Raw genomic sequence first — 72,089 nt, 5'->3', positions numbered from 1 at the left:
TCCCATTTGATCCTCACAACTCTAGAAGGTAGGTGCTATTATTAACTCCATTTAACAAATGAGGAAACTGAGTCAATCAGAGGTTAAGTGAATCACTCAGAGTCACACAGTAAGTGTTCAAGTCTAGATCTGAATGAGGGTCTTGCTGATTCCAGGCCCAGGGTTCTGTCTACTCTACAACCTAGTTACCCCACATCTAGATCAGAGGTTCCTAACCCGAGCCTTAGGTTTTTTAATTTGGGTGTTATGATTTGTTTTATACTTTTAGAACTATATCTCAATACAATTTCTTTCCTTTGTAATCTTACATATTTTATGTTTTTAATCATTAATTTATTTTTAGTTTTCAACATTCAATTCCATAAGATTTTGAGTTCAAATTTTCTCCCCATTTCTCCCCTTCCCCAACCCAAAACAGTATATAATTTGATATGGCCTCTACATATACATTCATATTGAATCTATTTTCACATTAGTCATTTTGTAAAGAAGAATTAGAACCAATAGGAGAAGCCACAAGAAGAAACAAACAAACAAACAAGAACAAGAGAAAGAGTAAATAATGTACTTCAATCTGTATTCAGAATCCATAGTTCTTTTTCTGGATGTAAACAGTATTTTCCATCATGAGTCATTTCGAGTTGTCTTAGATCTTTGCATTGCTAAGAAGAGATGTTTATCAAGGTTAATCATTGCACAATGTGGCTGTAACTGTGTACAGCATTCTCCTGGTTCTGTTCACTTCACTCAGCACCAGTTTATTTAAGTCTTTCCAGGTTTTTCTTCAGTCTGTCTGCTCATCATTTCTTATAGCACAATAGTATTCCATTACATTCATTTACCACAGTTTCTTCAGCCATTCCCCAACTGAGACATCCCTTCAACTTTAAATTCTTTGCCACTACAAAAAGAGCTACTATAAATATTTTTGTACATGTGGGTCCTTTTCCCATTTGTATGATATCTTTGGGATACAGCTCCAGAAGTGATATTGCTGGGTCAAAGAGTATGCACATTTTTTTCTTTAAATGTTCTTTCTTTTTCCTTTTTTTTAAATTCTTTTAAAAATTTAATTAATTATTTGTTTTCAGTTTTCAACAATCACTTCCATCAGTCTTACATTTTCTCCCCTTCCCTCTCACCTCTCTCCTGGAGATGGCATGAAAGGGTTCTATACATACATTCATATTAAACACATTTCACATTAGTCATGTTGCTTAGAAGAGTTAAAATGAATGGGAGAAATCATGAGAAAAACAAACAAAATAAAACATAACATAACATAACACAAGAAAAAAGAGTCTGCTTCATTCTGCATTCTGATTCTATGCTTCTTTCTCTGGATGTGGACGGCATTTTGTCTCGAGTCCTTTGGGAATGTTTTAGGTCCTTGCATTGCCATGAAAGGCTTAGTCTATCAGAAGCAGTCCTCGCATACTGTGGCTGTTACTGTGTTTAATGTTGTCCTGGTTCTGCTCACTTCACTCAGTTTCAATTCATATAAGTCTTTCCAGGTTTTTCTGAAGTCTGCCTTTTCATCATTTCTTATAGCACAACAGTATTCCATTACATTCATATACCACAACTTGTTCAGCCATTCCCCAATTGATAGGCATTCCCTTGATTTCCAGTTCTTGGCCACCACAAAAAAAGCTGCTACAAATATTTTTGTACATGTGGGACCTTTTCCCATTTTTATGATCTCTTTGGGCTACAGTCCTAGAAGCAATATTGCTGGGTCAAAGAGTATGCACATTTTTGTAGCTCTTTGGGCATACTTCCAAATTGCTCTCCAAAATGGTTGGATCAGTTCATAACTCCAGCAAAAATGTAGTAGTGTTCCAATTTTCCACATCGTCTCCAGCATTTATAATTTTCCTTTTTTGTCATGTTAGCCAATCTGATCAGTGTGATGTGGTACCTCAGAATTGTTCTGATTTGCATCTCTCATACCAATAGTGATTTAGAGCATTTTTTCACATGTCTATAGATAGCTTTAAATTCTTCATCTGAAAACTCTCTTTTCATATCCTTTGACCATTTATCAATACAGGGATGACTTGTATTCTTGTAAATTTGGCTCAGTTCTCCATATATTTTAGAAATGAGGCCTTTATCATAGATACTAGTTCTAAAAATGCTTTCCCAGTTATCTGCTTCCCTCCTAATCTTGGTTGCATTGGCTTTGTTTCTGCAAAAACTTTTCAATTTAATGTAATCAAAATTATCGAATGGATATTGTATTTTGTTAAAAGCTTTTTCTGTATCTATTGAGATAACCATATGGTTTCTGTCTGTTTTGTTGTTGATATGGTCAATTATGCTGATAGTTTTCCTAATATTGAATCAGCCCTGTATTCCTGGTACAAATCCTAATTGGTCATAATGTATTATTCTCATGATAAGTTGCTATAATCTTTTTGCTAACATTTCATTTAAAATTTTTGCATCTATAATCTTTAGAGAAATTTGTCTATAATTTCCTTTTTCTGTTTTGAGTCTTCCAAATTTAGGTATCAGTACCATATTTATATCATAAAAAGAATTTGATAGGACTTAACCTATTTTCCAAAATAGTCTATATAGTATTGGAATTAATTGTTCTTTAAATATTTCATAAAATTCTCCTGTAAATACATCTAGCCCTGGAGATTTTTTTCTTAGGGAGTTCATTAATGGCTTGTTCAATTTCTTTTTCTGAAATGGAGCTATTTAAGTATTTCATTTCCTCTTCCGTTAATCTGGGCAGTTTATATTTTTGCAAATATTCATGCATTTCACCAAGATTGTCAAAATTATTGGCATGCAGTTGGGCAAAATAGTTCCTAATTATTGTTTGAATTTCCTCTCCATTGATGGAGAATTCACTCTTTCCATTTTTGATACTGATAATTTGGTTTTCTTCTTTCTTTTTCTTAAATTATCCAAAGGTTTATCTATTTTGTTTGGGTTTCCCCCTCCATAAAACCAGCTTGTAGTTTCATTTATTAGTTTAATAGCTTTCTTAATTTCAATTTTATTCATCTCTCCTTTGGTTTTCAGTTATTTCTAATTTAGTATTTAATTGAGGATTTTAAATTTGTTCTTTTTCTACCTTTTTTAGTTGCATGCCCAACTCATTGGCCTGCTCTATCTCTTTTGTTTATGTAAACATTTAGAGATATAAAACTTACCCTAAGAACCTCTTGCTGCATTCCATAAGTTTTCATATGTTATCTAATTATTGTCATGATCCTAGATGAAGTTATTGATTTTCTTTATGATTTGTTGTTTGACCCACATATTCTTGAGGATTAGATTATTTAGTTTCCAATTAATTTTTACCTTATTTTTCCATGACCCTTTATTACATATAATTTTTGTTGCATCACAATCTGAAAAGGATGCATTTAATATTTCTGCCTTTCTTAATTGTGAGGTTTTAAGGCCCTAGTATATGGTCAATTTTTGTGTAGGTGCCATATGCCACTGAGAAAAAGGTATATTCCTTTCTATTCCTATTCAATTATCTCCAGAGGCCTACCATATCTAACTTTTCTAAAGTTATCTTCTCCTCCTTAACTGCCTCTCTGTTTATTTCATGTTTAGATTTACCTAGGTTGGAGAGGTCCCCACTAGTATACTTTTGCTGTCTATTTCTTTCTGTAACTCCCTTAACTTCTCCTCTAAGAATTTGGATGCCATACAACTTGGTACATATATGTTTAGTAATGACATTACTTCATTGTCTATGATGCAGCATGTAGTTTCCTTCCTTATCTCTTTTAATTAGATCTATTTTTGCTGTTGCTTTGCCAGAGACCAGGATTGCTATTCCTACTTTTTTTTACTTCAGCTGACACATAATATATTTCACTCCAGTCTTTTATCTTTACCCTGTGTGTATCCCTCTATTTCAAATGTATTTCTTGTAACCAACATATTATAGGATTATGGTTTTTAATCCATCCTGCTATCCATTCCTGTTTTATGGGAGAGTTCATACCATTCACACTCACAGTTGTGATTACTATCTGTTTCTTTCTCTCCATCCTATCTCCCCCCACCCATTTATACTTTTCTGTCTTCCTTCTCCATTTCCCTCCTCACTAGAGTTTTGTTTTTGACCACCACCTCCTTCAATCTGCCCTTCCTTCTATTCCCCCTCCCTTTTCTTTCTCCTTTTCCTTCCTACTGCCGATAGGGCAATCTAGATTTCTATACCTGAGTATGTTTTTCCCTCCTTGAGTCAAATTCGATGAGAGTAAAGTTCAAGCAATGTTTATCTCTCTCCCTTCTTTCCGTCTATGTAATATGTCTTTGTTCCTCTTCATGTGATATAATTTACCCTTTTCTGCCTCCTCCTTTCCTCTTCTGCCATTACAATCCCTTTATACCACTTTATTAGGTTTTTTATCATCACATCAAAGTCACCTTAAACCCACCCCCTCTGTCTATGTATATCTCTTCTAAATGTCATAATAAAGATACAGTTCTCAAGAGTTATAAGCATCATCTTCCCATGGAGAAGGGATGTAAAACCTTTGCCCTTATTGAATAACATGTTATTGCTTTCTTTTCTCTTTACCTTTCTATGCCTTTATTAAGTCTTGTATTTGAAGATCAAATTTTCCATTGAGTTCTGGTCTTTTCATCAGGAAAGTCTGGAAGTCCCCCCTTTCAATGAATGTCCATCTCCTTGCCTGAAAGATTATGCTCATTTTCTCTGGGTAGCTGAACCTTGGTTGTAATCCAAGCTCCTTTGTTTTACAGAACATCATATTCCAAGCCTTCCAATTTTTTATTGTAGAAGCTGCAAGGTCCTGTGTAATCCTGACTGTAGTTCCACTATATTTGAATTGTTTCTTTCTGATTGCTTGCAGTATTTTCACTTTGACCTGTTAATTCTGGAAATTGACTACAGTATTCCTTGGTGTTTTCAATTTGGAGTCTTTTCCAGGAAGTGATTGATGAATTCTTTTGATAACTATTTTATTCTCTGATTCTAGGACCTCAGGGCAGTTTCCTTGACGATTTCTTGAAAGATGCTATACAAGCTCTTTTATTTATTATGACTTTCAGCTAGACCAATAATTCTTAAAATTATCTCTCCTGGATATTTTTTCCAGGTCAATTGTTTTCTCAATGAGGTATTTTACATTTTCTTATATTTTTTCATTCTTTTGATTTTGTTTGACTGATTCTTGACATCTCATAGGATCATTAGCTTTCAGTTGCCCAATTAAAATTTTTAACAAATTGTTTTCTTCAGTTAGCTTTTGTAACTCCATTTCCATTTGACCAATTTACTTTTTAAGGAGTTGTCTTCTTCTGTGTACTTTTTTTTCTGTTTTGTCAATTTTATTTTTAAAGGAATTGTTCAATTTTTCTTCTGCCTCTCTTATTTGACTTTTAAAATTCTTCTTGAGCTCTTCCAAGAAGGTTTTTTGGGCTTCAGACCATTCATATTCCCCTTTGAGATTTCAGATGTGGATATATTGACAATGTTGTCCTCTCCTGAATTTGTGTTTTGATCTTCCTTGTCACCAATGATCCTCTCCATGGTCATTGTTTTTCTTTGTTGCTTTTTGCTCATTTTGTTTGCTTTTTTTCTGGCTTTTAAAGTTAATCTCTGCTTCTGGAGCACAGGGAACACTGTCCCAGATTTCTTGTGCTAGAGACTATGGATCTACTTACTGGTTTTGTGTGCTGGGGCCTCAGGTGCTGACAGCTGGAGGCTGGTAGCTTACCTGGAACTGAGCTGGAGTTGGTGGTGGTGACTGGTATGTACCTATTGCTGATGCTTGTACTGCTCCACCACTCTGGGGCTCAGGATCTCCCTCTGGTATGCTGAGGTGGGGCTTGCCACTTGCTTATGGGATGCCTCCTATCCAGTACTGGTCTCTTTCAGCCACAGCAAGAGGGACCTTGCCCCTAATCCCACTAGCCTCCCAAGCTAAAAGACTGCTGAACTTTATCTTTCTGTTGGCTCCACTACTTCATGATTTTTCATGGAGCAATATTCTCTGGGTTTTTCAAGGTCAATAAGGGAAGGTGAGAGTGACTTACTTCTTACTCCACCATCTTGGTCAAAATAGGCCTATGTAATGTTTTTAAAGACATTATTCTAAGAAAGAGTCCATAAGCTTTGTATAATTACCAGAGGAGTCCAGGAAAGAAAAAATTTAAGAACCTATGATCTAGGAGCAGTGAGTGAGGTGTCTCAGTGTTTAGAGCACCAGTCCTGGATTCAGGAGGACCTGAGTTTAAATCCAGCTTGATGCTTACAAGCTGTGTAACCCTAGGAAAGCCTCTTAATCCAGATGTCTTTGAAAAAAAAGAACCCATGGCTGATGATATTTCTTGACCTAGGCACTTCCCCTACAAGGTTACCACATTATTCAAGTCCAGCTGAGAAAGGAAGAACTTATAAAGAATTTGCACACCAACCATTGACCACTAAGACTCATTAAGACTTCAGATATGACTTTTACCTGAATCATTTCAGTTGTTGCTGAGTTGTTTTTTCAGTTTTGTCCAACTCTTCATTACCCTATTTGGTTTTTTGTTTTGTTTTGTTTTCGTATAGATACTAGAGTAGTCTGCCATTTCCTTCTCCAGCTCATTTTGCAGATGGGGAAACTGAGGCAAACAAGTTTAAGTGACTTGGCCAGGGTCACACAGCTTGTAAGTGTCTGAGGTTGGATTTAAACTTAAGTCTTCCTGACTTCAGGTCTGGTGATCTAACCATTACACCACCTAGCTGCCCATCACCATAATAATAATTTCCCCTAATCAGTAGATTTAGTGCTGGAAGAGATCTTAGAGATGATTAAGTCCAACCCCCTAATTTTACAGACCAAAAAAATGAGGTCCCAAAAGTTATAGTGACTTAAGGTGATACAGTTAGTAGAGTAAAGAGCTGATATTTAAAACCAGGTCTCCTGACTGCAGATCTAGTGGTTTTCCCACTGTATGACACTGATTGTCTTAGCAGAACATTTACTGAGACCCAGCTATTTGCCTAGACCTACACTAATTAATGAGAGACAATATGAGAGGAAGAACAGTGCCTGTCATCAACTGTTTCATTATCTTGCTCTCCAACAAATGATTCATGCAAACATTTATTAGACACCTATGGTACACAAGGTTCTCTGATTTCAACAATTTTGTTCAGTCATGCCCAACTCTTTGTGACCCCATTTGGTATTCTCTTGGCAAAGGTACTGGAGTGATTTGCCATTTCCTTTGCCAATTCATTTTACAGATGAGGAAACTGAGGCAAATAGAGTTAAGTAACTTGCCCCCAGATACATATCTATGAGGAATCTGGGGCCAGATTTGAACTCAGGAAAATGAATCCTTTTGACTCCAGGCCTTGTGCTCTATTCACTACAGAACCTGATTTCAATAATGCAACTTCACAATGGCGAATCCCCTACAAAACAATCAGATATAGAGATGGGCAGGACCTTAGAGATCATGGATCACACTTGAAACCTAGAGACAGAAAGGAACTTAGAGGTCAAGAAGCCCAATCCTTTCCCTTTACAGATTTCTACTATTTTCTTTTTTGTGAGGCTATCAGGGTAAAGTGACTTGGCCAGGGTCACACAGCTAGTTAGTGTCTGAGGCCAGATTTGAACTCAGGTTCTCCTTATGCCAAGGCAAGTACTCTATTCTTTGTGCCACTTGAAGCATAGAAAAGTTGTGTAAGTGGTCAAAGTCACAAAGTGGCAGATTCAGAAATCACACTCAGTCCTCTGTCTTCAAACTTAGTACTCTTTTCCATGACACCTCCTAATCAAATGGTTCCCTCCTTTACTGCCTAACTAGAAGTAGCTCAGAAAGTGAGCAATTGAATTAATTGATTCATAGAAGCTCTACCAATTAATGAGTCTTCACTAAGGACCTACGAGGTACAAGACATTGCTGTCAAACAAGAGAGAAACTTCCTAACCTTGAATGAGCTTAAATTACAGCTGAGATAAGAAAAAGTATGAAAAGATAATTAATGTTTCAAGGAAGCATTATCAAGTGACATTATAAAGTGACATTAACAGGAAGTAGGCCAAGAAGACAACGTGATAATTAGGAATGAAAAAACCATAACTGGTCTCCATAAATAATTAGTCATACCTTAAAAATGTCATCCCTACTCCATAGGTCACCTGCTAGTGTTGCCTGCCAGAGCCCCAGAGCCCTCATTTCCTCCCCATACCTTACTTCTTACTCTTTTTGACTTCTCTACCATGCTTCCAGAAACCATATCATAGGGAAATCTCATCATCCTGCAAGACTGAATCAGCTTTTGTAATCATATATTATCAATAATGTCTGTCCCTCTAACTATAGGAGAGAGCCATGAACTCTTCTTTCCTTCCTTTCTTTTTCTTTATTTTCCTTTTTTCATCTTCCTTCTCTTTTTCTTTCTTCTTTTTAGCCTCCTTCCTTCCTTTTCTTTCTTCATTCATTCATTAATTCATTAATTCATTTGTATTTCATATACATATAGATATATTTGCCATGAACTCTTAAACCTCCATTTAAGAAGTGAGCCCAGGGGGACAGAGTCAAGATCGCAGAGTAGAAAGACTCTAGCTCTCCCTTATAGTCCATATAATACCTGTAAAAAATAACTAAACAAATTCTAGAGCAATAGAAGCCACAAAATGACAGAGCAAAAGAGATTTCTAGCCCAAGACATCCTGGAAGGCTGGCAGGAAAGGTCTATCACACTGGGTTCAATGCGGAGTGCAGCCCAGCCTTGGCTGTGCAGCCCAGCACAAATAGGAGTGGAGCAAGCTTTAGGGCATGGAGTCATGGGTAGTTGGTTCCCAGATTTCTCAACCCACAAATGCCAAAGACAGCTTCAAAGTTCAGTGAGAAAGTTCTTTCACCTGGGTAAGAGGGGTGTGCCCCAGCCCCAGGGCAGCAGCAGCCACTGCAGCAGCAGCATCCACTTTTGGAGCCCTTGGCCTAAAGACCCTAAGGGAATCAAGTGGCCAATCTGGGTCTCAGTCTTCAATAGCAGTCCCAGGGTGAGGAGGATCACTGGTGTGGTGAAGCTGGTGGCAGCTGTGGAGAGGGAATACTACTCACAGATCCTGGGCAGATAAGAGTGTGTGTGGTTGCTCACAGACCAAAGTGCAGGCCAGGAGAGGAATAAACTCCTCTCCCTTGATTGTACCACCTAGGAGGAACTGAGAACTTACAGTTCCCTAGAGTATACCCTCCATTTGACAAAGGACTCAAAACCCAAATAACTGGCTGGGAAAATGCCCAAAAAAGGGGCAAAAAAATTAGACTATAGAAGGTTACTTTCTTGGTGAAAAGATATTTTCTTCTATCCTTTCAGGTGAGGAAGAACAAAGCATACCATCAGAGGAAGACATAAAAGTCAAGGCTTCTACATCCAAAACCTCCAAAAAAATATGCAATAGTCTCAGGCCATGGAAGAGCTCAAAAAGAATTTTGAAAATCAAATAAGAGAGGTGGAAGAAAAATTGGGAAGAGAAATAAGAGCGATGCAAGAAAATCATGAAAAGCAAGTCAACAGCTGGCTAAAGGAGACCCAAAAAAATGGGGAAAATAACACCTTTAAAAAGAGACTAACCCAAATGGCAAAAGAGGTCCAAAAAGTCAATGAGGAGAAGAATACTATAAAAATGGAAAAGGAGGTTCAAAAATTCACTGAGGAAAACAGTTCTTCAAAAATGAGAGTGGAGCAGATGGAAGCTAATGACTTTATGAGAAACCAAAAAATTATAAAGCAAAACCAAAAGAATAAAAAATAAAAGACAATGTGAAATATCTCTTTGGAAAAACAACTGACCTGGAAAAAAGATCCAGGAGAGATAATTTAAAAGTTATAGGTCTACCTTAAAACCATAATCCAATAAAGAGCCTAGACATCATCTTCCAAATTATCAAGGAAAACTGCCCCAATATTCTAGAATCAGAGGGTAAAATGAAATGGAAAGAATTCACTGATCACCTCCTGAAAGAGATCCCCAAAGGAAAACTCCTAGGAATATTGTAGCCAAATTGCAGAGTTCCCAGGTCAAGGAGAAAATATTACAAGCAGCCAGAAAGAAAGAATTCAAGTATTGTGGAAATATAATCAGGATAACACAAGATTTAGCAGTTTCTACACTAAAGGATTAAAGGCCTTGGAATATGATATTCCAGAGGTCAAATGAGACAGGATTAAAACAAAGAATCACCTACCCAGCAAAACTGAATATAATATTTCAGGGGAAAAAATGGAGGAAAAAAATTTCAATGAAATAGAGGACTTCCAAGCATTCTTGTTGAAGGACCAGAGCTGAATAGAAAATTTGACTTTCAAATACAAGAATCATTAGGAACATAAAAAAAGTAAACAGGAAAGAGAAGTCTTAAGGAACTCACTAAAGTTGAACTGTTTCCATTCCTACATGGAAAGATGTTATTTGTAACTCATGAGACCTTTTTCAGGATTAGAGTAATTAGAAGGAAAATATATATGTAGGTATGTATGAGTATATACGTATGTGTATATTATATATGTGTAGGTATGTATATGTACATGCGTGTATATGTGTATGTGTATATATGTGTATATGTGTATATATATGTATAATACATAGACAGCACAGGGTAAGCTGAATATGAAGGGAGAATACCTAAAAGAAATAAAATTTACTGTTGAAAGGAATGTACTAGGAATAAGAGAAATGGAGAGGTAAAATGTAGCAAATCATCTCATACAAGAGAGAAGAAAGGGCTTTTACAATGGAGGGGAAGACGGGGGAGATGAAAGGAAATAATTGAGCCTTACTCTCATGGGATTTGACTTAAGGAGGGAATAATACACATTCCATTGGCTATGGAAATCTATTTTACCCTATAGGAAGGCAAGGGGGAAGGGGATGGGAGAAGGAAGATAATAGAAGAAACAGCAAATTGGGGAAAGGGATAATGAGAAGCAAACACTATTGTGGGAGGACAGGTCCAGGGAGAGAATGGAATCAATGAAAGGCAGGATAAGACAGAGGGCAATGTGGTTAGTCTTTTACAACATAAATATTATGGAAATGCTTTGTATTGTATGGCCTATATTGAATTGCTTGTTTTCTCAATGAGGGTGGATAGGGAGGGAGGGAGTAAATATGGAACCCAAAGCTTTAAGAATGAATGTTAAAAATTTTTTAGCATGCAACTGGGAATTAAGCTATACAGGCAATGGAGTATAGAAATCTATTTTGCCCTACAGGAAAATAGAGGGGAAGGGGGATGGAGGAAGGGTGGATAATAGAAGGGAGGATAGACTAGAGGAAGGGGTGGATGGGGTGCATTCTGTCCTAGGGTGGGGGTGGGGAGGTATGGGGACAAAATTTTGAATTCAAATTCTTGTGGAAGTGAATGTTAAGAACTGAAAAATAAATAAATTATATTATATTTTTTAAAAAATAAACATCAGAGCAGATTTTAAAAAGTGAGCCCAGAATAGCCATCTCCTCATTTCCCACCTGGCTGCTCTCCTTTTGGACTTCTTTGACTTCTGTATCATGTCTCCATGCCAGTTACTTTTTTCTTCTCTTTTTAGTCAATAGTTAATACAAAATTATTAAAGGCCTACTATGTGCCAGGCACCATGCTAAACTCTGGGGGTACAAAAAGAATCAGAAGAGAGTTCCAGCTCTCAAGGAGATCATAATCTAATAGGGGAGACAACAAGCAAACAAATATTTATAAACAAGCTATCTATACAGAATAAATAGGAAGTAAATATAAAAGAGAAGGCACTTGGTTGGAAAATGTTTCCTGTAGAAGATGGGATTTAGTTGACAAAGCCAGAGAAGCCAGAAGCAGAGATAAGGAGGGAGAGCATTCCAGGCATGGGGGAGGGGTGGCCAGAGAAGATATCTGGAGTACAAGATACACAGAGTGTCTTGTCATAAAACAGCAAGAAGAGCAGTGTTACTAGATTGAAGAGTAGATGGGAGAAGGGGGAAAGCAAGATATAAGAAGACTGCAAAGGTCGGAAGGGCAAAGTTATGAAGGGTTTTTAATTCCCAATAGAGCATTTTGTATTTGCTCCTAGAGGAAATAAGGTATTTGTTGAGTAGAGAAATCACATGTTCAGACCACTTATGGAAAATCACTTTGGTGACTGGATAGAGAATGGTTTGGGGTGAGGAGAAACTATGGCAAGCAGGCCCCCTCAACAGGCTATTACAACAACAGTCCAAACACCTGCACCAGAGTGGTAGCAGCATCAGAGGAAAGAAGGATTTGTATTCTATGTTGTAAAGGAGAAATCAACAGGTCTTACTAATAGATTAGATATGGGAGTGAGAGATAGTGAGGAGTCGAGGATGACACTTGTACTGCAAACCTGAGTGAGGAACTGTAAGGATGATGTTGCCCAGGGTTTAAGGGAAAAGATAATGAGTTCTGTCTTGGACACTGCGTTTAAGATGTCTACTGGACATCCAGTTGAAGGTGTCTAAAAGGCAGTTGAGGATGTGAGGTTGGAAATCAGGATAGTGATATTTGCAAATTGTCAGGCTACAGATGGTAATCAAATCTATGGGAATTGATGAGATCACTAAGTAAAGTAGCATAGAGGGAGAATTGGTACAGGACAGAATCCTGAGGAACACCTGCAGATAGAGGGTGAGATTTAGATGAAGATGCAGCAAAGGAGGCAGAGAAGGAGCCAGATAGGTCAGAGGAGAACCCAGAGAGAGTGGTGTCCCAAAAACCCAGAAAGAAGAGAGTATAGGGGAGGGGAGAGTGATCAACAGTGTCAAAGACTGCAAAGAGGTCAAGGAGAATGAAAACTGAGAAAAGGCCGATGAATTTGTCAACTAAGAGATCATACTGGAAAGAGCAGTTTTAATAAAATGATGGGGTTGGAAGCCAGATTGTAAAGGGTTTGAAAGAGAGAGAGAAGAAAGAAAGTATTTTCTTTTGTGTGTTGTCTTCCTCTATTAGATTGTAAGCTCCTTGAAGACAGGGACTATCTTTGCTTTTTCACATTTGTATCTCCATTGAATATGGAGCACAGTGCTTGGCACATAGTAGGTACTTAATAAATGCTTATTAACTGACTGCTGGCATAATCATTAAGAATTCAGGCTCACCTTCCCACCAGGAGGACATATTGGGGGAGGAAGAGGAGAAAAAGGAAGACGTTAGTGGAAGCCAGGATTACAAAACAAGAAATACCCAAAACTTTAAGCACTCGACTTGAGTTTCCCAGCTCATGAGGTCCCTGAACAGGGAGGCCAGCAGGGCCTGGGTCTTCCTTCATTTTTGCATGCCTCATATAATCAAACGTAATTATTGCCTCATAGAATGCCTTTCTTGCATACAGAGGGTGCTTAATAATTTATATTTGACCCCAACTTTCTAAACACATCTTTGTCAGACAGATCAAAGGTAAAGAGCCAGAAGGGATTTCAGAGATCATTTAGTACTCCAAAACCTCTTCATTTTACAGGACAGGAAGTAACTTCCTCAGTCACATAGAAAGTCAGTAAAGGAGGCATAATTTGAACCTATGTCCTCTGATTCCAGAGCCAGTATTCTTTCATTGTACCATGCTGCCTCCCCAATGTTAAATCACAATGAATACAGTGCTGAGTCTGGAGTCAGGAAGACCTGAGTTCATATCCAACCTCAGATACTTACTAGCTATATAACCTGGGCAAGTCACAAATCTGCCTTAGTTTCCTAGTTGCAAAATGGAGGTAACAATAGCACCTAACTCACTGGGTTTCTGGAATGATCAAATGAGATAATACCTATAAAGTGCTGGCACATTGAAGGCAATTAATAAGTTCTTGTTCCCTATGTTCCCTCCCTTCCCTTTTGTGGCTATTCTGCCTATGCAGAATTATTGCATTTCGGTATTTCTAATGGCATGATAATATGGCACTACCTATACACGGTATCTTGTCTGTTGGTGGGAAGTGTGGTGCAGTGGGAAAACAAGTATAGACGTGAGAAAAGAAAACCTAGATTCCAGTTTGGGTCTTGCGAATTGCTAGTGGGCAAATTCTTTCACTTATCTACACCTGAGCTGTTTGATCCATGATAATACTAGGTGGTGTGCAGTTGATAGAGCAGCAGTGCAGGAGTCAGGAGGACCCAAGTTCAAATCTCACCTCAGACACTCACTAGCTGTGTGACCTTGGGCAAGTCACTTAACCCCAATTGCCTCATCCTGGGTTATCTCCAGTCATCCTGATGAATATCTGGTCACTGGATTCAGATGGCTCTGGAGAAGTGAGACTGGTGACCTGTAACAACCCTCCCTCACTCAAAGTCAAGTGCAAGTCATGCCATCTCTGATGGCATGGTCTTCTTTGGCAACAAAGGACAAACACCCACTTCACAGTTCAATAGTGAGGTTCCAATAAGATCTGACTCCAAATTCAATGCTTTTCCCATCATGCTGTGTGACCTCTCTTAGCAGACCAAAGATACTTCCTCAAGTGCTTTATGATTACAAAGAGCTCTGTAAATGTGACATACTCATATTGGTACTGTAACCCCGGTCTCAGAACTCATCAAAACCTCTCCTTATTGGTAGAAACCCATACTCTGCATCTGCATGAGGAAGAGGAAAGAGTTGTTAAGAGCAAGAGAGTGAGAGTCCTAGATCTCACCCGAGGGGAAGTTCCATGGAGTCTCTAGAGTAATAAGCTGACTATAGAGACATGATGGAGACGGCCTGCTCCTCTCATGTTTACTTCTTCCCAGAGTCTTTTCCTTAAAACTTGAAAAGGGGTTCACATCTTCCATCTTCTCTCTATAAGCTGGAAGCCAGACACCCCCAATGAAACTGCTGAACCTAAATAGTCTAAAGAGATTCAAAGAAGATTGAAGAGTTCTCTCTCTGGTTCTTACCAACTCTGCCTCAACCCTCACACAGTTAAGAAGCACTGATCTCCACCAACAAGGAAAAAGGCTGTACCAATGAGCTTTGGGACTTAGGTTACAATAGCATTATTAGAGGATGTGTTTTGAGACTAAATGCTTTCCTCCATTCAGAATTCTACTTTACCCAACCAACCAACAAGAATTTATCAAGTACCTACTGTGGGTCAGATACTGTTCTAGGCACTAAGGGATTCAAAGACAAAAGAAAAGAAAAGAAAAGAAACTGTCCCTGCCCTTAAGAAGTTCATATTTTGTCATGGAAGTCATCACTTTGTAGAGATTGCAGATAAGGGGGGCAGCAAACCATCTCCCTCAACTATTTTGGATAACTTAGCAGCCATGAAGTTGGACTTAGAGGAACTGGGTCCAAGTCCCAAGTCTTCTTTTTTCCAGTTCTATGCCTCTGGTCTAGTCACTTAACTTCTCTGGGATCCTAAGGTCTTTTCTAGGTCTAAATTGTTCCCCTCTTCCCTGACCTCTCTCACCTTCTCTGGGCAGCTCCACCTTCCCAGAGAGAAGAGTAATGTCCTGTCCTTTTACTTCTACAAGTGACAGGATCTCCCCTCTTACTCACGTGGAGCAATAGGGTAGTCAACTCAAGCCCTGACACTAGCTGGTGCCTTTTCACTTGACCGGCTTCCTGAGCCAGACTGATCCTCTTTCTCCTCCCTCAGGGACTTTCCTAACTTCCTTCTGTAAACTAAGGAAACAGCACATACATGCAAGTCCTTCACGGACAAATATGCTTGGAAAGGCTTTTTTTTTTTTAAAGCCAAACCTTGGTTTCTGTGGTAGGCGGTACATTCCCCAGCAGGGTGGGGGGATATGTGTGTGTGCGTGCATGTGTGTGTGCGTGCGTGCGTGCGTGCGTGTGTGTGTGTGTGTGTAAATGTGCATGAACTGTCAAAGGGTAGGAGGGAAGTGGGAAAAGGGGAGGGAAGAAAAGAGGGAGGAGTACATTTCATTCATCCACTTTCACAAGTTGTTGGTATATAATGGGGGTTTCTGGCATAAGGAGAAACCAGAAGTTTCAGAGTGAAGGCTGCTTTAGGGGAAAGCCATGCCAAAAGGAGAAGGCCCAGTCCTGGAGCCAGAAACAGGCATGGGAATGCTACAGGAAGGCAGCAGTGACTACCGGACCAATCACAGCACCAGAAGAGATCTAAGGAAAATGAACCCAGCTGCTGCTTTCTGTGTGCTCTTGGCTTTCATTCTTGCTGTTCTCGTGGTCTATCTACTTGTAGACAACTTCAGATCCCAACAGCAAATGTGTGCAACAGGTCAGGTAAGGCAATCAATTCCTCTGAGAGCGCAATATCACATGGGGAGTTGGTGCTCTGGGCTGGTACATTCAAAGCCAGGGAGAGGTCCACTTTGCCAGCTATGAACCTCTCCAGGAAATCAAGAATTGTGATGTTATGGAGAGGCAAGCACTAATGCCACCTGATGGCTGTGAGCATGCCCACTACCTCTCTGGCTTCTTTTGTTAGCTCACGAAAGGAACTAAGGTGCAGGAGAGTTTCTGGTTTGTGAAACTTTTCACAGGTATGATTTTTTTTTTTAATTTTTTTTTTTACTCCTTCACCATGTATTTCTGGGGAAACAAATAATATCAAGTCTTTCAGCAGTTTGGGGAATCCATTACACTTAAATGTCTTCCAAGTCTCTTCCATATATGATACTCCATGACTATTTCTCCAGAAATTAAATCATTTCTCTCACTCTGTCATTCTTTCTGGTTTCCCTAAAACTCAGCCTAAAAGGAGGAAAGAGAAGAATCCAAATTTAGGCTTGTAAATAGCAAAATTATCTCCCAGCTCCAGAAAAATTGTTGTTATTCAAGAAATTTTTATCTTGAAAAGAAAAAAAAAATCTTTTGACAGAAAAAAATGAAGTCAGCAAGTTCAGGAAATTATTGGTCTTGTAACCGTTAAAAGTAATAAATCTTGATGAGAAACAATAAGGTTCAAAGAATTTAGAGATGAATGAGGTGTCATTCACAGTCCAATTCTCTACAATCTTCTTTGGTCACTTAATGGCTGTGCAACCCTGGGCAAATAATTTAGCCTCTATTTTCCTCAATTTCTTGAGCTGAAAAATGGGATAAATCATTCCTATAATTTCCCTCACAGAATTGGTATGGGATTCCAGTCAAAAAAAATGTATACAAAGCACTCTGCAAACTTTAAAAACACATGTAAAAGTCATTTGTTGCTATTATTACATAGAATGAAATTGAAATCTGTAAATAGGGTATGACTTCTTAGACCACAGAAAAGGGGTCCAAACCCATGTCCCTTGTCTACTGTGCTGCATCTCTGTGAATTTTCTTATTTGAAAATTTGTCAGTTCTATCCAAGCCTGTAAAACTTTCAAAGCCAAGAAATGGAGAGCAAAAGCATTCCTCATGTGTTTGTGACTGCAGCAGCCCAGTCAGTAGGAGCAGACAAAAGGTATCTGGCCTGTGTGTGCTTCTTATGTGTAAACCCAACATCCCAGAGTCACATTGATCATAACACTGTTAGCGACAGAATCAAATAACCCAATCTATGTTAAACAATAGACCCTATACATGGCGGATCAGTTTCTGAGAATGCAAAAAAAAACCTTTTATTAGAAGAGCCATATGTATATACAGAAAAAATAGTATAGTTAAATATAAACCTCTCAGACACTACATGAGAAGACATTCAGCTCATCCCGTAAAAAATAGATTATAATACCTATATTATCTACCTCAGAGACTGTCATGATTATTTAATGAAGTGCATTTATAAACCTTTAGACATGCAGGGTGTCCCAAAAGTCTCTGTGCAGTTTTCAGGTTGAGTAGCTTAATGTCAACAATTATTATTGTAATATTAATTAATTGTTATATTATAGTGATATATACTATAATCATATTATTTTATATATTATTGTGTCATACATAATTATAATGTATAATTACATATTTAATAATATTAATTTTAATTATGTATCATTCGTATTACTATGTTTATTATTATTATTGGCAAGAGAAACAGTTTTCCCTCTACTCAGTTTGCCCATTGAAACTCAAAAGAGACCCTGTCATATACAGTCTGAAGCAGACACCAATATAAGGTTGAGCTAGAAGGCACCTTCTTGAGCACTATTTAGTTCATTCTTAGAGAGGAAGAAAGTGAGGTCCAGTGTGGTCAAGTCACATCAAAAGTTAGTCTTTAGAGGAAGAGATGAAGGTAGGACCAAGTCTCTTGGTTCCCAATCTAGAGTTCTTTCTGCTGCTACACCCTTAATGTTAGCTTTATTTAGACCAGGGGTGGGGAATCTGTACCCTTGAGGTCAGGCCTCCAGGCCACAGGTTCCCCACCCCTGACTTAAACTCTGCACAAAACTGACTTGATGAATGTATGCAGATTCTAACTATACTAACATGCTGTGATCCTGGCAAGTCCTTCATCCACAGCCAAATCTCTGCAAGAGGGATGGGTTGTTGAATTGAGAGGTTCAGTTTGAAGGAAAAAGCAAGTGACAACAGTGCCCAATGCGTGTTGGTAATCATCAGAGAGAGGAGGGTCTATGAGGAGAAGTACCTAGGACTAGCACCCAGAAAACTGATGAAAATTTTCAGGCTTTGGTTAAGAAGGAAATATGACTGACTCTCCCTGAGAAAGGAAAAATGAAAAAGACATAGAGAACTGATATATAGAAATGAAAGGATCTTAGAGATCACCCATTCCAACCTTCTCATTTTATAGGTGGGGAAATAACATCCTTGGAATCGCCCTGGTCCAAAAGCAGGAAGAGAGTTGGGAAAATGAAACTAGGTAAACAATATCACTCTGACAAAACCAAATCATTCAGAGAGTTTGAACCAAAGTCTCTTTGTCCATGTGCTGTGTATTTTGTTCTCAGATGCATCACATAAATTAACTTATTTGATCTTCCCAACAACACTGTGAGGTTGTTGTTATTATTAAGTTGTTTTCAATCATATCCAACCCTTTGTGATCCCATTTGGGGGTTTCTTGGCAAAGATATTGGAGTGGTTTTTCATTTCCTTGTCCAGCTCATTTTACAGATGAGGAAACTGAGGCAAAGAGGGTTAAGTTACTTGCCTAAGGTCACATAGCTAGTGTTTGAGGCCAGATTTGAACTAAGATAAATAAGTCTTCCTGACTTCAAGCTCAGCATTCTCACCACCATGCCACCTAGCTACCTATGAGGTAGGTGATATTATTATCCCCACTTTACAGATTAGGAAACTGAGGCTGAGAGAAGTGAAATGACTTACCCAGGTCAGCTAGGCCAAATTTGAAATTGGGTCCTTCTGATTCCAAGACCAACACTCTATTCAATTCTATGCCTACTTGCCTTCAAGCCATCACAACAATCAAAAGAAACCATTATACTTTGAACAAGCACTGAAACTGAGAGTGAAAAGGACTAGATTAGAACCCATCCTATCCCCTTCCTTTTTATAGAGAGTTGGGCAACTCACTTCATTTCTCTTTGTCTTAGTTTCCTCATCCATAAAAATGAGAACAATAATCCCTGCACTACCCTGGATTGTTGCTAAAATCAAATTTGCTATGTAGACATGAGCTATCATAATCTCATCAAAGACTAAGCCAGAAAGCCAACTGTCCAAATGTTGTCACTTATATGGGGTCAAAATGTTTGTGACCTTTGTTTGTCACAGCTCTAATTTCCATAGAGCCCCAAGGTTTAGAAAGAGCTCTCTTACAGCAACCCTTGGAGATAAGTAGAACAAAGATGATTTTCCCCACATTACAGAAGAGGAAATTGGGGCCCATAAAGATTGAAAGGCCTGCCCAAAATTATGTAGCAAGAAAGAGGCAGAGCCCAGATTTGAATGCCAAGCTCACTTTTATTATCATTTTATCCATACATAAATATTTATACATGTTAGTGTAATATTTACCATTTGATCAAAATTATAGCTACTTCCTCTCTCTGAGCATCAATTTCCTCATCTGAAAAATGAAGATAATCCTTTTCACTCCTTGCTTTGCAAGGCTACTGGGAGGAAAATAATTTGTCAAGTTCAGGGGCTACAGGAAGAATTATTGTTGTTGTTTTAAATTTAGAAAGTAAGTTAGAAAGAGAGCAGTCAGGTAGCATAGTGAATAGTGCAATGACCCTGAAGCCAGGAGGACCTGAGTTCAGATCCAGTCTCAGACACTTACTAGTGATCCTGGACAAGTTACTTAACCCAGATTGCCTCAAAAGAAAAAAAAGGAAATAGACTTTCACTCTAAAATCTGTTCTCCATCCTACTCCAGAGGCTTAGCATCTAAATGACCCTGAGTAAGTCACTTAACTTTTCTAGGCTGCAGTTTCCTCATCTATAAAAGTGTTGGACTATATGATCTCTAAGATTCCCTCTGGCTTTAAATCTATGAACCTATGATTCTACACCAAATGATTTTATAACTCTCTATTTGCTATTCTAGGTTTAAAGTGATAACAACGTAACTCCCAGTCATGTATCCTTTGCACTGTATATCACACAGCCTCATTTCCCATCTTTCAACAGATAGGTGCTGCCACAGACAGCAAGCAGGCAAGAATTAGAGATGTCTAGCAAGTTTGTGCCTGACTTGTTTTCCCAAGCTACCTTTCACTCCAAACCCTAAGGCAAACCAATTCAAGCATTTGCAGAATCCAATGAGGGAGCCTATACTTCAAAACTGAGGCTACAATTTTGAGAGCCAGCTAGCAATTAGAATCATATCTCTTGATCGCTCGGGGTATTTTCAGCATTAGGAAGTTTTACTTTCAGTCTAGATGAATGAACAGGAAAGAAATCTTCCTGCCCTTTCCTTCTTTACTTCTCCTCCCCACTATGTGTAGGTGGGGATTTAAGAGTACAGTCATATTAATTTGTAAGGTGGATTTTTTTTTTAATATCTGACTTGTGATTTCATCATCTCAGGAAAATTGCCTGGGACATGAACAGATAATAAAATCATAAAAGTAATTTCATGGGGCAGCGTGACTATATGATAGTCACTGGATTATATGTTAGGAGACTTGTTAAGTACCTACTATATATCAGGCATGGTACCTGAATTTTGCAAATCTTATCTCACTGGATCCTCACAATAACCCTGGGAAACAGGTTCTTACCCCCACTTTACAGTTGAGGAAACTGAGGTAGATGGGAATCAAATGACTTGCCCACGGCTAGTAAGTGTCTAAAACTGGATTAGAACTCAGGCCTTTCTGACTCCAGGTCAAGTTTTCTATCCACTGCACCACTTCGCTGCCTCGCATGTAAAAATTGTCTCCTCTCATTGAATGTATGCATTACTATCATTTTTGCATTTGTATCACCAAGGTTTAACTCAATGCTTGAAACATAGCAAGTACCTAATAAATGTCTATTGATTAATTGATGACCTGATAAAGCTCAAGTGGATATCAAAGAAGGAACAGCAGGCTGGATCTCTGGCAGTTTATCACCAAGAATCTGACCTCACTCCCTGTCACATGATTAAAAAGTCAATTGCACCTTTCCTGTAAGCCCAGGGGAGTAAAACTTCCCATCTTAGCCAGCCACCCACATGAGACCAAAACAATGTCATACTGCCTGATGAGCAGAGCCTGCTCCCTGTACACGATGTTCTTATTCAGACAACTTACATTCCAAGGAGAAACTAAATTGGGGAAGGAAGCCTTTCGTGCCTTTAGCCTGTTTATTTGGCTTTTAAGTGAAATGACAGAACTGTTGGGTCTCAACGCATTTTAACCAAGACTTCTTTATGTTGAAAATTATTCATGCTTCATCTTATTGAATCAAAAGAAAACAGCAAATAGACAGTTAAAATCATAAATAAGGAAATTTTAGAATATAGAATGCTGGAACACAGATCAGAGAATATTAGAATGCAAAATGAATAATGTAAGAAGAATGAAAAAAACCTTAGACTATAGGATGATAGAACTAGAAGGAACTTAGAACATAGAAGGTTAGAACAAAAAGGAACCTTAGAATAGAAAATGTCAAACATTAAGGGCTTTAGAACATGGAAAATAGAATGTTAGATCAAGAGAGACTCTTAGAACATAGAATCTTAGAACTAGAAGGAACTTAGAACATAGAATGTTAGAACTAGAAGGAACCTTAGAATATAGAATGTCAAACATAGAACATTAGAACTAGAAGGACTTTAGAACATAGAATGTAAGATCAAGAAAGGATCTTAGAACATAGAATGTTAGAAGTAGAAGGGATCTTAGAATATATAGAGTCATCTAAGCCGTAAGCAGTAACTCTAGCATCTAGAGGAAACACCACAAAGTGATAGATGAGGAGAAGTATAGTGTCAGAATAGTGTCCAAAATTGACTTTTTAAAGACAAATTCAGCTGAAGATGGGGGAAAACAGAAGAACATAAGACCTTAGGCAAAATGACCCCAGGATGCAGAAAGTTCATCCACTTGGGGGTGGGAGGTGGGGGAATGGGAGAAGAGCCATTGCTAAAGGAGGATAAAAGGGTGGAGACAGACCAGCAAGGAACTTTCCTGGTATGTAGCAGCTTGGGGGACAAAGCATAGGAATCAGCCATCTGGAAGCTTCCTATTTTATCTCACAGGTTTTGCTAGCCAAAAGCTAAATTCCTTTGTTACTAACCTGATAAAAGAGAACTAGTCCTGCATACACTCTTAAGTTTTAGTATCTGTTAACCTTGATTATGGCTTTGAATGCCAAAACATTGGTTATTAGAACCATGAGGGCCCTAAGGGAAAATGGAGCAGAGTGCGTGGAGACCTGGCCTCAGAGTCAGGAAGACCTCATGTCACTTACTGGCTGTGTGACAATGTCCCAGGCAACTCTGAAGTTGTAAAGCAGGTTCTGATCTACATTGGTAGAGAGAGGTCCCTATATCAATGAAAGCAGAGGTCCAGTCCAAAAGATGGGGCAAAGGGGAGTGGAAGGGTAAGAACAAACACTGTTAGATACAGACTATACAGCACATACCTTAAGTGGCACATGCCTATCATCCTTGCTACCAGGGAGAGAAAGAGAGACAGAGACAGAGACAGAGACAGAGAGAGCTAGCTTTAAATCAAAGGATAAACCAAGGACCAAAGTTCACTGAATGTTTCCTCTTGGAATAGTCCATTCATAATTTAAAGGCAATGAATAGATAATCTATTAAGCTGACATATATCAGTCAGTTCACTGACCTCCATTAACACAGACTACACCTGAAGGCAGAATCAGAATAATATAAGCAATGAGTGTTTATCTCCTTAGCATATGACTCTATACAAAGGCATGGCAGATGATTAGAGGGTGAGCCCAAACAATCCAATAAAATCATGTTTGGACTCCCACAGTTGTGATCTGAGAGAGCATAGCGTCTATGGACAATTGCTTAATTGAGGTAACCATTTAAATGTCTGGTGATGGAAAGAAGTTAAATAATGTCTTTGATAAATTTAAATCTATTTTGAATGTAAACAGGAAAGATCAGACAGAATTTGGAAAGCCAAACTGCAAAGCTGAAGCTGAAACACCAGATTCTTTCATCTTGTCTTTGTTCTAACGCCAAATTAAAAAACAACAACAACAAAGCAACAACAATAACAATTTTTTAAACCAAGACTCTGTGAATATAGGGAAGAATATTAGTAGTAATAAAAACTAATGTCCTTGTCAATTTATCCTGTGGTATAGTAGAAAAAGGAATCTCAGAAACCATCCAGTCTAAGCCGTTAATTTTTATGGATGAGTATACTGAGGTTTGGTATTCTCACAGAGTTTCAGTAATTTGCCTACACTGGTAGTAAAAATCAGAACTGAGATTTGAACCCAGACCCTCTGATCTCTGAGCCACTGATCATTTCACTCTACTACATGGAGTCAAAAGCCCAAGGTTTGAGTTCTGGCTCTGCCATTTGTTGATTGTATGACCTGGGGCAAGTTATTTCCCCTCTCCATAAGATGATGGGAGTTGAACTAGATCTAAGGTCCTTTGAGCTCTGATCTCCTATGATTATGCTTGCCAAAATATTTGAGTTTATGCAGGTATATACAAGGTTTTTGTGTTTAACACTGAGGATATAGCAAAGTCCTTAATTCCTTAGTCTAATAACTCATTAACTTATTTTTCTTTCTAATGAGTGACAAGTAAACATGGAGGACAGGATGGAAAATAGAGTGCATTACTTAAAAACTAAATGAGAAAAGAGTTCCTTGAGAAAATTCAAGCCAAATGAATATCTGCACTAATCTAATGATAATACCAACCCAAAAGAGCAGAGATCACTTGATCAATTAGTTAAGAAAAGTTTATTAAGTATCTATGTGCCAGGCATTGTACTAAGCACAAGGATGTTTGATAGAAGTGAGAAGTGAAAATGCTAATGCTGATCAAGAGGCAAGGCTATTCTAAATTATTAAGCAGCAGTCAGCATGAACCAAGTGAGAAAGAAAAAGGAGACTAAGTGTAGAGTAATGAGTGTCTGGACTTAGTCAGGAGTCCAAGTTATGTCTCCTTGAGTTAATCAATCCTGACAATAAAACAGATCTTGTGGCTCTATTTCATGATGGTTTCAACCTGCCCTTGACCTTGTAGAAATGAAGTGAATGAGGGCAAGAGGGCTAGCATATAGCCTGCTGAACCATCACTGAGTCTTAGCTCAGCCAAGCCTGACCAATGGCAAAAGCATGCTTGATACTCTGCCTGTAAGCCACTGGATGTTGACCAAGTGCTCAGCCTTCAAAAACTCTCTACTGTTGGGCATGGCAATACAACAGACAGAAAGAGAGGCAGAGACAGACAGAGAGAAAGACAGAGACAGACAGAAAGAGAGACAGACAGACAGAGAAGAAAGAAATGGAGGAGGATGAGAGAGAGAGAATGGGACTGAGACAGAGAAAAGGAGAGAGACAAAATGAAAGACAGAGAAAGGAAGAGATAGAAAGACAGAAAGGGAGAAGAGAAACAGAGAAAAAAGGACAGAGAAAGGGAGAGAGACAGCCTGAGAAAGAGAGAAGGAAGAGAGAGAGAGAGAGAGAGATCATTGTGGGTAATAGAAATGGGAGTGAAAGGATTTGGGTTCCAATCTTGGCTCTGTTATCTTATTACACATGTGATCTTCCTACGGACCTTGGTTTTCCCATGAATAAATGAGGAAGTTGAAATCTTTCCTTATCCCCCTAATTCTCAATGTTCTCCTTCTCCTTAAAACACCTTATGTAAAAGCCAATAAGCTAAGTGACTCAGCATAATGTTTAGGATTCAGAACTATCAGCAATGCATATTTATTAGTTTTATCAAGTAATTAGCTATCTGGCACTGAGTCCCCTTAAAAGCCAAGAATTCCAGTTTAACAGAGGCTGTCTCAGATTTATATCCAAGGCAATTACCTCAAACCACAAAGCTTACATAATACATTGCAGCTTCAAAACATTGTTTATCTAACAGAAAGGGAAAATAAGTCAGACATATCTGTGGCATTAAATCATGACAAAGCAGCAACATACACCCTTGAGGACTCCAGAGTGTAACGAAGGTTTTGCAAATCATAGAGATTCCAAACAATAATAAATTGTGAGAGAAGGCTAATTCTATTTGGTCACATCCCGAGGATTATTATCACCTCCTGGTACCTTGAAACATATGCCAGTAATGGCACCAGGCAATTTATCTTGATCAAGAGCCAGTTGTTTAATTTAGCGGCCTCATTAATTCCATTACTATGTTAAGGTCTTTTAATTCTAAGCTTGAGACTTCCATTTTCCCCTTCTTCATCTGTATCATGTATGTTTGTCTACTCATTGTCCCCCAGTAGAATAAGAGCCTTTTGAGTTCAAAGACAGTTTTCTTTTTTTTAATGTCTTCATATTTCCCTTAGGGCCTTGCATATAGTAGGCATTTCCACCTACCTCTCAGGGCTGTTGTGAGGCAAAAATGGGATAATCATTATAAATAATAAGTGCTATATAAATGTTAGTTATTATTGTTAACTATTATTTTAGATAATTCAGGATCAGTGGAACACTCAGTGCTATACATGGTCAGCATCAGTGGCACAGCAATTGTTTTCATTTTTGTAATGTCCTGTCTCGGACAAAACTCTTGAATAGCATTAAATGACAATATTTAATATTTACACAGTGCTTACAATATGGCAGGTAGCATGCTAAGAACTGTACAATTAGTATGTCATTTGATCCTCACAGCAACCCTGCAAGGTAGGTGCTATTATTATCTCCATTTTACAAATGAGGAAACTGAGGCAAACAGATTTTTTTTGAGTGACCTGCCTAAGGTCAAACAGCTAGTAAGTGAATGAAGCTGAATTTGAATTCAGATCTTCCTGACTCCAGGCCCATCTTACTATCCACTGCACCCCCTAACTGACTCAGCTAAGTAATAGAGAAGAAGTTAAAGTTCTGGCCTTCAAGGAATTCACATAAGACTGCGGAGATATATAATGTTGGGTTTTTCTATAGAGCACCCTTTAGACAAATACTTTTAGAAAGCTGATTGATTGATCTCCCCCCCATCCCCCTTTCATTGAAACAGTACGAGAGTCAAGCATAGGATACACATGCTGGGAGTAAATGTCACACCTAGTGCCCCTTCTTACCCCCGCACCACATACACACACACACACATACACACACACACACACACACACACACACACACACTTCAAATAAAAAGGAACAAGGAGAAATGGGAAGAAGGTATCATTACAGAAACTTGGCTTTTTCCGAAAGTATTGTTCTGTTTTTTCTGTATCTTTGTGCCAACAGAATAAGAATTTGAGGTGAAAGGGGGAAAAAAGAAAGGGGAAATGAAAATGGGTGGAGAGTCAAGATGAGAATGAAGAGGACTAGAAAAAGGAGAGAATCCAAAGCAATCAAGCATTTATTAAATGCCCACTATATGGAGAGTACTGTTATGTACTGGGATGTTAGATACTGGGATGAATGAAAAACAATTCCTTCTGGAATTGGCAGGAGGAGGGAAGGTACAAAAGAGAAAGCATCAGATGACCAAAACTTAGAAAAGAAGTTGACAGAATTCCAATGCTACTTGTTCCTCAGGGTCTAGACAGGTTTTTTCAAACCTTCAAAAAATCAGGAAACACATTTTTTATTTATTTTTCAAATTGTGGAACCATGATTTATAGTAAAACTGTATTATCTCTAAATAAGTCTCCAATTGAACTTGGGAAGAAATACACCAAGAAAAGAAGAGAGTATGATTTGGAGATAAAATAAGAGGACTGAATTCAGATATATAAAACAAAATGAAAAGTAGTCCCTGCTCTAAGAAGCTTACAGTCCATATTTTCTAAGTGCAGGTCTGGCTGTGTCACTTCCCTATTCAATACATCCTCTTGGCTCCCTAACTCTTCTAGAATAAAGCACAAACTTCTCTGCTTGGATTTTAAAGCCCTTTACAATCTGGCCCCGATTTTTCTTTCCAGACTCATTCTTTTTTACTCTCCTTCCTGCACTCTACAGTCTCAGGTAAATCTTACTATTCATCTCACAGAGTGCTCCATCTCCCATCTCCCTGTGTTTGCACTAGCTGTTGCCCAGTCTCGGAATGCTCTTCCTCCTTAGCTCTGCTCAGAGAATCCTCACTTTCTTGATGACTCAGTTCAAGCACTAACTACCTTCTCTGCTCTACAGGAGTCGAATGAGCACTCCTACTGCTGGTCTCCTCTCTCCCTAGCCACCTTGTATTTATTTCTATTTTTTTCTGTTTATATTTATGCATGTACATAAGCAGGTACTTTGCTTTCTGGTCTTTATAGTCCAGGATTTAACAGAGTGCCTAGTTCATAGTAAATACTTAATAAATCTTACTGTTTATTGATTGATCGATTGAACTGAACTCCATTTCTGAGTTACCCTTGTGAAAACTTTACAGGGCTGTTAGATAGACCTTTGTCTAGATGATCAGCTTTCATGCTGAATCTTTGAGACTTGGTAAGATTCATTCTAGAACTTGTACTGAGTTCTTGTGGGGGAAGTACTTATCTATAATTCTGAATAAGAATTGAATATCATATCACTGCTATTTTATCCAAGGCAGACTCATTCTAGGAAGTACAATTCAATCGTGAAAACTTTGACTAAGCACAGGCTTATGTGTGCAAGGCACTGTGTTCTAGATTCAAAATACAAAAATGAAAAACAGCATGGTACCTCCTTTCAAGAGCTTGCACAGTCATAGAAAGGGCACCAGTGAGCAAATAATTATGATGCATGATAGATTGGATAAGGACCACAGAGAGATGCAAAACAGGAAAATTTGAAGGTGAAGAGAACATTTCCATTGGGGTTGGGAACGCAGGGGTCAGAAAGGGCTTCCTAGAGTAAGTGGCACCTCAACTAAACCTGGAAAGAAGAAAAGAATTTTTAGGAGAAGATAAAGTGATGAGGACCTAGGAGGGGCAGGCATGTGAGTGTTTGCTTTCATTGTCAAAACAATAGATGACGTCTGCAAGTGACTGAGTTTCATAATGTAGTTCTTTGAAACAAAAAGGTTTCACCGTCCTTTTTCTGGACCATGTAGATAGGTCCTAACTGAACATGCCTTGCACATGTAGTAGGTGTATAATGTAATATGTAATGAATGTTAAATGTAGGGGTACTTTTGAAACTACATCTGTTTTGTCCTCAGGATCAGTTTAGAATAGTGGCTGCTATGGGTAAAGTCTAGTACCAGGGCAGCACTTTCTACTGGATATTGTCGGTGTTTAACTCTGCCCAGGAAGAGAGAAGATAGCCACGTGGGTGGCAGGTGCTGACAGCATGAAGGGAATAGAAAAGCACCAGTTCTATTACAATGAGCCACCCAATGAACAAATCTGAGGCTGGAGGGAATAAGTGGAGAAAAAAATAATCCCAGAGATAAACCTAACTATAACTCTAAGGATTTTTAACTCTAAGCATATACCTACAGTTTGGATCTAAGCACCACTAGACTGACCAAATACAGCTGTCCAAAAATGGGATGAGCAGACTCATTTTGTAGTGAGTTTCCCAGCATTGGAGATACTTAAACAGAAACTAGGTTACTACTTAGGGGAGCTATTGTAAAGGAAATACATAGGGTAGAGGGTTAAACAAAATGACCTCATGGGGTCTTATAACTCCATGATCAAATTAGATAAATGCAAAGTATTTTGCAAAGCTAAAAAGATTTTATAAATATTGGTTGTTATTTATTGTTGTTATTATTATCATTATTTTATGAATATCCTTAAATGATCAGCAGAGGAGAAGTTAGGAGCAAGGTATGGATATGGCAAGATCATACCTCATGAGGATTAATTGAAGAAACCAGAGATATCTATCCTGGGAAAGATGAGCGCAGGGGCATGATATCTGTCTCAGAGTATCTGAAGGGCCATCATGCAGAAGAGATTGACCTTGCTCTGCTTAGCCTCAGAGGTCAGGAGTAGGAGCAAGGGGTAAAAGTTGCAAAGAAGCAAATTTTGGTGAGATGTAAGGAAGAACTCCCTAGCAAGGAGTGGAAAAGTAGAATGGGCTGACTCTGGAAGTGGTCATTTCCCATCTCTGGAAATCCTCCAGCAAAGGCTGTTTGACCAGTTGGAGGGTATGATGCAAAGGGAATGCTTGTTCAGGAACAGGCCAGACTAGACGGCCATTGCTGATATTCTCTAACAAAGCTGAGGAATGTATAGTGGTATTTGAAGGAAAACAGCAACATCTGTTATCTAAAGTGTGCCACATCCAAAGTCAAACCTAAGCAGAAAATAAGAAAGACGGGTTTAGTTCATGCTTTACTTTGTGACAAGGGAGGGCTCAATTCTGAGATGGGTTGGGAGATAATGAGATGTATCTGGAAATAACTGTGATATGGGAACAAAAGTCAGCCACAAAATTTTAAAAAACACTTTTTTACAAACTTAGAAATTTTCAGACATATTCAGTTTTTCAACACTAGCCAGATGGAGGAAGGATTGAAATCTGGGAGCGTCTCAACAATATGATTGCCTCTGGTTCACCTAGTACATGGTTCCATCAGATGTACAGACTGTGGGGAGATGAGACAGTTGTAATTAACAATCTGCCTCCTCAACAAATGATTAGAAATACATTGATTTAGATGTCTGCTCCTTATTACCTGAGACCACGAGCAAGTCATTTAACTACTCTATTTCCTCATTATTAAAATGAATGGGTTGGACTATATGGCCTCTGAGTCTCTTCCAGCTCTAAATCCTATGAATTCTACTTCGTGCAAAGCACTGTATAAAATACTAGAAGAGATACAAAGGAAAAAAAGAGGTGTCCCCTGCCTGCATGGAGCTTATAGTCTAGTAAGGGAGAATATATAGCTGAGTAGATTGACATCAGAAACAGATAAAAAAAAAAAGGTACATCACGAAGGCGGATACTGATGATAAATTATGTTGTGCTAAATTTATGTTCATTTTTTCCCATATGAAATAAACATGAGCTCTTATTTCTCATAAAATATTTATAGTGTTTAGGAGTAGCTGGTATTATCACCATTCATTTGGAATCATGAGATCCAAGTTCAAATCTCAGGTCCAATTCTTACTAATCCAGTGGCAAGTCAGTTCTTCTTTCTGAGAGGCATTTTCTCCATCTGTAAAATGGAAATAATACTTGCGCTATCTACCTCATAAGATGATTGAGAGAAAAGCACTTTTATCAGCCCTAAAGAACAATATATCTGTGTTTTAGGGAGTTGTTTATCAGCCAGAGAAAATACATAGAGGTCAAATGATTTGCCTAACACTCAGTTATCAGAACATACAGGTTCTGAAACTTTGGTTTGTTACCTCCACTGCTAAACAATTATGTCCCTTATTGTCATAGGGAAGTACCAGGGTATTAGCTATAGAGACTACCATGCCTAATTTAAAAATTCATAGATTCACTGATTAAATGCTTCTTGAATCTAAGTTGGTGGGATAACTGGACAGAGAACTGTGTCTGTAGTCAGAAAGATATAAATCAGAAAAGTTAAGTAAAAAAGTTAAAACTCTTATTACTCCTATTTTACAGGTGAGACACTAAGGCAAACAGAGAATAAGTGATTTGCTCAGGGTCACACAGCTAATAAGCGTCTAAGGAAGTGTTTGAACTGAATCTTTGTGACTCCAGACATCCATTGTACCACCAAACTGTCTAGCAAGATACATTTACAACTACAAATGAAAATAAATCTAGCTTCATTATAGAATGAGTAGTGGATCAATGTTGTAATAAGTCAGAGGAATTATCAATCAAAATAAGAAAAAGAAAGCCAAGTTTACAACCAAAGACACCTACAGATATGACTTCAAAGTCCGAAAGTTAAGGCACTAAGAAATACAGGCAAGTCATTTAAAGAGGAAGTTTAGAGTTACTTACAGTTTGTAGAAGAGGAAGATCTAGGTACTCAGTGCAACCAAGAACAACCTTTTGGTTATAATTGTCCTCAAGCCATTGTAGTCAAACTGAGCAGCAGCAGCATTTCTTTGTATCTGAGAATAACTTTAACCACATCTGTCTTTTCCAACAGTTTCCGAAAGCAAGGAGATCTGACCAGTTACATCAACGAGATTGTAAGTCTATTTATCTTCTTTTTTCTTTTCTTACGCTTAAAAAAAATGATGGTAGTAGCTTTAAGGTTCTTCCTCAAATATAGGGCTTGCACAGGAAAAAAAAAAACCAACACCTTAGTTAGCTAGTCCCTATCCCAGTTATTAGGACCAATGAAAGTGTTTGTTGAGTAGATTCTGGTGGGCTTCATGCCCAAACTGCCTTTGCTTCAAGTTCACCTAGGGTCTGCACCAAAGAAATGCCCTGCCCTATTCCATATTCCCAGGGACATAGCCAGGGCATTACTGTATATAGAGGACTGGAGCAGGTATGTAAGATGTGAGCCTTTGCAAAAAGACTAGTCTCACATAGAGGAGAGAGCTTTGGAGCAGGCATCAGAAGACCTAGGTTTGACTCCCAGCTCTGCAATTCATTAAGTCACCATGGGGAAATCTATAGCTTTCTGAACCTCATTTTCCTTATCTATAAGACAACTTGGCCTAAGAAGAAGGGTGATGCAAAGAGCCATGGGCACAGGTCCTGGATTCAAGTCTAAAACCTGTCACTATCTGATCTTAAATCACTTAACTTCTCTCTGGACCTTAGGATCTGTATCTACATGAGGGATAGCTTTAAATTTATGATTCTATTTAGATAAGTGGTTCTTAAAGTGTGGTCAGGGGACCCTTAAGAGTTCCTGAGACCCTTTCAGGGTATCTGCAAGTTCAAAACTATTTTCATAAGAATACTAAGACATTTTAACATGGTAAATATCAATAGATATATCAAAAGTTCTTAGGAGAAGGCATACTCAATAATTTTTATGAGTACAAAGGGATCCTGAGTCCAAAAAGTTTGAGAACTAAAAGGCAAAATGATCTCTAAGGTCTCTTCTAGCTCCAAGTCCTATGATGTCCAAGTTTTGCCTGAGGACCCTTTCTGGAATAAAGGTTGGAAGTTAATGAGACAAAGTTAAGGGGGTACATGGTGGCCTTGCTTCTACTCAACCTGATCTTTTTAACTTTGTGGACCCCTTAGCATTCCGGTGAAACCCAGGGACCCCTTCTCAGAATAAAGCTTTTAAATATATAAAATAAATATATAGGATTTTAAAGGATATCAATGATACTGATATTATCTTATCAAAATGTTTTTAGAAAGTTCATGGGCCTGAGGTAAAGAATTGAACTAGACCATCCATGCCACAATACCTAGAATTAAAAGGGGTATAGAAATAACAGAGGGTAATGATGAACTCCTCTGAGGATCAGCAGGTCCAGACCACTGCAATTCTTTAACATTTACTCAAGCTTACCACTCTTAGGTCACCACCGAGTTGTCCAGTCATTTTTTAATCATGTCTAACTCTTTGGAGTTTTCTTGACAAAGATACTACAGTGGTTTGCCATTTCCTTGTCCAGCTCATTTAACAGATGAGGAAATGGAGGCAAACAAGTTAAGTGACTTGCTCAGGGTCACACAGCTAGGAAGTATCTGAGACCAGATTTGAACTCAGGAAGATGACTGTTACTGACTCCAGCCTGGTGCTCTATATTCTGTACCACCTAGCTGCCCTACCCAACTGTAATACAATAGAATTTGATTAAATCCTGCTCAATGCTCCCTTCCAAAATATAAAATAGAATGTTCTCCTATCATCACACTTCCAGGCAGAGCTACAAACCACTACTGTTAGCCTAAGGAAAACCTGGACATGTATAAATTATGTTTTGACTTCTCTTGCAGATGTAACCCCCAGGTCTAATACAGATAAGCCGAGAGCACACCTGACAGGTAATTTTTCTTTGTTGGCAATAATTCATTCCCTAGGAAACAATCAACTGAGCTACATGACCAGAGAGAGGAAAGTCTGGGGTAGTATGTATTGAACAGTGCCAGGTTTCAGAACTTTATTATATCATCAGTAAAAGGGGCTCCTCTGTGAGGATATACCCTCTGTCAATGGAAATCTACAACACTTTAACTTACAGGCTCAGAGAGTTGCCTGGGACACTGAGGTTAAGTGATTAGCCCAGAGTCATACAGCCAATACTGAAAGAGGTAGAAAGGACCTAGGAGAATATTTAGCCCAAACCATCCCCTCCGTGGGGTTTAGAGGGAGGAGCCCTCTCTACATCTGCTCTTTGATGCCCAGCGCAAGCAAAAATGTTCTAACTGCCCACAAATGTTTCTATTTTGCAAAAGGATACCAGAGGAACCCTCTAAGTATATCAGGGGCAGAATATGAAACCAGGTTTCCCGCCTTCTAGTTTCCTCTCTTGTCACCTCACCAAGCTGCCTCACATACGGCATAAATTAGGGTGGAAAAATAGCAATGGCCTGAAATATCCTCAGTTTCACTTTAAGGATTTTCCAGAGTTCTAGGGTATAGCATGCTTTGCTTCAAACTGGGAATAACGTCTCTTCAGAAAAAAAGTTCTTTGAAGTCTGGGATTTCCATTTCCTCTTTCTTGTGAGGAGTTCATTCTTGAACAGGACAAAAGTGTTTCATGAAAAAAACCCTTGGCATTTAAACTCGAAGGGCTTTTAGAAAATTATTATTAGTATCATTATTATTACCAAATGCAGAAGGGCAGAGGGATTTCCTGAGGAAGGGAAGGTTATGGTTTTCCTGTCCAATTCAAAGAAGTGAAAGCATAGTAAAAAGTTAAAACAATAGTCTTGCTTCTGCTAAGTACCACTCCACAAAGGCCAGGACCATGCCTTCTCTTCCCCAGTACCTAACACAAGGTTCTGTGCACAGTAGATAAATACATATCTAGTGAATTGGAAAAAAAATCAAAATAACCTTGCTCTATATATGTAGATACACACACACACACACACACACACACACACACACACTATTACAAAAATCAGCTTTTTCACAGAAACAAAAATTCAGGATTATTGGCACAGAGCCTGGCTCTCATTGTGTCCTCCAATTCAGGACTCTAAATATTGTCCCAAGCTTTGAAGGTTATCTCCCCAAGATCCTTCATTCTTGCTAAGCTGTAAGGGTACATTCAACTTAATAAGTGTCACTTATTTCAATATAATAATAATGCTAAATAACATTCATATAGTGCTAACTTAGCACTATGTGATTAGAGTTTATATAGTGCTTACTATGTGCCAAGCGCTGTGTTAAGTGCTTTATAATTATTATCTTATCTAATCCTCAGGATAACCTTAGGAGGTACTATTATCCCCATTTTACAATTGAGGAAATTGAGGCAAACAGAGATTAAGTGACTTGCCCAGGGTCACACAGCTAATAAGTACCTGAAGTTGGGTTTGAACTAGTTGTCCTGACTCCAGACCCAGTGCTCTATCATGTTAATATGTTAATAAGCTACAATTTCTGAGATTTGGGTAATGCCTCCGCCCACATAGATTCCTACTCACTATAATTTAGCCATAATTCTTCAAGAATCGTGACAGCCAAAAAACTCAACACCCTGCATCCTGGTGAAGATTCTCTCCAAATTAAATGAGATTGTTCCTCAGGCAACAGATCTATTCCCATACTTGAAGTCTTTAGTGCTTGAAAGGAAGGACCACCACAAGTGTAGATGTCAAGAGCCTAGCATCATCTCAACATCACAATGAGGCATCACTGACAAGTGGAAAATTATTTATTTCCAAACCAATTAGTTGTTCTTCCATAAACTACCCACATAGTGCCTGAAATGCAGAGCACAAAAAACAGTAAGAACTTGGCTAGAAACACAGCAGAGGTTTTGAGTCCAAGCACAACATACAAAAACATATTCAACAGCATCTATTTCCTCTCCAATTAATTTTAATTTTTTGTTTTGTTTTTGAGGGTTGTGATTGTTGAGTGGTTTCAGTAATGTCTGATTCTCTGTGACCCCATTTGGGGTTTTCTTGGGAAACATATTGGAGTGATTTGCCCATGCGCAATCTCCAGTTCATTTCATAGATGAGGAGAGTAAGGCAGCAGGGTTAAGTGACTTGCCCAGGGTCACATAACTAAAGTTTCTGAGGCTGGATTTGAATTCACATCTTCCTACCTCTAAGTCCAGCATTCTATCCACTGGGCCACCCAGCTGCCTCTTTTAGAGTTGCCTAAGGTTAAATAACTTGCTGAAAATCACAGAGCCAGTATTTATAAGAGAACAAAGTTGAACTCAGACTTCTCTCTCTCTCTCTCTCTCTCTCTCTCTCTCTCTCTCTCTCTCTCTCTCTCTCTGAGGCAGGATCTTCGTCCACTATATCACATCACCTCTCGATGAATTTTGTTCATTTAGGACATTTTTTTTATTTTTAAGATTTAAATAATTAGTTTTTTTAATAGACTATTTTGTAACCAAAATATTTCCAAGGCCTCCCTGTGATCTTTTTTTGTGATCCTGCCTGAATGCCTTGTCAAGGGGTACATTCCTTCAGAATGAAAATCAGACACATGAATATACATTGTTGCTGCCACCTGCCAGAAGGAATGATTGAAATGGAGTAGCTTAGACATCATTACACGTTAACTGGACCAAATCAAAGGCAATCTCAAGAAGTTAGTTACTTTTATTCAACACTTTGACTTTCCTTCCATGATCTGTGATTACTTTATAAACAGTAACTTTACTAAGCAACTGAAAGGCAGATAAAAAATATCCAGGACAAAAATAATAAATAAATGAAAGGAGGCTCCTATAGTAACTAATAAGAATGCATTCCTATTTTTTGTTGGATATATCTCCTTTGGCAGCAAAGTGATTCATAGATCACTTATTTGGGAGACAAGGAAAGATGCTTTCATTCTGCGTATGAACATATGCATTTGCGCATGGGCGTACGCAAGCATATCTGTTGGCAAAAGACCAAACATCAAATTGCGTCTACAGGAGAATTGCAAACAGCTGGGAAAAGGGCTCTCTTTAAACTTCTCTTGTGAAGAACAATCAGTCACTTTAGACAAGATCCATTGTGGACGTCAGTATGTGAAAGTGTCAGCTAAGCCTGGATGCCTTTTACAAAACTGAAACATATTTGTGAGAAGTTAAAATGTTTCTGCTTGCCCTAGGCATTGAAGGCCAGATGTTGGGCATCACAGACCATGTCGTAGAGGGGATTCCTCCACAATACTTATACAGGAGATGGGTTGTGTCTCCAACTGAGGTTTTGTAAGTCTGTGGTTCTGGTCATGTGGCTTCTATTAAAAGACCCACAATGCCGCCCCACCCCGCCAAGGCAGCCCATCCCCCTTTTGGACAGCTGTCATTTTTAGGAAAGTTGTCTTCACACTGAGTCCAAAACTTCTTCTCTATGACTTTTGTCCATTAACGCCTCTCTCTTCTTCTTCCCTATTTTAACTCTACAAGTATCTGAAGTATCCCCCTCCAGCTCATCCCTTCTTCAGGCTGATCATTCCCATTTCCTCCAACCAATCCTTCTAACACTCTCTCATCATTCCATCCCCCTATTATGGATGCACTGGAGATTTTCATTGTCTTTTTTCAAACTGTGGGCCAAGATTTGACCATTATACTCCAGTTGTGACATAATGAAGGTGGAGTACAGCCAAACCAGGAGTGTGCTAGAACCAACTCGTTCTCAGCTCTTAAGAGCTGATTGTTAAATTTTCAGCATGAGCATTTGTTGTTCAGAAATCAGAGCTTGATTTGTTTTTACTGATTTTCCAGCTTTAAGAAAAATTACCTAGGTGGCACAGTAGATAGAGTGCCAGGCCTAGAATCAGGAAGATGCATTCCTCTTCCTGACTTCAAATCTGGCCTCAGACACTTACGAGCTGTGTGACTCTGGGCAGGTCACTTAACCCTGTTTGCCTTAGTTTTCCCATCTGTATAATGAGCTGGAGAAGGAAAGGACAAACCACTCTAGTATCTTTGCCAGGGAAACTCTAAATGGGGTCACATAGAGTCAGATACAACTGGAACAACTGAATAACAACAAAGATTTAAGAAAGCAATGCAAAAAAATCTTAATAACTCAGATTAAACTTTAAAGTATTTATTTTTCAAAGAGGTACTTGTTAAACATTTACCAGCATACCACTGAACAGGACTACCACCTCCCTCCTCTATGCCCCTCTTCATGTAACTATGTGGAGTATAATTGCCCAACCTACAATAAAGGAGACTGAGGCAGAGCTCTGAGTCAATGATATTTTATTAAAGGATCCATGGTTCCCTCTAAATGAAGTGAACCTCAGATCTTCCTCACGATCTGAGATGCTCCCTTCTTTCAGGGCCTTATTTTTATAAGGCTTAATACCAGATTTGGTGCCAGAACATTCTAAAGAGGCACTCTACCCACTGAACCACCTATGAGCTTACCAGCTTACCTATTAGCTTTCTCATAGTCATCATGTTCAGTAACTCAACCAAGAAGACTTTCAAATTTATTGTTTTAGGATTACCCAAAGTTTAACCCTGCCCTAGTTCTACTAATTAGGGCAAATGCTTTGGAAACCTCAAAACATCAGTCTCTGACTCTGCACTCAAAAATTACAACTGGATAAAACCTACCCTACCCTAGCCTGTGTTCCCCTGACATATGATTTGAGAAGCCAGATCACCTCCATGCCACAATGGGGGCAACAGTGGAGGACTTTAATTAACAAAAATGCTATGTAAATGTGTCTTTGTTGTTATTGATGTTCTCATCTTTCTCTTGTCATCCTATTTAGTAGAGCTCAGATGGAAAAGGTCCTGGCACTGATCACTGCCCTGCTAGCATTCTTTTATATTATTGCAGAAGTAGGAAAAATGGCTGCTTTTTTGAAATGAAACAAAAGTATTAGGATGTAAGTTCACTAAACGCATTCTTAATACAACTACAGTAGCAAAGAGGAGAAAGGGTATAAGTATATGCCTCATCCTTTTCCCACAAGTTTGATTTTTTCCTGTTGGATCCCTATATTTTAAAAGATTTTTATTCCATGTAGCTTTGAGATTATGAGTATTTATATGATGATATTTAATGAAATCATTCATTTTTGCTGAATTGATGTTATACCCAGGTGACTGTGGGCAACAGCTCCATCTATAATAATGTTCTGATTCCAATAATTTTATTGGTTGAATTCTCAAGGATATTTTGACATCAATATTTGTAGCATGCGTATTTATCATGTCTATTCATGAAAGATAGAAAGTTTCTGATATACAATTTGAACTACTGGGTCACATCTTGCTGGCATCCTTTTATTGTTTGTACTTACATTTAGCACCTAGTTATTTGGTAGGACTAAATCTCTGAATCCCATAGGCATGTGCTGCACAATATTTTTTCTGTTCCCTTGCATAATCTGCATTGATCATCAATTCCAGGCTCCTTAATGATCGCTCTTCTGTAGTGTCTGGTGGTGAGAATCTGGTCCTAAATTCCCATCACAAACAATTCTGTTTTCAGAAATATATCCACATCTTTCAATCAATTATTTCACTCTTCTTTGTCAACATATATTTGACTGAGTTCATGACTATGTCACCTAGAGAATGATTTTTGATGACACTTAGATTTTAGCTTTTTCATAATCCCCATAGGTAACTACTTCTAGTTACTTAATGTACCAGTTATTAGCATTTACTGTTGCTTGGCAAAGTGATGTCTGTCTATCCACTCTAAAAGTATTTCTATAGGTTTTGGACCTGATAATCATGTGCTCTGAGAATCTCTATCCATTCTTTTCCTCTTTTTGTGTAAGAATTAGTCATTATTCCATAGTTGAGATGCCTTACACTAATGAGCTCTGTGTTTTATTAATATTGTATGAGCTTTTATTAGGATATTTTTCAAATCAGCTATAGTTCATTTTACAGTTCAGAAGGTATACATTAAGACTGGTATTGCCTAAGTGTTCATTGCTTCCTGTATCATCTTCCTATTGATGATGAAAGAAGGTAGGAAATAAAAATGTATTAAGTGCCTACTACAGCTATCCCTTCCACATCACAGGGGGTAGAGACATTACACCCCACAATCTGGAAAATCCACGTTAAATTTTTTTACCATCTCTTCATACCGGAGAAGAAGTCTGATTTTTTTTCTTTTTCTTTTATGGGGTGTTTACAGTACCTTATTGTAAAATTTGGGTTGATACTATATAATTATATAGACATATAAATATACAATGCATTTCTGAGTTTCTATACTTTTTTCTTTGTCATCTGTTGGCCTTCACATGTTGTCTGTGGCTTCCACAAAACTTCCCAATATACACATTTAATTTCTTATGCTGATCTGCAGATATACTGAAACCATGATAGGGAAAGTTGTGATGTGGAAGGAGTAACTATACTGCTAAGTACTTTTCTAAGTACTTTACAAATATGATCTCATTTGATCATCACAACTCTGGGAGTTAGTGGCTATTATTTTCCCGACTTTACAGTTGAGGAAATGGAGAGAAATAAAAGTTGATTTGCCCAGGGCAGGGTCGTACACCTAGTAAGTATTTGAGTCTGGATTTGAACTCAAGTTTTCCTGTCTTTAGGCCTAAAGCTCTATCCACTGTGCCATCTAGCATAGGTGATAACAAAGGTGATGATCGTAAGTATAGTTTTCCAAAAGCTGAATGATATATAATTATAACAACCAAAGTTGGTGCTATAGAAGAGGTGAGAAGATGCACCTCCCTCCTTTCTTTATAGTTTTGGGGGATTCTAGCATGGAATATTGTATATACTTTCAAACATGGTAGATGTGTTGGTTTAATTTGCTTAACTGTTCTTTTCATCTTCTTTCTTTTTTATTGTTTGTTTAAAAGGATAGGTCCTAGATATGGGAGGGAAAGGGATATATTTAAAAATGAAGTGGTATAAGTCCAAAAGATATCACTAAAAAGTGAAAAAAAAAGAGTGAAGATTCTTCAAAAGGAAGGCTTTGTCTTTAATGACCTGCCGTTTCTTTTACAAGGGTCTGTTGATCCCATGTGAGTAAAGTTAACTTATTCTGCTTTCTGTCTAGCTGTTCGACAGAAGTCTATGACTCCCATGAAAGATTCATGGCCAGCTCTCCAGTGGGAACACAAGCTTGGCTCTGCCTTCATCAAAAACAAAATGAACTACACCAACAAGTTCCTGGTGATCCCAGAGTCAGGAGACTACTTTGTTTATTCACAAGTCACTTTCCGAGGCAGCACGCCAGAGTGTGGTAAACTCAATCAAAAGAATCAGTCCACCAAGCCCAGTTACATAGCCCAGGTCATCACCAGAGTCACTGACAGATACCCGGAGCCAACACAACTTTTAACAGGGACCAAGTCACTCTGCGAGATAGGCAGCACCTGGTTTACTCCAATTTATCTGGGGGCTGTTTTTTCTATGCAGGAGGGGGATAAGCTGATGGTGAATGTCAGTGACATCTCTCTCGTGGATTATACCAAAGAGGACAAAACATTCTTTGGGGCTTTCCTGTTATAAGGACAAAGGAAATTGTCACTGTGAAAGGATACTCTGTTTTCACTGAATATTTCCAATCCCTAATTTTAATCATTTGCATGTACTTAAACCCAGAAATTTTCGTGGGGGGCAGGGAGAAGGGGAGAGAAATTCCACTAAGTTTGTAATTTAGGTGGGAAGTTCTGAGCTCGGAAAAGCACTTTACAATATACCTAGATGATAATTCTAAGCAAGACAGAAAGAGAAAGTATCATGGAACACAGAACCTCAGAAGTAGAAGAGATCGTGGGGCATAGAATGTCTGAGCTAACAGTAACCTTAAAGCAGAATTTCAGGATTTGAAGAAACCTTAAAACAGAATTTTTTAGCCAGAAGGAAGTTTAAAATGCAGACTGTCAGAGGTGGAAGGAGCCTTAGATAACAAAATGTTAAAATATAGATCAGAGCTAGAAGGAGTTATTTTATAAATGATCTAATCTAACCCCATTGATGTTTTAGGTGGGGAAACTTAGGTCCAAAGAAGGGAAATAACTCACTAGAAGTCACACGGTCAGTTAATACTGTGCAAATATGATCCCATTTGGTCCTCACAGCAACCCTGGAGGGGACGTGCTGTTATTATTCCCATTTTATAGTTGAGGAAAAAGGCAAACAGAGGTGAAGTGACTTGCCCAGCATCACATACCTAGTAAGTGTTAGAGGACAGATTTGAACTCAGGTCTTTCTGACTCTTCACCCAGCACTCTATTTATCACACCACCACTTAGCTGCCTACTATGCAGTAAAACAAGAGGAAAATTCATTCAGAAAGATGGTTTGAGGTGTGCCCTCTCTATTTCCTCTATAAATCTCAGCTTCCTCATTGGTAAAGTAAATGGGTTAGACTAAGAAGTTTGACATAAAGAATAAAACACTTGGTTTAGTGTCAATAAGATCCAAGTTCAAATCCCACTTCAGATATCTACTATATGACCCCAAACACTTAACCTCTCTGTGCCTGTTTCCTTATCTGTACAATGAAGAGTTTGGATTATAATGTCCCTTTCAGTTCTAACTCAACGGTTTAAGATTCTAGGATTCCTTAAGTCCTAAATTATATGAGCCCCTGATCTTTAAGAAAATGGTTTTCCTTGATGTTCTGCTATGGATTTATCATTAGTAATTTGAGATATTTCTTTCAGCTCAGTTATGTGAATCACAATGCATATTCTCAAGGTTTGGGTTGGATGACCTTTAGCAATCACAAAGTTTTCTCATTTGAACTTTGAGATCTCCTTGAAAGTGAAAAAGCAAGATAACATTCATCAGGAACTCTTCCAAACAGGGATTTTTCTCATGCCAGATGTGGAACACCCAAAGTTGTGTTTTCTCATCATGACATGCATGTACATCATAAGTGAATCAAGAGGTGAATATGTGCATTAAAAATTAAGCACCATATAAAGAAGCCCCTTCTGAATTCAGGAAAGGGCACTTCAATGCCAAAAACATCAACTCACTAAATCCACACCTTCCACCAGTTCTAAGAACTAAAGAAATGACATCAAGCCCTGTTGTCAAGATGGCAACTTCTTACCTCATTCAAAGATGGTAGGAACATTAAAAATCTTCAGAAAGCTCACTGCAGAAACACCAGTGCCCACCTTATGCCCACTCCAGCCAGAATTCTCTTTCCAACCTAGAAGTTCATAGAAGAAGATGGACTTATACTCAGTAAATGTGTGGACAATCACCAAACCTAAAGAAAGTCAAAATGGAAGCCAGGTCTAATTTGGGGTTGGATTTGAGTTGGTTCCTTTTTTTTGTTTGTATTTATTTTATCATCATTATAAGAGGGAACAAAGTATTGTGAGAGGAGAAGGTTTATAATTTTCAACAAGGCTTCATGTTATGATTAGGAACCCGTTGATAAAGAAAGTATTCCCCTTAAAGGAAAGATAAATAAGAATTTAGAGCTGGAGAAAATTTTAGAAGTCATTTAGTGAAACACCTTCATCTTACAGTTAGGAAAACCAAAATGAAAAGTGGGTAAAGTATCTTACTTGAGGTAACCCAGGTAGTAAGCAGCAGGGTCAGCATTTGAACCCAGATCTTCCAAGTCCAGAACCAATGCACCTTCCAATATATCACAGAGCCAGGAATGGGGAAATGCTTGCTTCTTCACATATGTCCCCTCTCACTTCTCATCCTCACCATAATATTCTTTTACCTTTGCTATGCCATACCTCCTCTCTCATGGATGAGAGTTCCAACTGAAGGAATTTTCTAAAGTGAGCTGAGGAAGGGGTTGGCAAGACAAATATTGCCCAAAGAGATTTGGTTGAAGAGGAAAATGTGAATTCAGACTCCTATTTTTGAAGCTATCTTCTTCTTGCTTTATAAACTTTATTCCCTCTCTGAACCCGCCTTTATAAAATAATGCACACAAATTAGATCAGGGGTTCTTCACTTAGAACACAGACCTAAGATTTTAAGGGATGCATGAACTCAGATGGGAAAAACAATGCATTTTGATTTTCACTAACCTCTAAGTGAAGTTTAGCATTTCCTTCAAATATTTGAAAATATAATTCTGAGAAGTCCATAGTCTTCACCAGACTGCCAAAGGCTCCATAATACAAAAATAAGGTTAAGAACTCCCAAGTGACTTCAACAGTTTCTTCCAACCCTAAATCCTGTGAGTTCCTGATTCTTTTACAGTATTCCTTCCTCTCTCTTGATTGAAATGATATGGAAGATAGGCTAAGAAGACCTCCCTAAGGAGGAAAAATCTTCCCAAAATCTTACGGAGAAATCTTCATGAAAGAGGAATTACAAATCAGGAGCCTGTATATACATTTACTCTTCTACAACATGTTTCACTGAATAGATCAGGCCAAGAAAAAAAAGTCTTGTCTGGACATGGATGTTTACAATAATTGGACTGTCCTACCACACACATCAGGAAACAAGGCTCTGGAAAACCCCTACAATTAACTTATTTTTGTCCTGGTAATAAGTTTAAGTTATTTGTCAGCCTTCCCCTTCCATCTTTCATAGAAAGATGGAACCTCATGTGACTTTTTGGCATCTAGCTTAGCTCAGGTATTTAAGAGTCATTTCATATAACTATTTAAGATCTGTTTGTCAGTGCATAAATGTGTCTGTGTTGTACATACACATGAAGGTGAGTGTTCCACTGTTTTTGTGTGGTATGGAAGACATTTTCCAGGTGACCAGAAGTTGGTTTCTTTTCTATTCGAGGAAGCAAGCATTTATTAGATATCTATTATGTGCCAAGCACTGTGCCAATTTCTAGAAATAAAGAGAAAGGCAAAAGTAGTCTGTTCTCCAGGTGCTCACAGGATGAGACAACATGAAAACAAACATTGCAAAAACAAGAAATATACAGAATAAACTGGAGATAACCTCAGAGAGAAGGCACTGAGGTTAAGGAGGACTGACACTGGCTTCTTGTAGAAGATTTGCAGAAAACCAGGAGGTTGAGATGAGGAAGGACAGATTTCAATCACTGGGGACATGTAACATCTATGTCAGAACTAACCTGCCAAAAAATATGTACTTACAAGAAGAAATCATAGGATAGGAGATTAAATCAAAGGGATATACTCAGGGCACAGATTTAGGAAGTGAATTTAACTCTGCTGCTAATGAACAGAGCTCTCTATACATCCATATATATATATATATATATATATATACACATAACTACATAGATATATGCAAATATATACAAGTATGGTCACTTACATCCTTATACATACATACCCATCAAACTGTATTTAGAAACTTAAGCTGCATGTGTTTCGGTTTAGACCTGTAATTTTGTGTGTGTTGGCAACTAGAAGTAAAGGAAATTCTTTCCATCAAGAGATCAGTCACTCAGGGGCAGCTAAGTGGTGCACTGAATAGAGCACTGACCCTAGAGTCAGGAGGACTGAGTTCAAATTTAGCCTCACTTACTAGCTGTGTGACCCTGGGCAAAGCAAGTGACTTCATCCCAATTGCCTCAAAAAAAAAAAATCAGCAACTCATATATACCTGCTAATTTTGGAAGGTTATCAGGAGAATGGAGAGGCTAAATAACTCACTGATGGTCGTATAACCAATGTAGGTCAAAAGCAGGAAATGACCCTTGGCCTTCCTTCCTACAAGACTGCCTCTGTCCACTACTTCAGTCTGCCAACCCTGACTTTAGTTAAAGTTGCTTTAACTACCTGACTGTAAAGGGAATTCACTTTGTTGGTTCTGGGGATACAAGGACAAAACAAAAAAACACTTATCCTCATCTATGGATGCCCAGGCATTATTCTACCCATTGTCAACTCCCAAGGATTCAAAACACAGTGCAATCTATCTATATCTCCTCCCTACTCAGATTCCTAGAATATCAGAGCTAGGAAAGACCCTGAGATGTAGACTCACAGAATTCTGGGATACAGAATATGAGAGCTAGAGAGGAGTCTTTAGAACATAAAATGAGTGAGTTGGAAAGAGTCTCAGGAATCATCTTAGTCTGACATAAGCCCACCTGCAGATAAGGAAACAGAGGATGAGAACAAAATTGATTTGGCCAAAATCAGATAACTGGTTGACAGCAGAGCTGAAACTAAGATATGTGTCTCCTGACTCCTAATCTAGTGATTTTCCCACTCTACCTGTGCAACTGATTAAAGTCATTGAAAATATAGCAATTCCTACTTTTTGTCACAAAATATATAAAGATTAAGGTAGTATGTGAGATTAGATAGTGGATAATAAACCCACGCATTTTCATTGGTTTTATGTTTTATGTTAAAACGTCACATACCCAATGTAAAATGCATTTTATATATTGATGGACCTGTACCTCTCTGGTATTGTATCCATATCTTTGTGCACTACTGTACTAATGCTAATTAAAATAAATGTAATATTGTGTTTAATAGATAATGAGTTTTTAAAATGGCATTGAAGCCTATGAACTATTTCCTGTTTAATAAATGCTTTCTTCTGTCTGTGGATCTGTGAAGTTTTAATGCAATGTGAGAACTGATTAGCAATGGCGATATTGAATCTCAAGACAGATTAATTATATGACACCAAAAGCTACATCAATCGAGACAAAGCAAAGGAGAGAATTAGACTAATGACCCTAATAAGAAATAATAATTAGGAATCAGCAGCTATTCATGTCTACTTTCCACTTTTACCAGGGGATAGTATATCAAAGAAGATAAAGTCAGTTTTCAAAAGAATAGACACAAACTCTCAACAACCATGTGAAAATACTCCAAATCATTAATAATTTGAGAAATGCAAATTAGAGCAACTCCGAGGCATCATATCACGTCTATCAGATTGACAAAGATGATAAAAGAGGAAAAAAAGCAGTATTTCAAGGCACTGTGGGATGGCAAGCACATTCATACACTCTTGACAAAACTGTGAAGTGGTTCAACCAATCTGTAAAGCAACTTGGAACTATCCCCGTAAGGTCACTACACTGTTCATACTCTTTGACTCAGTGATACCACTACTAAGAATATACCCCTAATGAGGTCAAGGACAGAGGGGAAAGAGATTCATATGTACAAAAATATTTATAATAGCACTTTTTATTATACTAAAGAAACAAATTGGGTGTTCATCAATGGAGGGATGGCTGAACAAATTGTGGCATATAGATATTGTGGATATTATATCATATAATATAATGCAATGCAATATAACATATTGCATTATAAGACTGAATCAGGATTAAAGAAACTTGGAAATACTTTCTATGAAGTGGTGCAGAGTGAACTGAGCAGAAGTGAAATAGCCAAGAGAACAATTTACATGATGACTGATATAACGTAAAGGAAAAGAGCTTTGGAAGACTTTGGAAAGTCTGATGAATGAAGTGACCAACCATGACTTCAGAAGACTAATAATTAAGCATATTAACTATATCTTGGCAGAGAGGTAATGGTCTAGAGAAACATATATTTACAGATATAGCTAATGTGTAGATTTGTTTTACTCAACTAGATTTATTGGTTAAAAGGGAGAACTTCTCCTGGGAAAGAAAGGGAATTAGAGGGTAGTAGTGAGTTGAAATTCCAAGAAAGCCATGGACAAAGTCCAACCAAAACTAAAAAAAATACTGTACTACCTACTATACTTCACAGGAGGTTGGACTATGGACTCCAAAGTCCCTTTCAATTTTGAGATTATGCAAGATCAAGGCTCAAAGATAGTCTCCAAGGATGTTTCAAGTCCTAAATTACTTGTTATGGCCAAGGTCATACAGCTAGTGTCAAAGTGAAAACTTGAATCTGAAACTTTTAACTCCAAATCCAGCACCCTTTCCACTACATCACACTGTCCTTCCTACATAAATGAAAGTCTTTTCTTCTTAATGCAGAAAATCATCAAGAAATCCTATGTAGATATCCCATTTCTATCTTCCTCTATTACCATCCTCAGCCCCACACAACTTCTCAGTCTCTCATCCCCCACCAATCCTTCCCTCCAAAATTAGGTAAAGGAAACCAAGTTTGGAAAATCATGAGATTTGCTTAAAATAGATGATTCCAGTACAATCATACCATGTGGCTTAGAATTTTTTTTTAATTAGCTAATACAAGGACATGTAATATCCCAGACTATATCTATTGTGGGCCAAAAATACAAGGGAAATCCTCATGATTCATTTTGTCATCTAAAATTTTCTCCTTCTTGGAATGAACTCCTGAGACCAAAGGAAGTGATTTCATAGTTTAATACCAGTCATCTTTCAGTTTATCAGTCAGCCAGTTGCCTAGTATCTACTCCATGCAGTAGCCTGAACTCCCTCTTCAGAGTTTTCTTTGGCACCTCTCTGTGTCCACACAATGCCATAGCTTTCCACCTCTCAGGAAAATTCTTCTACTACAATCTTGGAGTTAACAAATCAGGGGTTTTCCATCTTTGTGCCATTTTCTCTGGCATTTCCCAACATATGATAATCTTGTTGGACTACTCCCACTGTACATGCAACCTAAAGTTTATCTGGTCTATTCACTGCTATATTGGGAGACCTCTTTGATACTTCTCCAACCCCACTCCATCTCCCACTTTGAGGCCATGGACTCCTGATTGGTGACAGATCAGGATTAGAAGGTCCCAGGTCCACCATGATGTCCTTTGGCTATCTTTCTGCCATGCCACCTCCACATCCCTCACCCTTAGGTTTCTAACCTTTATTCTAGGAATAATTATCTAATAAAAAATCAACACCATTCCTGAAAAACACAAGTTAATCAATTATCCTACAACTTTGCTTACCATGTCTTTGACCTCCCAGACCAAAACACCCTTCTCTGGCCACCACTTACACTTATGTGTTGTATTCCCCTATTAGAATGGAAGCTTCTTAAAGGCAGGGACTGTCTTGTTTTGTTTTATGACTTTTTTTATTCATATCCTCATCCCTTCTCCTCCCTCTACTCCCAACACTTTGGTATATGGTACACACATTAAATGTTTTTCATTCATTCTGTCATTCATTCTTTTCCCTCATGCTTGCATACCACATAATATATACTCATATGGAGAGAAATGTTGTGCAGTACACAGTAAGATCCTAGATTGTACATTTATATTACATTTAATAGAAAGAGTTAGGCTATCCTGATTTTCATCTCCATGGCTAATAAGCCTTCCAATGAGTGGTTAATACTAGTCAATCCAGTGTGTATGTACACACTGGTCAGAAAGCCAGAATGAGGGGCATAGAGGTAAGAAGAAATTAATTCTAGTTCTAGCTCTGCCAAAGGCTCCCTTGGTAAGTCATTTTCCTTCTGAGGTCTCAGTTCCCTCAACTGCAAAATAACAGTATTTTACTGAGTGATCTCTAAGGTCTATTGGTAGTTCTAATATTTTATGTTCTATAGTTAACATTCTGTATTCTATGGTAACTTCCAGTTCTAACTGGCCACGTTCTAAATTCATTTCCAACTTTAACATTCTCTATCCCACAGTTATTTCCAACTCTAGCCTTTTATGTTCTTAGGTCTTCCCCAGCTCTAACATTCTCTTACACTCTAAGTATGTGTATATTAATGCATATACAAATGTACAGAGGAATATAAAGTGTCCACTATACCACTTGACTGTGAGTTCTTTGAGAATAGAGAACATTTTATTCCTTTCTTTGTATCCCCAGTACTTAGCACTGTTCTAAGTAGAGTGTCTAGCACATAGTAGGCACTTATAAAATGCTCATTGACTTGGTTTGACTGAAAGGCAATATAATAGAGTAGAAAAAGTGCTGGCATTAACACATTGCTAGAAGAGCTGAGAGTTTACCCAATAATTCTGGAAATCCATTTGGAATTAAGAGAGTTCTTAAATAGTTTATCTCTTTTGACTCAGAAATCCCACTCCTTTATATTGGAGGTTAATGGCAGAAAAGTCTCAGTTGCCAAAATATTAATAGAAGCATTTTTGCATTAGCAAAAAAATAGAAATAAATTAGGTACCCATCTACGGTGAATGACTGAACAAATTGTAATATGTGAATATAATGTAATATTATTGTTCCATAAACACTAATGTGTTGGTAAATATTTAACAACTGCCACTCCAGAAAAAAAATAACATGCATGACAGACTTTTAAGTTTAATCTGCATTATCTAAATTTTCTACATCACTTTCTTTTTTTTAAGAATAATTAATTTATTTTTAGTTTTCAACATTCATTTCCACAAGATTTTGAGTTCCAAATTTTCTCCCCATCTTTCCCCTCTGCCCACTTCAAGAGATCATACATTTAGATTTCCCTTCTCCCAATCTGCCCTCCCTGCTATCACACCTCTCCCTTCTCTCATCCCCTTCCCCTCTATTTTATTGTAGGGCAAGATAGATTTCTATACTCCATTGCCTATATATCTTGTTTCTCAGTTGCATGTAAAAACAATTTTTAACATTCTTTTTTAAAACTTTGAGTTTCAGCTTCTCTAGCTTCCTCCCTCCCCACCCAACCCCACTGGGAAGGCAAGCAATTTGATATAGGTTATACATATGTAGTCATATGAAACACTTCCATAACAGTCATGATGTGAAAGATTAACTATATTTCCCTCCATCCTATCCTGCCTCCCATTTATTCTATTCTCTCTTTTGAATGTGTCCCTCCTCAAAAGTATTTACTTCTAATTACTCCCTTCTCCCATTTGCCCTCCTTTCATCCCCCACCTGCACTTATCCCCTTCCCCAATACTTTCCTGTAATGTAAGATAGATTTTCATACCAAATTAAGTATGCATGTTATTCCTTCCTTAAGCCAAATCTGATGAGAGTAAGGTTCACTCTTTCCCTTCCACCTCCCCCACCTCTTCCCCTCCATTGAAAAAGCTTTTTTGTGCCTATTTTGTGTAAGAGATAATTTACCCCATTCTATTTTTCCCCTTCTCCTTCTCCCAATATATTCCTCTCTCACTCCTTAATTTTATTTTTTTTAGATATCTTTCTTTCATATTTAACTTACCCTGTGACCTCTGTCTATATGTATATAATCCCTCCAACTACCCTAATACTGAGAAAAGTCTCAAGAGTAATAAATGTTATGTTTCCATGTAAGAATGTAAACAGTACAACTTCAATAAGTCCCTTATGATTTCTCTATCCTGTTTACCTTTTCATACTTCTCTTTATTCTTGTGTTTGAAAGTCAAATTTTCTATTCAGCTCTGGTCTTTTCAACAAGAATGCATGAAAGTCATTTATTTCATTGAATAACAATTTTTTCCCCTGAAGTATTATACCCAGTTTTGCTGGGTAGGTGATTCTTGGTTTTAATCCTAACTCCTTTGATCTCTAGAATATCATAGCCCAAGCACTGTGATCCCTTAATGTAGAAGTTGCTAGATCTTCTGTTATCCTAATTGTGTTTCCACAATGCTTGAATTGTTTCTTTCTGGCTGCTTGTAATATTTTCTCCTTGACCTGAGAGCTCTGGAACTTTGCTACAATATTCCTAGGAGTTTTCCTTTTGAGATCTCTTTCAGGAGGCAATTGGTAGATTCTTTCAATATCTATTTTACCCTCTGCTTCCAGAATATCAGGGTAGTTTTCCTTGATAATTTCTTGACATATGGTTTCTAGGCTCTTATTTGATCATGATTTTCAAATAGTTCAATAATTTCTAAATTGTCCCTCCTGGATCTACAGGTCAGTTGTTTTTCCAAAAAGATATTTCACATTGTCTGCTGTTTTTTCATCCATTTGGTTTTGTTTTATAGTTATCTGATTTTTCATAAAGTCATTTGCTTCTATCTGCTCCATTCTAATCTTTAAGGAATTATTTTCTTCAGTGAGCTTTTGGACCTCCTTTTCCATCTGGCCAATTCTGCTTTTTAAGGCATCTCACTGTCTTTTTGGATTTCTTTTGCCATTTGGATTAGTCTATTTTTTAAAGTGCTACTTCTTCAGCATTTTGGGGTTCTCTTTAGCAAGCAGTTGAACCTTTTTTCATGATTCTCTAGCATTGCTCTCATTTCTCTTCTCAGTTTTTGCTGTACTTCTCTTACTTGATTTTCAAAATCCTTTTTGAGCTCTTCCATGGCCTAAGACCAATTCATATTTTTCTTAGAGGCTTTGGATGTAGGAGCTTTGACTTTGCTGTCTTCTTCTGTTTGTGTATTTTGTTCTTCTCTGTCACCAAAGTAAGATTCTATAGTCTGATTATTTTTCCAGTTTTTACTCATTTCCCCAGTCATTTACTTGACTTTTGAACTCTTTGTCAAGGTAGTTCTCTGCTTTTAGTGGGATTGATGGAGTATACTATCAGCTGCTGGATCCCCCCAGAATCTGTGGACCTAGAACTCCAGAAACAGCCACAGCTTCTGCCCCTGCAGAGGCTGCCAGGCTCCTCCACCCCTTCTGCCACCCTGGGGCTGGGACTGGACCACTCTACTCTCTCACACAGGTCAGACAGGGTTTTACCACTGATATTCCTATTTATCCTCAACATTTTGGGGTTGTGAAGTCTGTAAACCATCACAAATACCTGAGATACAGCCCCCTAAAGCCTGCTCAGTTCCAGTCTGTGCCAACACAATCCATGTTGGACTGCCCTCTGCTCCCAGTGTGGCAAAATAGATGCTTCCCATTGACCTTCCAGGATGTCTTGGGCTAGAGATTTGCTTCACTCCATCATTCTGTGAGTTCTGCAGCTCCAGAATTTATTCAGAGTCATTTTTACAGGTATTTGTCTGGGTTTGGCAGGGAGAGCTCTGGCAACTCTCTGCAACTGCTCTGCCATCTTGGCTCTCTCTCCATCACTTTCTTAAGTCTAGATTATCACAAAGCATAAATCAAGACCTGATTTTATACTGTTTCCACTTAGACCATTTAAACCATTTATAACATTTCCAAGGTATACATGCTTACACTGAAAATTTAACAATTGGCTCTTGTATGTAGGAACAAGTGACTCCAGTACATTCCTAACCATAAGAAGCAATACTTAGCAGTAATTCAGAGAAACATGAGAAATCTTGGCTAAATTGATGAAGAGTGAATAAAATAAAACCAGAAAAACAATACATACAAAAACTACAATAATGAAAGGGGAAGAAAAACACAAAAAGACGTTAGAATCCAATTTATAAAAATGCCTTATCTTGGTCCCAGAGAATTGATAATGAAACACACTTTCTTCCTCTTTTTAGAATAGGAGTACGCTGTGAATATATAGTGTTGCATGTACTATCTATCATAGATATTATGTTAGCTTTTTTTCCTCTATTTTTCTCTGTTAAAAGAAGAGGTACTATCTAGAGTAATAATTGGAAATCAATAGTAGGGGGGAAAGCATTTAGGAAAAGAAAGAATGTTGGACTCAGAATCAAGAAGACTTGAGTTTATCATTTTTATTATATTATTTTCAAATAAAAGCCTGCTTTTATCCCTCTCATCCATATTGTGCCACTATTGAGAAAGAAAGGAAAATTAACCACCTATTATAAACTTGTACAGTCAAGCAAAACAAATTCTCGCATTGGTAATGTCCCACATGCCCCGCCACCCCTACCTCAACCACCAAAAAAAAAAAATTCTCAGTCTGTTCTCTTAGTCCATTACCTCTCCACAAGAGGTAGGTAGAATGATTAATCATGAATCCTCCAGAATCATGGTTGGTCAATATGTTGATGAGAATTGCTAAGTCTTTCAAAGTTGCTTTACTATACAATATTTTTTTTGTATAATCTGTTCCCTTGGTTCTCCTCATTTCTCTCAGCATCACTTTATATAAGTTTTCTAAGTTTCCTCTGAAATCATCCCCTTCATCATTTCTTACAACACAACAGTATTCTAACGTATTCATATATGGTAACTCAACCATTTCCCTATTGATGAGTACCCCCTTTTTTCAAATTGTTTGCTACTATAAACAAAAAGTACTGTTATAAATATTTTTGCATATAGGGATCTTTTTCCTCTTTCTTTGATCTCTTTGAGAGTACAACCCTAGTGATGGGTCAAAGAGTATGCACATTTTATATCTGATTTTAGCATTCATAGTGAGTCACTAGAGCTTACTGAGTGGCAGGAGCAACGGGAGGGAGTTTAACATGGTCAGACCCACACTTAATGAAGATAAATGTGACAGATGAGTGAAGAATGGACTAGACTAGGGAATGATAAACCAACCAGAATGCTATTGCAATAGTCCACGCCTGAGATGATAAAGACCTATATCAGGATGGTAGCAGTGTAAGAGGTGAAAAGGAGTCATATGCAAGAGATGGGTTTTTTTTTTTGTCAGTGTTCCCAATATGGCAAATATGAAGTGGAAAGTGACTTATTCAAATCCTTTGATCATTTATCATTTGAGGAATGGCCCTTTTCTTATAAATTTGAATCAGTTCCCTATATGCTATAAAAATTGGAAATTCACTTTATCAAAGAAATTTGCTACAAAGACATTTACTCACTTCTAATTTTGGCTGCATTGGTTTTGCTTTTACAAAATTATACGTACATATATATGCATATATATAATAAAAAATTATCCATTTTGCTTTCTATGATCCTCTTTTGTTTGGCTATGAATTCTTCTTCTATTTATAACTCTGACAGGTAACTGCTTCTTTGCTTCTCTAATTTATGATATTACCCTTTATATCTAAATCACATATCCATTTGGAACTTATCTTAGTATATTGTGAAAGATATTTGTGTCCATCAAGTTTCTGCCACACTGTTTTTCAGTTTTTATCAAATAGTGAGATTTTGCACCAATACTATGATCATGTGCTTATCAAACACTAGGTTAGTATGCTTTTTGCTTCTCTATGCTGTATGCCTAATCTATTCTATTGATTAACCTCTCAATTTTTTTATCCAGTATCAAATTGTTTTTATGAGTATTACTTTGTAGTATGATTTGATATCTGGTACTATGAAGTCACCTTTCTTAACATTTTTTTAAAAATTAATTTCCTTGATATTCTTCCAGAAGAATTCTGTTACTATTTTTCTAGTTTTTAAAGTAATCCTTTGGTAATTTGATTAGTATGGAACTGAATAAGCAAATTAATTTAAGTAGTGTTATCATTTTCATTATAATGGCTCAGCCTATCTATAAGCATTTCATATTTCTACAATTTTTTTGATCTGTCTTTATTTGAGAAAAGAATGTTTACCATTTTATCTTTCCCTTAACTTCTATATTTATATTTCACAGTTTCTATACAGGGCTGATCTTTTCATCAGGAATGCTTGGAAATACTTTATTTTACTAAACCTCCATTTTTCCCCTGCAGCATTATATTGTTTTTTCTAGGCAAGCTATTTTGTTGTTGTGGTAAGCCTATATCCTTTGCCCTTTGGAATTATCACATTCCAATCCAGGGATGGAGAACCTGCAGCCTTGAGACGGCACATGGCCTTCTAGGTTCTTGGGTGTGGCCTTTTGACTGCATCCAAGTCTTACAGAACAAATTCTTTCATTAAGGGGATACGTTCTGTGAAATTTGGATTCAGTCAAAGGGCTGCACTTAAAGACCTAGAGGACCTTAAGGCCACAGGTTCCTCTCCCCTGTCCTAGTCTATCTATGACTTTTTATTGGTAGTAGTTAAATCGTGTATGACTCTGTATATAACTTCGTGGTACTTGAATTCTTTTTTTATAACTGCTGGCAGTAATTTTTTTTCATTGACCTAGAAGCTCTGAATTTTGGCTTTAATGTCTGTAGCAGCATTTTGAGGGTTTCTTTCAGATGACCAGTAGATTCTTTATATTTTCACTTTGTGCTCTGGTTTTAAGATACATGGACAGTTTTCTTTTATGATTTCTTAAAATATGTCAGTTAGTGTAATGTTTTTTAAATTTTTTTCTCCTCAATCTATTTTCAAAGTGAGTTATTTTTACTATGAAATATCTTTCATTTTCTTCTATTTTCTAGGCTTTTAATATTTTGTTTAATACTCAATGTTTACTATTTCTTGTTGTCTCATATAAGTATGAGCTTTTATTTAGTCCACTCTAATTTACGAGGAGTTTGTTTCCAGGTAAGATTTAGTACCTCTTGTTGTAAGCTATTAATTGTCTTTCCAATTTTTTCTTCTATAACTTTCATTTCTTTTCTATTTTTTTCCTTCAGTGCTCTCATTTGATTTTTAAATCATTTTAGCTCTTTAAAAAAAGCTCTTCCTTCACTTCTTCCAATAATTTTAGTTGAACTTATATCCAAACTATATTTTTCTTTGAAACTTTGCTGTTCGGTATTCTGTAGTTGTTATCTCCTTCTAGGCTTGCATCTTGAGCAACCCTATCACCACAATAGCTCTTTATGATGGAAATCTTTTCTGTTTGTTTCTTTTTTATTTATTCTTCCAATCTACTTTCTGACTTTGGAATTTATATTAAGGTCAAGATCTGTATACTTCTAGATGGAATGTCTAGGCTGAATGTGTGTCACCTTGGATCCTTATGCTGATTTCCTAAAGTATTCAGCGTTGTATTATTTCAGATCTCAGGGACAGTTCAGGCTAGGAACCTGAAAACTTTCAGCTCTCTCACAGTGGTTTGATCTGGGACAAAGTCTTCTTACTGCTCTCCTGGTCTGAGCTCTTCAACTTCCTGATCTGGGTTTGGATCTGAAAAATACCTGTGAGTTTGCCCCTCAATGACACACCAGTAGACTACTGCTCAGTTTAGCCACTGATTAGCCAGATAAAAAAGTTGTATAGGCCAGGACAGATCTGTAGAAGCTCTCCCCAATAGCCCATAAAATACCTGTAAAAAATGGCTCTAAACAAATTCTAGAGCAGCAGAAGTCACAAAAAGACAGAGTGAAAGAGACTTCCATCCCAAGACAACCTGGAAGGTCAACAGGAAAGGTATATGGCATCAGGCTCAGGGCTGAGTGCAGATCTCTGAGTGCAGCCTGGCCTTGGTGGTGCAGCACTGGCCACAGGACTGGAGCAGGCCTCAGGAGGCAGAATACCCAGCAACAGCTGTGGTTTTCATATTGCTCAACCCACAAATGCCAAAGACAGCTTCAAAGGTCTCACCTGGGTGAGAAGGGAACACAATATGGCCCACCAGCAGCAGCAACTGCAGCTGCAGCCTCCATTTTTGGAGCCCTCAGCCTAAAGACCCTGGGGAAATTGAGCCATTGATCTGGATCTCAGCCCTGAATGGCGTCCCTGGGGTGAGGAAGAGCGCTGCCATACTAGAGCTGGTGGAGGCTCTGGAGAGGAAATCCTACTGGCAGATCCTGGGCAGAACAGAGTGCTTGTGATTGCTCACAGACAAGAGCACAGGCCAGGAGAGGAGTAAACTCCTCTCCCTTGATTGTGCCACCGTGGAGGAACTGAGAACCTACAAGTCCCAAGAGTATACCCTCCTCTTGACAAAGGACTCAAAAGTCAAGTAACTGGCTGGGAAAATGACCAAAAAAAGGGAAAAAAATAAGACTATAGAAGATTACTTTCTTAGTGAACATGTATTTTCTTCCATCCTTTTAAATGAGGAAGAACAATGCATACCATCAGAGGAAGTCTTAAAAGTCAAGGCTTCTGCAACCAAAACCTCCAAAAGATATGCAATGGTTTCAGGCCTGGAAGGACTCAAAAAAGATTTTGAAAATCAGATAAGAGAGGTGGAGGAAAAATTAGGAAGAGAAATGGGAGCTACACAAGAAGATCATGAAAAGCAAGTCAACAGCTTGCTAAAGGAGACTCAAAAAAATGCTGAAGAAAATAACACCTTGAAAAATAGACTAATTCAAATGGCCAAAGTGCTCCAAAAAGTCAATGAGGAGAAGAATGCTTTAAAAAGCAGAATTAGTCAAATGGAAAAGGAGGTTCAAAAGTTCACTGAAGAAAATAGTTCTTTAAAAATTAGAATGGAGCAGATGAAAGCTAATGACTTTATGAGAAACCAAGAAATTACAAAACAAAACCAAAAGAATGAAAAAATAGAAGACAATGTGAAATATCTCATTGGAAAAACAACTGACCTGGAAAATAGATCCAAGAGAGACAATTTAAAAATTATGGGGCTACCTGAAAGCCATGATCAAAAAAAGAGTCTAGACATCATCTTTCATGAAATCAAGGAAAACTACCCTGATATTCTAGAACCAGAGGGTAAAATAAATATTAAAAAATCCACCAATCACCTCCTGAAAGAGCTATGAAAAGAAAAACTCCTAGGAATATTGTAGCCAAATTCCAGAGTTCCCAGGTCAAGGAGAAAATATTGCAAGCAGCTAGAAAGAAGCAATTTGAGTATTGTGGAAATATAATCAGGATAACACAAGAGCTAGCAGTTTCTACATTAAGGGATTACAAGGCTTGGAATATGATATTCCAGAAGTCAAAGGAACTAGGATTAAAACCAAGAATCACCTACCCAGCAAAAGTGAGCATAATACTTCAGGGGGAAAAATGGTTACTCAATGAAAAAGAGGACTTTCAAGCATTCTTGATATAAAGACCAGAGCTGCATAGAAAATATAACTTTCAAAACACAAGAGTCAAGAGAAGCATGAAAAGGTAAACAAGAAAGAGAAGTCATAAGGAACTTACTAAAGTTGAACTGTTTATGTTCCTTCATGGAAAGATAATATCTGTAACTCTTAAAACTTTTCTCAGTATTTGGGTAGTTGGAAGGATTATTCACACACACACACACACACACACACACACACACACACAGAGGGCACAGGGTGAATTGAATAGGAAGGGTTGACATCTAAAAAAATAAAATTAAGGGGTGAGAGAGGAATATATTGGGAGGAGAAAGGGAGAAATGAAATAGGACAAATTGTCTCTCATAAAAGAGGCAAGAAAAAACTTTTTCAATGGAAGGGAAAAGGGGAGGTGAGAGGGAAAAAGTGAAGCTTACTCTCATCATATTTGGCTTAATGAGGGAATAACATGCACATTCAATTAGGTATCAAAATCTATCTTACACTACAGGAAAGTAGGGGAGAAGGGTATTAATGTGGTGGAGGATGATAGAAGGGAGGGCAAATGGGAGAAGGGAGTAATTAGAAGTAAACATTTTTGAGGAGCAACAAGGTCAAAAGAGAGAATAGAATAAATGGGGAGCAGGATAGGATGGAGGGAAATATAATTAGTCTTTCACAACATAACCATTGAGGAAGTCTTTTGCAAAACTACACAGATATGGCCTATATTGAATTGCCTGCCTTCTCAATGGAGATAAGTGGGGAAGGAGGAAGGGAGAGAAGCTGAAACTCAAAGTTTTAGGAATGAATGTTGAGAATTGTTTTTGCATGAAACTGGGTAATAAAAAATACAGGTAATGGGCCATAGAAATGTATCTTGCCCTACAAGAAAAGAGAGAAGATGGGGATAAGGGAAGGGAGGGGTGTGATAGAAGGGAAGGCAGATTGGGGGAAGAGGCAATCAGAATGCAAGGTGTTTTGGGGTGAGGGGAGGGGAGAGATGGGGAGAAAATTTGGAATTCAAAATTTTGTGGAAATGAATGTTGAAAACAAATAAACATAAAGAAAATTTTTTTGTAAGTTGAGTAGGTTGAGCATAATGGGACTGTGGGCTCCCCGTTGTTCTCAGATTCCTTCTCTGCTTATTCCACCACAGGTTTCAAACTAAGCTAGAATCTAGACCTGTGATCTTCCTCTACTCCTGGGATCAGAGCCATACAGTTAGTGTATAACTTCTGAACTTGCTCATTGTTTGGTACACAGCTTAGGACCCCCAATCTCTCTTCATCCTTGAATGCTACCTCAGACAATTGTGTCCTCCTCAATCTACCCTGAATCTGTGGCTTGTAACTGAGTAGGGAACCATGCTTCTGCCAGTGGGCACCAGTACATCCAGCACACTATCAGGGTGTCCTATTTGGGCCTGGGACCTCTTCTTCTGGTGTACAGCCTTAGTTGTCTTTCATTTCCTTCACATTGGAATGTTTCATGTTGCATACTGTTAGCTGGACCTCATCCCCATTGCCTACAAACCTTTCCATCTGCTGCCTATTATGACTTGGGCAGGATATATGACTCACTGTAATTTTTTCCTTGGATTTTCCAAGACTTGGCATAGTCAATTTTCTAGATCTTTGGGGAGTTGTGAAGGGGAGTTTAGCTGTATTAATTCCTGCTACTCTTTTACTTAACCCAACAGGGCAACTTGACTATGGCATTACTGGAGCTTGCTTTCTACCATGGTATAGTGGAAAGATCACTTTCAGAAGTGAAAAGACCTAGGGTCAAATCCCAGCTCTTCCCCTTGCTATCTATGTGATCTTGTTCAAGTCACTTAACTTGTCTAGGCCTCAGTTTCCTCATCTAGAAAATGAGTGCTACATGAAAGGATCACTAAGCTTCTTTCAGCTCTAAAATTCAATAATTTCTATGTACTTATAATTTCATACATGGGTCTCCTCTTGATTCTCATAGACATCAGTCCCTTACAGATGCTAAAGAGCCTTTGGCCAGCTCAAATAACAGACTTAGATGACGAGTACGTTAAATTTTAAGATAACATAGTTACTTAGACTGGCAAAACAAATTCCCACATTAGCCTGAATTTTAGGGCAAGGAAATAATCATTCTCTTTTTCCCAAAAATTTATTTATTTTCAATTTTCAACAATCACTTCCATAAATTTTAAATTTTCTCCTCCCTCTTCCCCAAGACAGCATGCAATCTTATATGAGTTCTACACATACATTCTTATTAAACACATTTTTGCATTAATCACGTTGCATAGAAGAATTAAAACAAATTGGAGAAAGCATGAGAAAAACTAAACAAAACCAAACATAAGATAAGAGAAAACAGACCAATTCATTCTGCATTCTGACTCCATAGTTCTTTCTCTGGATGTGGATGGCATTTTGCATCATGAGTCCTTTGGAAATGTTTTAGGTCCATGCATTGCTATGAAGGGCTGTCTATCAAAAACAGTCCTTGCACGCTATGGCTGTTACAGAGTATAATGTCCTCCTGGTTCTGTTCACTTCACTCAGCATCAGTTCAAATAAGTCTATCCAAATATTTCTGAAGTCCACCTGTTTGTCATTTCTTATAGCACAATAGTATTCCATTACATTCATATACCACAAATTGTTCAGCCATTCCCCAATTGATGGGCATTCCCTCCATTTCCAGTTCTTGGCCAATACAAAAAGGGATGCTGTAAATATTTTTGTACATGTGAGTCCTTTTCCCATTTTTATGATCTCTTTGGGATATAGCCCTAGAAGTGATATTGCTGGGTCAAAGGGTATGAACATTTCTGTAGCCCTTTGGGCATAGTTCCAAATTGCTCTCCAGAATGATTGGATCAGCTCACAGCTCTACCAACAACGAATTAGTGTTCCAACTCCCACATCTTCCCCAGCATTTATCATCTTCCTGTTTTGTCACGTTAGCCAATCTGATAGGTGTGATGGGTTACCTCAGAGTTGTTTTGATTTGCATCTCTCTAATCAATAGTGAATTTAGAGCATTTTTTTCATATGACTATAGATACCTTTAATTTCTTCCTCTGAAAACTGCCTGTTCATATCCTTTGACCATTTATCAATTGGAGAATGACTTGCATTCTTGTACATTTGGCTCAGTTCTCTATATATGTTAGAAATGAGTCCTTTAAAATAAACACTAGTTGTAAAAATTCTTTCCCAGTTTTTTGCATCCCTCCTAACCTTAGTTGCACTAGCTTTTTGGGGACAAAAACTTTTCAGTTTAATGTAATCAAAATTACCTATTTTGCATTTCATAATGTTCTATCTCTTGTTTGGTCATAAATTCCTCCATTCTCCATAAATCTGACAAATACACTATTCCTTTCTCTCCTAATTTATTTATAGTATCAGTCATTATACCTGGCTCGTATACCCATTTGGACTTTATTCTAGTATATGGTGTCAGGCATTGGTCTATGCCCAGTTTCCGCCACACTACTTTCCCATTTTCCCATCATCTTGATGTCATGGTCCTCCTTGAGAACAAAGCACAAACACAACCTGTGAGTAGCAGCTACTCTCTTCCTCCTCTTCTCCTCTGGTGTTCTACCCAGGGGAAGGTAAACTCCATGGCCAAAAGCTGCCTTTTTCCCTTTGGATTTACTGGCTACATCTCTTGTTCAGAGATCAAACCTTAACCAATTCACTCTGGAGCTCATGGACTGGATAACAATTCCCTATCCACCTAGCACAGAGAGATTGTAATTACTAAATAGTAATTGTTTCTCTTTTACCCAGGAATCCTGAGAGTCTTCCCCTCCCAGTTTGATTTTGTTTTTTACTAAAAAGGCTATCCCTTAAGTAACTACTTAAAGAAGCCTATTCATCAAATAGGTGTAGGTCACTCAAAGTGAAAATGTGATAAGATCTTAGCCTGAAAGGGCCAGGCCCTCTCGTTGTATCCTGGGCCATCTCCAGTCTCCCTGATGAATATCAGGCCACTGCACCCAGATGGCTCAGGAGAAGACAGTAAGGCTGGTGACCTTGCACAGCCCTCCCTCACTCAGATCAAAGTCAAGTGCAGGTCATGTCATCATCTTGATGTCATGGTCCTCTTTGAGAACAAAGGATAAACAACAAGAACAAATTTGCTCCCTACTGACCATAGAGTCTTTCCATTTGATGTGAAATTGAAACTTTCTCTATTTGTTGACTCCCCCATTACAATGTGAGCTCTTTGAGAGTGAGGAATATCTTGTTTTCTATTCGTATGTCCAACACCAAGCATAGTATATGAGCCCATCATAGGCTGATCAAAACTTTTCCATTCATTCAACATCAACAAACAGTTATAAAGCTCCTACTGTGAGCAGAGCACTGTGCTAGATTCTGGGTGAGACAAAAACTAAGTAAGCAGTGATAAAGCCTACAGTCTAGGAAGCAGATATAACTAGCATCTAACATTATGCTGGACAAATGTAGAAGAAATTTGCAACCAGCCACCTTGTGAGATCGGGCAGAAGGATAATTTTGCTGGGTTGTGTTGAAGGGATCGATGAAAGCTGTGTGAAGGAAATGGCATCTGAACTGGGCCCTGTTCTCAGAGAAAATTTTAGCAGTGGAGGCTTATAGACAAGAGAAAATTCCATGAGCAAAGGCATATAAATAGAACAGCAGAGGATAATCACAGAGGATGGCCAGTAGTGCAATTTGGCTAAAGCAAAGCACATACGAAAAGGAGTACTGAGAAGCAAGGCAGGAAAGATAGGAGGTATTAAGATTAGGATTGGGGACTTTAGTGGGTAAACAACAGAAAGCCTCATAAGTATTTTGAGCTGGGAAGTGACATGATAAGATCTATGTATAACAAAATCATTACTATGGATCCTGGCCTCTGGAGCAAATTTAGTAGGGGCCAAGAAGGAGGAGGAAATGGGAAGGAAGGAGAGGGAACTGTATATAGCAGCAGCCACACATGAGTGAAGTCATCCAGCCTTCACTGCTGAAGGAGTTACCAGGGAAGGATAAGGAGGGTGGGAGGAGGGTAGAGTCCCTGGAGAGGGTCCCAACCATGACAAGACCTTGAAGAAACATGAAGCGTGGTGCAGAGATGCCAGTAAACCCTGAAGAGAATCAGAGGAAACCTATGCAGGCACCAGATGTTGGCTCATCAGGAGTAAAGGCCAATTTACTCCTCACCAGTTACAGCCCTGGTCTATAATAATATATAAGACTTCTCTAATGCTTAAAAGTTTGCAAATTTCTTCACATAGATTATCTTACATGCATGAAGTAGTTACTAATTTGTTATTATTATCTCCATTTTGCGGATGATGAAACTGAAGTTCCAGAAAGCTATAAGCAATGTACCCACAGTCCCAAATCTGGTAAGTGAAAGAGAAAGGTTGAGCCCAGGTCTTGCTGGCTCCCAAGTCCATCACTCTATCCACTACATTAAATTGCTTCTTGCTGTGTAAAAAAGGACATGTTGTAGGTAATATAGAATCATGAGAGCATAGTTTTTTATCTAAAAAACATTTTTGAATTCAGCTAGTGCAATCTCTTCATTTCACAGATGAGGAAATTGAGGTCCAGAGAAATGACATGATTTCTTCAAGGTCACAGAGCTAGTAAGTTGTGGAATCAGGTTTTAAACTGAGGTCCACTGAAATCCAGTATTCTTTCTACTCAATACTTATTTAACACACATACACACACACACGTATGCACACCTTTTAAATAAACATCTGGAGCTAGAGAGGACCTATTCAGATAGAATGCACATACAGAATTAATAAATACTTCATAATGTGATCTTATGGAGCATTGAAAGCCTACTTGACCAAAAACAAGAGTGAGAGGACCTGACTTTGACATTTATTAGCCATATGACTTTGTTCAAGTCATCTAGCCCTTCTAACCCTCGGTTTCCCCATCTATAAAATGATGGGGTTGTACTGGATGATGTCTAGGGTCTCTTACAATTCTAAATCCTATAATCCTTAAATCTTCCTACCAGCTTGAAATCCCCAACATTTGAATTATTTTTTGGATTTTAAAGACCTGGAAATCCCCTATGAAAATGTGAATAAGTTACCTGAGATCAGTAAGGATTAGCTTAAGATTTCATGGAGGAGGAATTTGAGCTGGACCTCAAGATGAGCAGGATTTTCAGTCCTCAGAGATGGAGAACATATTTGAGATAAAGAGATTAAGATAAATTAATCCTCCACTATAGAAGGAATTCTTTCGCTGGTAAAGGGATTGAGTCAGACCAGATAACATTAAATCTGCCATTTTCCACCCTACTTATGACCTTGAGCAAGTTGCTTGAGCATGGCCCTTTCTGGGCATCAGTTTCAACACCTGTAAAATAAGAGGGTTAGACTAACTAATCTCTAGGCTCCATTCCAGCTCTGCTGTTCCATGAGTGAGTCCAACTACAAATGCAGTTAGGCATATTTTTTAAGTACTTATTGTAAGCTTAGCAGCTGCATCAAAGTTGAACTCTGGGTGCCCTATCTTGCTGTTGCTCTGATCCAGGATTTTCAAATATTCAAAGGTTAGGCCAGAAGATTTCAAGCTCTGGCAGGTCTTTGCTAGCTGGATAGATTTGAATGAAACCATAGTTACCTTGCATATTCAATCTCAAATAACAGGAACTTAAGACAAGTAGCTAACACAGTGAGCAAGCATCAAGATCTAAAAAAAATTCAGCACGACTGAAAGACAAGCTAGATCTAGTAAGAAGAATTGAGCTGTAATTGGTGTCAAGACCTGCATACAGGTTCACAAAAATCAACTGCATAAACGTAGGAAGGAAGGCATGGCTGTAACCATGCCTTTATGAAGTGATGTGCAAAAGGATTGGAGGAAGGGGATGGTGAAAGCTCAAAGCAAGCCAACAGGAAAACATTACCACCATCACCCCCAAACCTAGGGCTGCATTAACTGATGCCTAAGGAGGACAATAAGCTCATTGTACTCTGTGCCTAGACTGTATGTGAAATGTTATGTAAAGAATGACAAATTCAAGTGTGATCAGAGGAGAATGACCAGAATGTTTAAAGACCATGCCACATAAGGATTACGGGAAGAAAAGGGAATAGACATTTTTAGAGCACCTACTATGTGCAGGCTCTGTACTAAATACTGTTTTTACAAATAGTACCTCACTTGATCCTCCCACAATCTCTACAAGGTAGGTGCTATTATCTCCATTTTACAATTGAAGAAACTGAGACAGAGGTTAAGTGACTTGACCAGTGTCATACAGCTAGTAACTATCTAAAGTCAAATTTGAACTCAGGTCTTCCTGACTCTAGGTCCAGTGTTCTATATACTGTACTGCCCAGCTAGCTACATGGATCAGTTGAAAGAGTAAGGGATGTTTAGAATACAGAAGACAGTAGAAATACCATAATATTCTTTAACTACTTGAAGGGCTGTTATGTGGAAGAATGGTTAGATATGTTCTTCTTGGCCCCAAAAGACAGAATTAGGAATGACGGGTAAAATTTTCATTAAGACATCTTTCAGTTCCACATTGGGAAATTAATCCTCACAATTAGAGATGTCCAAATGTGGCAGACCATCCTCATAAGGTAGTGAGTTCAACATCACAACATCTTCAAATAGAGACAAGTGTACTTGTATATAGAATTTCCTTGGGTACATGCTAACCTAGAAAACCTTTAAGGTCCTTTCTAGTTCTGAGATTCTGTAAATGCTGGCCAACAATGAAAATCATCTATCTCCTAAGAACCAATCTGGCTAAAACAGCAAAGGAGATAAAGCCTGCCTCAGTAGAGAAAAGTGTAACCATGCTGATTAAATCACAGATCCTTACATTGAAAGCTCTACCTCCTATAATGAAGGGTAATTCACACAACAAAAGGATAGTACATAGTCTCTTTCTACAATGTGCCAACAGTCTAACTAGAGAAAAAAAAATATATGGGAGTAAGGGAAAGGAATAAGCATTTTCAAATAGCTACTATGTGCCAGAAGTTATGCTAAGTGCTTTAAAATTATTGTCTTATTTAATCCTCACAACAACTCTGAGAGACAGGTACAGGTATTATCCCCACTTTACAGTTGAGGAAAGTGAGGCGAACAGAGATTAAGTGACTTTCCCAGGGTCACACAGCTACTAAGTATCAGAGGTCAAATTTGAACTCAGGTCTTTATGACTCTAGACCTAGCACTCTATCCACTGTGCCATCTAGCTGCTGACAAAGATGCATGAAACCTTTAATAAGCAGAATTCTAAAGATAATTGTACAACATATGAGAAGTTATTAATCACAGAGTTCATAAAATGAAACCAGAACTATTTTGCCCCCAGACAGTAAATTTGCTTTAACCCAGAAAAATTTTAAATGCATGTCAGTAGGAAGCCATGGCAGTATGTTAAGATCTAGAGGAACCCAGAATCCCCACAAACACTCCAATAAATATTTTGAAATGCATCATCAGGAACGGTGCTAATGCAAACCAAAGAGAAGCCATCATAAGAGCCTCTGTCCAATCCAGGTCTGAACAAAAAGAACCCTGCTCAGAATGCTTCAGAGGCTCTGAGCAAAGATAAGCCCAGGTAGGTAAAAGACAAAACACATAAGCCCAAGTACCTAGAAAACTCATGGCCACAGCAGTAGATAGGACCAGACCAGTGTCCAGGCAGCACAAGGTCAAGATAGCCCTGTTGAGCCACAGTAGAACATAGGGCCAAACCAACACTCTGAACCAGGTTTTGGCAATGCCTCCTCTGGTCTGTAGGTGGTACGGCTGAGGCAAGGTCAAACCAAGGCAGCCTGGGACTGGGTACAGAGGGAGGAGGCACTAGGTAAACTAGAGTAACACTTGTAAGTGAAACATCTGAAGCTCTGTAGACCTGCTGCCAGAGCAATAAACAACATATAGTTATCATTGGGGTCTTCCAGAGTCATAGTAAGGAATGAAGCCAAATCTGGGTTTGGGACTATGCAAGAGAGAAGTTTGAGGAGGAGTCAAGGCCAAAATCCAAGCTGAACCACCAGGTGATCCACTGCACCTAGGTCCCAGCAGGCCTACCCAATTCAGTCTGAGAATACAGGAGACAGTAGCCTCCGACCCAGAGCCTGAGGCAGGAGATTTGAGCAAAGAGAAGAAAATAATGAACATAATTAAGTTCTATGGACTCAGAGAAACCCATGAAGTAAAAACAGAAGAGAGTGACTTCTTCACAATAAATCCAAAGAAAAAACAAACCTTGTCCATAATGACTATAACAGTCCTTGGAAGAAAGGGAGCAAGAGATAAAAGACAGACTGTTCAATGAAATGAGAGCTAAGGACAAAAGAATGTCAAGGACAATTAATACCTTAGAACATAAGAGAGCTGAACCTTACCAAAGAACTGATCTCCTTGAAAAGTAGAATGTCCAACAGAAAGCAACAACGCCATAAGAAAACATAATTATTTTTAAAGTGAAAGATTAAAAAAAGAAGAAAATATAAGGTATATATTATCACAAACAACCTAGGAAACAGCTCAAATTAAAATAAACTAGGAATGATCAGACTACTTAAAAATCATGACCAAAAAACAAAAACAGGTCAGGATATCATATTTCAAGAAATCATAAACTGTCGAAATCTACTAGAACCCAAATACAAAGTGAAGTCAAAAAATGTGCTAGTCTCATCAAAGAATTCTCATAATGTAGAAATTATTTTCCTTGTTCTACCTACTATTTTCTCTATCATTTCATACAAGTATTACCAGGTTTTTTCTTAATTGTCTCATTTTTGAACAGTACAAAAATATTCTCACATTCATATATCTGTTACTCACTGGATAGATACTCCTCCCCTTATTTTCCTGTTCTTTGCCACTACAAAAAGAACTGCTAAAAATATGTTTATACACTTAGTTCCTTTTCTTCTTTCTTTGAACTCTGGGGTATAGGCCTATTAGGGGTATGCCTAGATCAAAGTGGAAGCACAGTTTTATACCTTTTGGGACACAGTTCAAATTGTTTTGCAGAATGCCTATACCAATTGACAGTTCCATTATTATTAATTTCTCTTTCTTCTTAGGTCTTCAAACACTCTCACTTTGCTTTTTTTTTTTTATTTTAGTCATCTTTGTACATCTAATTTGTGTGAAGTAGACCCTCAGAGTTGCATTAATATGTATTTCTCTAATAAGTAGTGATTTGAAGTACTTTTTATTATGATTATTGATAGCTTGGATTTGCTTCCTTTGAAAACTGCCTGTGCATATCATTTGACACTCTGTTGCTTAGAACAAATCTCTCTCCATCCCAACCAGCTTTGGCCAATTGTCCTTATGACATTATCATCCCCCTTCTCCTCTTTTCCTTCTATTGCTCTGTTGAGTGACACAGATTTTTGTACCCAACTATGTGTGTATTCTACCTTCTTTTGACCAGTTCAGATGAGAATGAGGTTCAAGTGTCAGCTGCTTCCCCACCCACCTCCTCCTCCTTGTTTGTATAAATATCTACTAATCCACACTAATTATATAATTTTTTCTAACCTACTTTTCCCTACCCTCACCCAACAGTGTACCTATCTTCTCCTCTCCATCCTTTTTTTAAGATCATCAAAACCGAGCAAAACCACTACTGACCTTGAGTAATTAAACTCCTTCTATGAACCCTGATGATGGTAGAATTCAAAAGGCTCATGGGTATCATCTCCCTATATTTCAATATAAGCTATTTATTCTTGCTTAGACCCTTATTGTTATTCATTCATGTTGACTTTTTTATGCTTTTTTTCACTCGTGTTGAATTTTAAACTTTCTCTGCAACTCTGGTCTTTTCATCAGGAATGCTTGGATAGTATCCATTTTTCCCCTGTAGTTTTATATTCAGCTTTGCTCAATAAATTATTTGTGGCTATAAACTCATATCCTTTGCCTTCTAAAATATTGCATTCCAAGTGCTTTGCTGCCTTATACTAGAGGCTACTAAATTATATGTGATCCTAACTGTGGCTCCTTGGTATTTGAATCCTTTCTTTCTGGCTGCTTGCAGTATACACACACATGCACACACATACACACATGTATGCATGCATGCATATACACATATACATAGATATTCATATTTCATATATGTGTATATACACATACACACACCCATATACATGGATACACACACACACACACACACACACACACACACACACACAGATACATTTTAATGTAGAAGCTCTGGATTTCCACTGTGATCTTTCCTAAGAGTTTTCATTTTGGAATTTCTTTCAGAAGGTGACCAAATTCTTTCAATTTTCACTTTGCTTTCTGGTTCTAAGAGATCTGGGTAGTTTTCTTTTAGGATTTCTTAACACAAGAGGTCTAGGCTCTTTTATTGGTCATGGTGTTTAGACAGGTCAGTGATTCTTATTTTTTTCCTTGACCATTTTTTTAAGTTAGTTGCCTTTGCCATGTGATATTTTACATTTTCTTCCATTTTTCCAGCCTTTTGACTGTTTTCTAATTTCTTGTAATTTTATGAAGTCTTTGGTTTCTTTTCAGTTCTTTTGAATTTTCAAGGAGTTGTTTGGAGAAAGTTTTCTTTGAAATAACCTCCAGTTTCAAGCTATTAGTTCTCTCTCTAATTCTTTTTTTTTTTATAACTCTCCTTTCTTTTCTATTTTTTCCTCAGTTACTCTAGGCATTTTCTTCTTTTGCATTTTGAGCATCCCTGCCATCAAAGCAGCTCATTATTGTGTGATTCTTTTTGTTTGCTTGTTTACTTATTCTTTTAATATACATCCTGAACTCAGACTTGATGTAAAGGCTGGTCTCTGCCTTACTTCTAGAGAGAAGGTCTAGGTTGGTGCTGTTGCTACTTTCTTTAGGTATTGAGCATTGTGTTATAATAACTTTCACTGCTCCCAAAGGGGTCTAATCTGGAGCAAAGTCTGATTGCTGTCCCCTGGTCTTAGCTCTCCAAGTTCCAGACCTGGGTTTGGATCTGTGCAAGAATAAACTGCTGCTGGACTCTGCCCCTAACAGCCAAGTTGAATGCTCTATTGATTCAAAGTGACAGAATTATAAGCTTCCTTTTGGTCTAGGTTTCCCCCTTGGCTATTCCTCTATAGATTTGGTTAGATGTTCAAGTCAGACCCTATTCTATGCTTAGGGTCTAAGTCACGCCACTAATGCTACCGGCATCTGAACTGCATATGAATGTTATGAAACACTACTGAGATTTAAGAAATAATGAGATTCAGCCTGAAGACGGACTTCGGTGGGTCACTACTTGAACTTCCAGGAACTGGGATGGCAGAGTGATCAGTAAGTGCTCTCTCCTCCCCCCTGATGACCGTGAGGGAACCATAAAATTCTTCCCCAGATTAATCCTGGATCAGCGGGAACAGCAGAAGGGGGCGGGTGGTCTCATAACACCAGAGGCTGGAAAAGTGGCAAAGGGAGATTCTTCCTACTGTGGTGGAGGCGATCTGGAGGGACAGACGACCCAGGGCAGAGAAAATTCGCACTGAGACCCAGGCAAGCCTCAGAGCCAGGAGAAGAGCCCCAGGAGGGGCGGGAACACGCATTAGCTTCTAGGCATGCCCCAGCCCTCCAGGGGAAAAGGGAAGACAATAGGGAAGCTGGGATTACCATCCCCTGACCGTGCCTTTGCCTCAAGTCAGCTGAGGAGATAGCCTGAGACCAGACCACACCTCCCACACACCTAACAAGCTAACCCCAGGGTTGATCGGAGAAACAAAAAACAAAAGCCTGCTTTTAGCCCAGACACACATCAGCTCAACTTAAAGATCTGTACCTTCTGACTGAAAGAACCAAAAGCTACAACACTCAGCCAACATCATGAATCGGAAAAAGCAGGCGAAAAGTGAAAAAACCATAGAATCTTTCTATGGGGATAAGGACCAAAACACAAACACCAAAGAGGTTAGGGCTGAGACTGTACTTCCATCTGAAACCTCAGATGGGACTATGAATTTCTCGCAAGCACAACTAGATTACCTGGAACGTCTGAAGAAGGATATAAAAGAAAAACTGGCCAATGATTTTAAAACTATAAAAAAAGAATTCACTGATGAGAACATCACCCTGAAAAAGAAAATTGAAGAAATGGAAAAGGAAGTTCAAAAATTAACTGGAGAGAATAAGTCCCTAAAAGGAAGAGCTAATCAAATGGAAAAGGAAACCCAAAACCTAATTGGGAAAATTGATCAGATGGAAAAGGAAACCCAAAACCTAACTGGGAAAATTGGTCGATTGGAAAAAGAAGTACAAAAATTAAATGGAGAAAATAGCTCCCTAAAGGGAAAAATTGGTCAGATGGAAAAGGAGATGGAAAAGCTAACTGAAGAAAACACTACGATGAAGATTAGAATTGGGCAAGTAGAAACTAATGACTCAATGAGGCAACAAGAATCAGTCAAACAAAATCTAAAGAATGAAAAGATAGAAGAAAATGTAAAATATTTAATTGGAAAAACAACTGACCTGGAAAATAGATCCAGGAGAGAAAATCTAAGAATTATTGGCCTGCCAGAAACCCATGATGAAGAAAAGAGTCTGGACAATATCTTCCAGGAAATCATCAAGGAAAACTGTCCAGAAGTACTAGACTCAGAGGGCAAAATAGTCATCAAAAGAATCCACCGTTCCCCTCCCGAAAGGGATCCCAAACTCAAAACCCCAAGAAATATAGTTGCCAAATTCCAGAGCTATCAAGTGAAGGAGAAAATACTACAAGCAGCCAGAAAGAAACAATTCAAATATCAAGGACACACAGTCAGGATCACACAGGACCTTGCAGCTTCTACATTAAAAGATCGAAAGAATTGGAACCCAATATTCCGTAAGGCAAAGGAGTGGGGACTTCAACCAAGGATCAACTACCCAGCAAAGTTCAGCATAACATTTCAGGCAAGGAGAAAGTCATTCAACGAAATAAGGGATTTCCAGAGCTTCCTGACCAAAACACCAGAACTCAATAGACAATTTGATCTTCAAATGCAGGTCTCCAGAGAATCATAAAAAGGTAAACAGAGGGGAAAAAACAAAAACAAAAACTTGCTACTCAATTAGGGCAAAGTGTTTACCTCCCTATAAGGGAAGATGATACCTGTTAATCTTGAGAACTGTGCAGCTATTATGATAAAAGGGATATATGTAGAGGGAACGGGCATAAAGTAAATGATGTCATGTCAAAAATATGATTTAAGTATGAGAAGGGAATGTAATAGGAGGTGTGGAAAGGGGGAAGCAGAAAATGGCAAATTATATCACAGGAAGAAGTACAA

At 38.1% G+C, this 72,089-nt stretch overlaps 1 protein-coding gene across 1 annotated transcript; it reads left to right on the top strand.

Moving 5' to 3' along the window:
- The first annotated feature begins 15,675 nt into the window (after positions 1-15,675).
- Positions 15,676-45,872, top strand: TNFSF15 (TNF superfamily member 15). The gene is made up of 4 exons (XM_072631735.1): positions 15,676-16,204; positions 31,466-31,508; positions 33,232-33,279; positions 40,438-45,872. Exons 1-4 carry the CDS (start codon positions 15,980-15,982, stop codon positions 40,890-40,892), a joined length of 771 nt encoding a protein of 256 aa, XP_072487836.1. The 5' UTR covers positions 15,676-15,979; the 3' UTR covers positions 40,893-45,872.
- The last annotated feature ends 26,217 nt before the right edge of the window (positions 45,873-72,089 follow it).

Source organism: Notamacropus eugenii, chromosome 1 (assembly GCF_028372415.1).
Source record: "Notamacropus eugenii isolate mMacEug1 chromosome 1, mMacEug1.pri_v2, whole genome shotgun sequence".
Classification (NCBI taxonomy): Eukaryota; Metazoa; Chordata; class Mammalia; order Diprotodontia; family Macropodidae; genus Notamacropus; species Notamacropus eugenii.
This window is presented reverse-complemented; position numbering and strand designations above follow the sequence as displayed.

What these genes read in the sequence shown, in the direction of transcription:
- TNFSF15 (XM_072631735.1), top strand. Translation starts at nt 15,980, where the DNA reads ATGCCAAAAGGAGAAGGCCCAGTCCTGGAGCCAGAAACAGGCATGGGA. An exon ending in CCAGTTACATCAACGAGATT is followed by an intron (nt 31,509 to 33,231) that starts GTAAGTCTATTT and finishes CTTCTCTTGCAG; the next exon opens with ATGTAACCCCCAGGTCTAAT. An exon ending in GCCGAGAGCACACCTGACAG is followed by an intron (nt 33,280 to 40,437) that starts GTAATTTTTCTT and finishes CTTTCTGTCTAG; the next exon opens with CTGTTCGACAGAAGTCTATG.